Source organism: Sciurus carolinensis, chromosome 8, assembly GCF_902686445.1.
Source record: "Sciurus carolinensis chromosome 8, mSciCar1.2, whole genome shotgun sequence".
In the NCBI taxonomy this organism is placed as follows: Eukaryota; Metazoa; Chordata; class Mammalia; order Rodentia; family Sciuridae; genus Sciurus; species Sciurus carolinensis.
Genome location: NC_062220.1, coordinates 96,593,487 through 96,665,575, shown reverse-complemented (window position 1 = coordinate 96,665,575; position 72,089 = coordinate 96,593,487). Strand labels below are relative to the sequence as shown.

At 38.4% G+C, this 72,089-nt stretch overlaps 1 long non-coding RNA gene and 1 gene segment (V, D, J or C); both read left to right on the top strand.

Annotated features, from left to right (window-relative positions):
- The first annotated feature begins 36,748 nt into the window (after positions 1 to 36,748).
- Positions 36,749 to 50,309, top strand: LOC124991108 (T-cell receptor gamma chain C region DFL12-like). The segment is given in 5 exon segments: positions 36,749 to 36,808; positions 36,909 to 37,286; positions 45,907 to 46,236; positions 47,407 to 47,445; positions 49,568 to 50,309. Coding segments are annotated over 4 exon segments (605 nt in total).
- A 1,102-nt stretch (positions 50,310 to 51,411) lies between these two features.
- Positions 51,412 to 55,434, top strand: LOC124991593 (uncharacterized). The gene is made up of 3 exons (XR_007109904.1): positions 51,412 to 51,930; positions 52,688 to 52,743; positions 52,842 to 55,434. It is a non-coding gene; the product is annotated as an uncharacterized LOC124991593 (long non-coding RNA).
- Positions 55,435 to 72,089: the final 16,655 nt, after the last annotated feature.

Genomic DNA, 72,089 nt, shown 5'->3' with positions numbered 1-72,089 from the left:
TTTCTATTGTTGTTACCATTCCAGGCAGTCAAACATCTTCCAGTTTGGAAGGGAGAATGATGTCAGTCACAAGTTCACCTGGGACATATGTGGCAATCTCTTGTGATTTACATGAAGCAAGGAACTATGTCCACTGGTACCGATTCAAGGAGGGAAAGATCCAATGACACCTTCTCTACCACACTTTATTCAATTCCAAGGTTGTGGTGGACTCAGGAATCATTTCAAGGAAATATGATGCTTATAAAGTCAGAGATGGGAGATGTAAATTCGCAGTACGAAATGTGGAAGAAAGTCACTCTGCTGTGTATTACTGTGCCTACTGGACTAGCACAGTGGTTCAGACCTGCCTTTATCTGTACTCATGATGTTGCTATGTCTGCTCCTGGTACACGGTTAGATCAGCCCCCATTCCATTTCCAGCCCCTGTCCTCACTGTGCTCTGAACAAAGGGAAACCATGAGCCCAAATCTAACTCCCACCCTCTATCTACCCCACTCCCCTCTCAACAGTTATACCCTGCCCCCATTTGCACCCCAAGACCAAACTCCCAAACTGCTCTCGCTTATCTCGTCTTAGCATCATTCTTTCAGGTCTCCTAGGGCCTGGTGGAGGCACATTCAATCTGACATAAGATCACTTAGGGTTGATCAGTTAGAGGTGAACATTCAGGAGAACATTATGGCAGACAAGTGCATTGTGTCATTTATCCAATTGTGATCTACAGATAAAATCTGAGTATGAATCTAATTCATTACTCAGGATTATGAGAAATGATAGAATGAAATATTTGGGCTTCATGAAGACCTTATGTTTATATTATTATTTTTGAACAAATTGATATTTCCCTCACCATAACCAACCATGGTGCTGCTGGTATGAGTGAGAACATAGAAATAAGTGATTTTGTAAATGTGCTAACTTTTGCATCTATTTACAAATGTCAGAGAACATAACTTCAAGAAATTGAGTTGAAAAGATATAGTTGGCTGTTGTAAGTGATTCATGTACCAGGCGGCATCAGTCCACAACACTGACTGGAGGTCTGCTGGATGTGACAGGTTGCAGGACAGCCTGAGCAGAAACAAGGATGCAAAATAGTACCAGGAGAGCATTGATGACATCAGGTTTCTCTCCTTGTCCATGTGGTTTAAAGCCTAGGGACTTCCTTATCATGCCTGTAACTGCCGACCTGGCCCCTACGATTGGTTGATGTGAATCCCCTCTTAGTCTCTTTATTTTGATATTATTTGCAAACTGGTTTGTTTGGGTATTTGGCTCTTAGTCCCTGATTTCTTGGAAAGTTCAATCTTACAATTAAACAGCTTAAGTTTTGAGTTTTGCTGTTGTTGTTGTTGTTGTTGAAACCCAGAGGTGCTTAATCATTGAGCAACATCCCCATCCCTTTAAAAAAAAATGTATGTTTTATTTAGAGACAGCGTCTCACTGAGTTGCTTAGAGCCTCAGTATGATGCTGAGGCTGGCTATGAACTCATGATCCTCCTGCCTCAACATCCTAAACTGCTGGAATTACAGGTGTGCACCACGGCCCCTGGTGACAGTTTAGGTTTAATGGCAGGGATTCTTTGCACTGTGACTCCAGTTTGGGTTAATCTGTTGATTTCCTTGTACACAAGCACAAGCTTCATCTCTATAGACAGCCCCACATAAATTTTGCTTAACATACCGCCTGTTGAAATTCACCCTACAGTCAATGTATTCTCTTCTAAAAGACCAAAGTTAAACTTTCTATCCACTTCTACACTTATGAGCATAGCCACATCATTAACTAGAGTTTCCATCAAATTATCATTTTTCTCAGTAATTAAAACTAACAGTCTCTTTGATGAACAATCATACAAGGATATTGTATTTTTTAAATCAAAAAGCCATACAGGGAAAGGGTGATCACTGCCTATTCAGCCATGTTTAGTGTTGTAAAGTTAATTCAGATAAGAGGAGACTGAACAGTGCTGGAGGGTTTGACTGTGATTATTAAGGGAAATAGGCTTGTAGTAATTTCAAATTTCATGTTCTGAAATTTCATTTGTTAATGACAGAGAAATGCAATAGATTCTGCAAGGGTATGTGTGCATTTTATCCAATAGTCTTGCTGAATTGTCTCATTAATTTTTATTTTATTCATTGATTCTTTAATTGTTCTCAAATTCTTTAATTTTTTAATGTTACCTGCAAATAAAGGCAGTTTTATTTCTATTTGACATTCCTAACATTTATTAATTTGCATTCTTAATGTCCTGGTTGAGGCTTCTGGTTCCATATTTAATAAAAGTGAAGTGACTGGCATCCTTGTCTTAGTCCTCATCTCAAAGGGAAAGATGCAGGTGTTTCAAACTCATGTATGTCACACAGTGACTACTTCCTGCATGGGTTTGTGTCCCTTGTTACTTAGTCATGTTTCAGTTTAAATGTATTAGCCAAGTTCTACCATTGTCCTTCAAAAGATCCTGAAAGTAATATTGCTAGACTCATTCCTAGGCATCTTACAGTACTTATATGTTTGCTCATGATAAGATTTTATCATATACTTCTACTCTTTACTGCTGTGATATAGAAATGCTACTGGTTATTTTCTGTGTTGACATTCTGCTAAACAAATGTGGTGATTTTTGGTATTATGCTTATTTATATGGAAGTTTCCTAGTTTGTATTAGTATCATTAGCTGATTATGACATCACTCCAATGAAGTAATAATAACAATCCCCTTTATAGTACTCACTATGTGTCAGGTTCTGACCTAAGTATGTGATACACTGTTTTATTCTCACAAGCACCCTATGAGATACATACAATTGTCTCTGTTCTCTAGAAGAGAAACTGAATCAGCAAAGACTAAGGAACTTTCCCATAGCTACACAGGTAATAAGGAACAGGCCTGGGAGATGAACCTAACAAGCCTAGCTTTCAGATCTCTGCTCTTATCTTCTATATTATATGCTCCTAGAGTAGAAGCAAGTTACTCTTGAAAAAAAATCTCCATCTTCATTGGACTAAGAGCTGTGAAGAGAATGGCAACTTTATTTTCCCATATTTCCTCTCCTGGCTCCTGTGCTATTCTTACTATTAGCGGGCCAGAGGCCACCTGCCTCACAATTTTCAGACTGGGAAGACTTATACTCTGACCTTCTACCCACCAATAGGCCTTCTATGACTCAAGTCCATGACACATGGCTGGATGAGATGAATAGAACATTAGGCTCCAGCCATAGGGTTGGATGGAAAAATGAGGCAAAAGCATGTACAATTCCACATGAAGTCATGTCACAATAGTCATAAAGGAGCTCGAGTACTCCATATACTTCTCTGCTATTTTTAAAACTATTTTTAAAATTCTATATGTTCTGAATTTTAAAAAAAATTAGGGAAATTCAGTGCAATGATTCTCAAAACTATCTTCACTATATATGTTTCATTTATTATGTTTTGGAATTTTTTTCCTCGTTGACTTCTTTTTTTTGAAAGTTTTTGTCTGTCAAGCAGGTTGCAGAAGCAAATACTTGATTATCCCCATTATTTTAAGTTCTATGTAACTGTCATTTCAAATTCTGAGTAATGAGAGATGACATAATTCATCAAAAGACTAGAGGCTCCATGTTTTCATGAACCACAAACACATGTGTGACTCAGTGTGTGCTTTCTGTCAGGTTCTGTTAGGCTATTTGTTTTTTCTTTCTCTACTTCTTCATTTTCTGTGAATAACAGTAAATGCCTACCATATAGAGAGCATCAGGGGTTCTTCCAGGCAGTGAGTTCTTTCTAATGCTCTCGACTGCACCACAGAACAGACATTATGCTTATTTCAATAAAAACAAAAACACAAACATAAAACCCAGGTCTTAGAAACCCAAAGTTAAACACTGAGTAAGTCCAAATATTAAATATGCCCAATGCTAAAAACAAAATAAGCCCCCATGTTAAATATGCCCAACGATAAATAATAAATAAGTCCTACTGTTAAATATAGCCAATATTACATGTGGAATAATCCCGGAAGTTCATGTGACATAAGACCTACTGCTCTGTCCATGCTAACCATGGCTGTCCCAGTCTTCACGGGAACCTTTGAGAGTCACTGAGTCATGGACTTTATCACAGGCCAGTTATAGGGACTTAAAAACAACCATTCAGTAATCTAATGCACAGCTAGGGTTAAGGCCGCAAGTGACTGAAGTATCTCCTGAACTCTGGTATGGCTGTCTCAGATGGCAAGCCATGAGAGCTGTCACCTGGAAAGTGTTCTTACTATTTGACCCATCAGTTATCTAAGAGAAGAAGAATGTATGAACTAAAACTTACGTGCAAGGATGTTCATTCAGTGAAGAAATTTATAGAGTAGCCCCAAATTAACCCAAATACTCAAGAATTTACTCAAATAAAGGATGTTACTTGATAGATCAATAGGCATTCTTAAAAAATGCCAATAGTTTAAAGAAATGGACATAATAAAGATGTGGAGTTGAAAAATAATGTGCATAGCATGAACCCATTAAAGTTGTTACAGAATATATTAACATGGTTCAAAAATCAAAACACTTCCATTTTTACTTATGTAAGTATGAATGTACATGCATATATACACATATGTATTCCCATTTCTAATTCTTATACAAAGAGAGTATACAATATTCACATTCTCACTCCTCATTTACAAATTGTAGATCTATTTTTATATCAGCAGATAGGCATATTTAGACAGCTATAAAGTATTTCACTGGTGAACATAAAAATACTGTATTTATCAGTTCCCTCTAACAGATTCTTAATTTATTTCCAGACAATTTGCTACTGTTTAAAAAGATGAATAAATAATGAGCTTTATGTCAATTTGTAATTGTACATTGGTAATTTTGACAGGTAATGCCAACTTGCCCTCCATAAATAACCATATGGAGCTCTTCTACTACCATGTGAATCCATGAGAGTAGGCATGCAAATGTCAAGATGTTGATAATCTGACAGGTGAAAAATAGGATCACATTGTGGTTTTAATTTGCTTTTCCCTTATGATGAGTGAATGTAAACATATTTTTATGTGTTTAAAGTCTACTTATATTTCTTTGCAATATTTCTTCATGTCCTTTGACCATTTGTTTTGTATTAAGTAACAATATTAACAAGGACACCACTGTGTCTCTGCCTTTCTGCAGGAAAACATATCAAACAAAATATTCAGTGTATGATAAGAGGGTGAAAAAAATCAGTGTGTATTTTTCTGTTTTCTCTAATGAATTATTTTAAAGTTAAAACATAGACATGTGTATATGTATATACATACATATATAAATTCAAATTAAAATGATATCTCATTTAACATTGGAAAGGTTATGTTTACAATCAGCTTCACTTTCTGTGAAACACTTTCTTTGGAAATCAAGCAGGGGTTTGTATTGGGAAACAAAATAATTTCAATCAAGAAAGATTAATTTAGATCTACTCCTTGATTGTCCTGCATCCATCAACCCTCCTTTGACCATTTGCCTCCCTCTGTTTAGAGATGGGGAACCCTCCCTGCCCTGGGAAAGCAGACACAAAGGCAGGAATCTTTGAGATCACTGAGAACTTTGTGGGGCTGACATCACTCTGGCTGGGCACTAGGCAGCCTCTCCTGTGGTTTAAAATCTGAGCCCCTTCCTCCCCCAGTGCAACTGGGCAGGCCTGAACTTGAGCAGTGCAGGGAGGGAGAGAGCTGGTGGTGGGGGACACAGAGTGGGCACTGGTGTGGCTGATGGTGTTTTATTTTCTCAGGCTCCTTTTGTTTCTGTGCTCTGTCAAATGTGGTTGATTCTTGGAAAAGGCTCAGAGTCAAACCAGCCCCTCTGGTTAGGGCAGTGCAGGGGCGGCTGGGGTGCTAGAAGAAAAGTTGAGGGCAGTTAAACCACCACCAACTTTGTCACTTTTGAAAAGCCACAGCTCCTGGAAGGAAGCATCCGCTTTCACACAGGTGAGACAGGGATGGTACCTGCTCTCCCTGCTCTGACAGGGGAAGCGCCTCAGCTGCCCTGGGCATTAGGAATCTAATGACAGAAGGTTCAGATACTGTACCTTCTGTCCGCTCTCTTGACACTCCCCTGAAGGAAGGAGCAAAGAAGGTGGTCTGCAGCCCCAAAGTAACCCCCAACATTCCACCAAGTGTCTGCTTTCCCAGATTTTTGGATGCTGATTTCTTGGTGTAAAGATAGTGACCCAAGTGTTCATGAAGTCTTTGGCATAAGTACACAAAGATGTGGGCAACAGCAATGAGCTTCAGGAACTCAGAGATACAGAAGCCCTGAGTTCAGCTGTACAAATGAATGTTGTACACTGGATACACTTTCCTCTGCCTAATCCAAAGTTCCTCCATGCTTCCTTTGTGCCTCCCTCCCCATTATGGATCAACATCCACATAATCAGAGAAAACATGTGGCCTTTGGCTTATTTCACTTAGTATGATATTCTCCAACTCCATCCATTTACCTATAAATGTTATGATTTCATTCTTCTTTAAGGCTGGGTAATATTCCATTGTGTATATATACCTCTTTTTCTTTACCCATTCATCTATTGAAGGGCATGTAGGTTGGTTCCACAGTTTAGCTATTGTGAATAGAGCTTCTATAAACATTGATGTGGCTGTATCACTGTAGTGTGCTGATTTTAAATTCTTTGGGTATAAACCAAGGAGTGGGATAGCTGGGTCAAATGATGGTTCCATTCCAAGTTTTCTAAGGAATCTCCATACTGCTTTCCAGATTTGTTGCACCAATTTGCAACCCCACCAGCAGTGTATTAGTGTACCTTTTCCCCCACATCCTCACCAACATTTATTATTGCTTGTGTTGATAATTGCCATTCTGACTGGAGTGAAATAAAATCTTAGAGTACTTTTGATTTGCATTTCTCTAATTAATAGAGATGTTGAACATTTTTTCATATATTTGTTGATTGATTGTATTTCTTCTTCTGTGAAGTGTCTCAGTTCCTTAGGCCATTTATTGATTGGGTTATTTATTGTTTTGGTGTTAAGATTTTTGAGTTCTTTTTCTTAAATTCATTTTTATTGTAAACAAATGGGATATATCTTGTTTCTCTGTTTGTACATGAAGTAGAGGCATACCATTTGTGTAATCATACATTTACCTAGGGTAATAGTTTTTGATTCATTCTGTTATTTTTTTCCTCCCCCCCACCCCTCCCACCCCTCTTATCCCTCTACACAGTCCCTCCTTCCTCCATTCCTGCCCGCTTCCCACCCCCTATATGTGTCATCATTCGCTTATCAGTGAGATCATTCGTCCTTTGGTTTTTTGAGATTGGCTTATCTCACTTAGCATGATATTCTCCAACTGCATCCATTTGCCTGCAAATGCCATAATTTTATTATTCTTTATGGCTGAGTAATATTCCATAGTGTATATATATATATATATATATGCCACGGTTCCTTTATCCATTCATCAATTGAGGGGCATCTAGGTTGGTTCCACAATCTGGCTATTGCGAATTGAGCAGCTGTGAACATTGTTGTGGCTGTATCTCTGTAGTATGCTGATTTTAAGTCCTTTCGGTATAGGCCAAGGAGTGGGATAGCTGGGTCAAATGGTGGTTCCCATTCCAAGTTTTCTAAGGAATCTCCACACTGCATACCAGAGTGGCTGCACTAATTTGCAACCCCACCAGCAATGTATGAGTGTACCTTTTCCCCTACATCCTCTCCAACACCTATTGTTGCTTGTGTTCTTGATAATTGCTATTCTAATTGGGGTGAGATGGAATCTTAGGGTAGTTTTAATTTGAATTTCTCTTATTACTAAAGATGTTGAACATTTTTTCATATGTTTGTTGATTGCTTGTAGATCTTCTGTGAAGTGTCTGTTCATTTCCTTAGCCCATTTGTTGATAGGGTTATTTGTATTCTTGGTGTGGAGTTTTTTGAAATCTTTATATATTCTGGAAATTAGTGCTCTATCTGAAGTATGAGTGGCCAAGATTTTCTCCCACTCTGTAGGCTCTCTCTTTGCATTGCTGATAGTTTCCTTTGCTGAGAGAAAGCTATTTAGTTTGAATCTGTCCCAGTTATTGATTCTTGCTTTTATTTCTTGTGCTATGGGACTCCTGTTAAGGAAGTCTGATCCTAAACCAACAAGTTGAAGATTTGGACCTACTTTTTCTTCTATAAGGTGCAGGGTCTCTGGTCTGATTTCAAGGTCCTTTATCCATTTTGAGTTGATTTTTGTGCAGGGTGAGAGATAGGGGTTTAGTTTCTTTCTGTTGCATATGGATTTCCAGTTTTCCCAGCGCCATTTGTTGAAGAGGCTATCTTTTCTCCATTGCATATTTTTGGCACTTTTTTCTAGTACGAGAAAATTGTATTTATTTGGGTTTGTGTCCATGTCCTCTATTGTGTACCATTGATCTACCTATTTTTGTGCCAATACCATGCGGTTTTTGTTACTATTGCTTTGTAGTAGAGTTGAAGATCTGGTATTGCGATACCCCCTGCTTCGCTCTTTCTGCTAAAGATTGCTTTAGCTATTCTGGGTTTCTTATTCTTCCAGATGAATTTCATAATTGCTTGCTCTATTTCTGTAAGGTATGTCATTGGGATTTTAATTGGAATTGCATTGAATCTGTATAGCACTTTTGGTAGTATGGCCATTTTGACAATATTAATTCTGCCTATCCAAGAACATGGGAGATCTTTCCATCTTCTAAGGTTTTCTTTAATTTCTTTCTTTAGTGTTCTGTAGTTCTCATTGTAGAGATCTTTCACCTCTTTTGTTAGATTGATTCCCACGTATTTTATTTTTTTCGAAGCTATTGTGAATGGGGTAGTTTTCCTAACTTCTCTTTCTGAAGATTCATCAGTGAGTTCTTTATATGTCCTGGAGATTAGTGCTCTATCTGATGTGCAAATGGTGAAAATTTTCTCCCATTCTGTAGGCTCTCTCTTCATGTTATTGTTTCCTTTGAGAAGAAGCTTTTTAGTTTGAATTCATCCCATTTATTGATTCTTGATTTTATTTCTTGTGCTTTAGGAGTTGTAAAGAAAGTCAGGTACTAAGCGAACATGATGAAAATTTGGGCCTACTTTTTTTCTATTTGGTACAGGGTCTCTGGTCTAGCTCCTAGGTCCTTGATCCATTTTAAGTTGAGTTTTGTACAGGGTGAGAGATAGGGGTTTAATTTCATTTTGCTACATATGGATTTCCAGTTTTCCCAGCACCATTTGTTAAAGATGCTATCTTTTCTCCAATGTATGTTTTTGGCACTTTTGTCTAGTGTGAGATAACTGTATTTATGTGGGTTTGTCTCTGTCTTCTATTCGGTATCATTGGTCTACCTGTCTATTTTGGTGCCAATACCATGATGTTTTTGTTACTGTAGTACAGTTTAAGTTCTGGTATTGTGATACCTCCTGCTTCACACTTCTTGCTAAGAATTGCATTGACTATTCTGGGTCTCTTATTTTTCCAACTGAATTTCATGATTTCTTTTCTAGTTTTATGAGGAAAGTTGTTGGGATTTTAGTTGGAATTGCATTAAATCTGCCTAACACTGTTGGTAGCATGGTCATTTTGACAATATTAATTCTGCCAGGAGCATGGGAGATCTTTCCATTTTCCAAGGTCTTCTTCAATTTCTTTATTTACTGTTCTGTGGTTTTCACTTTGAGGTCTTTCACCTCTTTAGTTACACTGAGTCCCAAGTATTTTTTTTTTTTTGAGGCTATTGTGACTGGAGTAGTTTTCCTAATTTCTCTTTTGGAGGATTCAACACTGATATATAGAAATGCATTTGATTTATGAGTGTTGATTTTATATTCTGTTACCTTGCTGAATTCATTTATTAGTTCTAGAAGATTTGGTGGAACTTTTTTGATCTTCACAAATATAGAATCATATCATTGGCAAATAGTGGTAGTTTGAGTTCTTTTCCTATTTGTATCCCTTTAATTTCTTAAGTAAGACATCTATCTAATTGGTCTGACTAGAGTTTCAAGGACTATGTTGAATAGAAGAGGTGAAAGAGGGCATCTCTGCCTTCTTCCAGTTTTAGAGGGAATGCTTTCAATTTTTTCCATTTAGAATGATGTTGGCCTGAGGTTTAGCATACATAGTTTTTACCATGTTAAGGTATGTTTCTACTATCCCTAGTTTTTCTAGTGTTTTGAACATGAAGGGGTGCTGTATTTTGTTAAATTCTTTTTCTGTATTTATTAAGATGATCATATGATTATTGTTAAGTGTATTGATGTGATGAATTACATTTATTGTTTTCCATATGTTGAACCAAACTTATATCCCTGGGATGAACCCCACTTGATCATGGTGCACTATTTTTAAATATGTTTTTGTATATGATTTGCCAGAATTTTATTGATAATTTTTTCATCTATGTTCATCCGGGATATTGGTCTGAATTTTTCTTTCCTTGATATGTCTTTGCTGGTTTTGGTATCAGGGTGATATGAGCCTCATAGAATGAGTTTGGAAGGGTTCCCTCCTTTTCTATTTCATGGAATAATTTGAGAAATATTGGTATTAGTTCTTCTTTGAAGGTATTATAGAACTCAGCTGAGAATGCATCTATTCCTGGGATTTTCTTGGTTGGTAGACTTTTGATGACATCTTCTATTTCATTGAAATTGATCTGTTTAAATTGTGTATGTCCTCCTGATTCAGTTTGGGTAGAGCATGTGTTTCTAGAAATTTGTTGATGTCTTCGAGATTTTCTGTTTTATTGGAGTATAAATTTCCAAAATAGTTCCTAATTATTTTCAGTATTTCAGTAGTGTCTGACATGATATTTCCTTTTTCATCATGAATTTTAGTAATTTGAATTTTCTCTCTCCTTTTTTTTAGTGTCCCTAAGGTTTTATCAATTTTATTTAGTTTTTCAAAGAACCAATTTTTCTCTCTCTTTTTTTTTAATTGTGGATGCAACTTTATTTTATTTATTTATTTATTTATTTATTTATTTATTTATATGCAGTGGTGAGGATCAAGCCCAGTGCCTCACACATGCTAGGCAAGTGCTTTTCCAGTGAGGCATATCCCCACCTGAAAACCCAACTTTTCATTTTGTCAATTTTTTGAATTGTTTCATTCGTTTCAATTTTGATTTTAGCTCTGATTTTAATTATTTCCTATCTTCTACTACTTTGGGTGTTGATTTGTTCTTTTTCTAGAGCTTTGAGATGTAATGTTAGGTCATTTATTTGCTGACTTTTTACTTATTTAATAAATGAGCTCAATGCTCTTAGAGCTCTCAGAGCTCTTAGCACTGTCTTCATAGTGTCCCACAGATTTTAGCATGTTGTATCAGTATTCTCATTTACCTCTAAGAATATTTTTTTATCTCCTCTGTGATGTCTCCTGCTATCCATTGTCATTCAATAGCATATTTACTCTCCAGGTGTTGTAAGCTTCTATTTTTTATTTTATCATTGATTTATGATTTCATTCCATTATGATCTGATAGAATGCAGGGTATTGTCTCTATTTTTTGTATTTGCTAAGAGTGGCTATGTGGCATAAGAAATAGTCTATTTTAGACATGAATGCACACTTCTGAGAAGAAAGTGCATTCGCTTAATGATGGATGAAATATTCTATATATGTCTGTTAAGTCTAAATTGTTGATTGTATTATTGAGTTCTATAGTTTCTTTTCTTAGTTTTTGTTTGGAAGATGTATCCAATGGTGAGAGAGGTGTGTTAAAGTCATCAAGTGTTATTGTGTTATGGTCTATTTGATTCCTGGAATTGAGAAGGATTTGTTTGATGCACATGGGTGCACCATTGTTTGGGGCCTCAATATTTACGATTGTTATGTCTTCCTGATTTATGATTCCCTTAAGCAGTATGAAATGTCCTTCTTTATCCCTTCTGACCAACTTTGGCTTGAAGTCCACTTTATCTGATATGAGGATGGAAATCCCTACTTGTTTAAACAGTTCAAGTGAGTGACATGTTTTTTCCCCATCCTTTCACCTTTATGTCTTTTCGTATGAGATCAGTCTCTTGAAGGCAGTATATTGTTGGGTCTTATTTAAAAATCCAATCTACCAGTCTATGTCTTTTGATTCATGAATTTAGGCTATTAATATTCAGGGTTATTATTGAGATATGACTTGTATTCCTGGTCATTTTGGTTCATTTTTGGTTTTAACTTAACATGGTATCTCCTTTGATTGGCTTTTCCCTTAAGTTAGTTCCTCCCTTTGCTGATTTTCATTGTTGTTTTTCATTTACTCCTCATGGAGTATTTTGCTGAGGATGTTCTGTAGTTCAGGCTTTCTAGTTGTAAAATCTTTTAACTTTGTTTATCATGGAAAGTTTTTATTTCATCATCATTGAAGCTTAATTCTGCTGGCTGTAAGATTCTTGGTTGGCATCATTTTCTTTCAGAGTTTGGTATAAATTGTTCCAGGACCTCCTAGCTTTAAGGGTCTCGGATGAGAAATCTGCTGATATCTGAATTTGTTTCCCCCTGTATATAACCTGATACTTTTCTCTTACAGCCTTAAAAATTCTATCCTTATTCTCTATGCTACGCATTTTCCTTAAAATGGGTCTAGGTGTGTATCTGTTGTAATTTTGTACATTTGGTGTCCTATAAGCCTCTTGTATTTGATTTTCCATTTCATTCTTCAAGTGGGGGAAATTTTTTGATATTATTTCATTGAAAAGTTTGTGCATTCCTTTGGTTTGTATCTATGTACCTTCCTCTATCCCAATAAATCTTTAAGTTTGGTCTTTCCATATTACCCATAATTCTTGGATGTTCTGTTCACAGTTTCTTACCATCCTCTCTGTGTGGTCAACTTTATTTTCAAGATTATATATTTTGTCTTCATTGCGTGAGGTTCTGTCTTCCAAGTGATCTAGTCTGTTGATGATGCTTTCTATTGAATTTTAAACTTGGTTTATTGTTTCCTTCATTTCAAGAATTTCTGTATAGTTATTTTCCAGAATCTCTGTCTCTTTATTGAAGTGATCTTGTGTTGCCTGCACTTGCTCTCTTACATCATCCTTTACTTTGTAGATCATTTTAACATGCTCAACGCCTTCTCTGACATTTCTTCTACTGTGCTGTCAATGGATTCCATTGTTGTAGCATCTTGGCTTATTTGGGGTGCTTTCTTCCCTTGTTTTTTCATGTTGTTCATGTGTCTTTCCCGCTAGCAGTGTGGATATGAGTTATTACAGTTTTTACCCTATGAACTTTTAGTGTCCCTGCAGATTTCCAATACCTCAACTTTAAGGAGAATATCAATATTAATAGCACCCAATGAAAACAATATGCAGCCTTAAATCAAATAGCTCCTATTAAGGCATTTACAGTTTTGTCACAATAAACAGAAATGGTGTGTTTAGTTATTATCTACAATATAAATAGTAGATTTGCAAAAGGGTCTATAGTTTCTAGTGGTGACCAAAGAGAGAACTAGGTGGGGGTATGGGTAGGATATGATGTTTATGAGGTAGGAGGTGAGAATATAGAGGTATTAGATCATAGGAGAAGTGAAAGAGGAATCAAAAGAAGTTGACTGTTAATAGGAGAAAAGAGAGAAGGAGACTCCAGGGAAACAGATAAGTGAGAGGAAAAAATATATAGAGAGAGAGTTTAAAAAAAAAAGATTATACAGTAAAACTGTAACATACTATCCAGACATCCCAGTCTCAGTAGCCTGATGCATGAAAAGTACTTGTTTCAAAAATGTTGGGGATGTGAGATTGGGAAAAGAAAGAAAAAGAAAAAAACTCAAAGGAAAACTGAACAATTGCTTCTGTTGGAGTTCAATATCTTCTCTGCTCCCCTTCTCATCTGATAGGCGGGGTTGTCTGGAGTTTGCTGGTGTCTCCACCCTCAGGATGGTGAAGGTTACTGGGGTGGTAGGGTTAGTCTTGGAGGTAGAACTCCTGGAGGTGGGGCATAACATTTGCCAGCCCCAGCTGGAAGACTGCACCCCAGGAGTCTCCTTTTTGGTCCACTCATGTGATGTAGGCGCCTGGTCTTAGCCCCTTTTATCATCTGTGGACTTACAATTCCTGGTCTCTTAATTTAGTCTTTAAATTGTATCTCTCCTGCCCCCTACCCTGTCAACTTCCCAATCAGGAACCTCTCTCTCTGGAGGTCATGAGGGCTGTATGCTAGGACCTGTGCTCCTGTTATGGAAAGCTCTTCTGTATCGGGCAGATCAGGACCAGGCATTGAGAGCTGCAGGCCGGCCACACAGCTGCAAGTGCTTGGTCACTGCTGTCGTTGTTACCACTTCAGGCAGTCAAACATCTTCTATCTTGGACAGGAGAATGTCAATCACCAGGCCAACTGGGTCTATGGTGGTAACCACTTGTGATTTGCATGAAGAAAGGAACTATATCCACTGGTATCAATCCATGGAGAGGAAGGTCCCAGGATGCCTTCTCTATTACTTCTTCCAATTCAGAGTTGTGGTGGATTCAAGGTTCTCTCCAGGAAAATACCATACTTAGCTAAACTCAGAGATGATCTGTAATTTTGTAGTTCAACATCTGGAAGAAAGTGACTCTGCTGTGTATTACCGTGTCTCCTGGAGAGGCACAGTGGTTCAGACCTGCCCTCATCTATACTCAAAATGTTGCTTAGTCTGCTCCTGGTACACAGGCTAGATCATCTCCCATCTCACTTCCTCCCCTGACCTCACTGTACTCAGAACAAAGGGAAACCATAAGCTCAAAGTCTAACTCTGGCCCTATATCTATCCCTCTCAACAACTGTCCTCTGCCTCCAACAGTAACTTAGTACTTTTCTTAAAACTGAGCCTTCATCTCCAGAATTTGGCCAAGCTGCCTGTCTGACTGCATTATTCTTGCAGCTCTCCTAGGGGTTGGGGGAATCCCATTTAATCTATCGCCTAGGACACACAAGTTCACTTAGAGTTGATCAGTTACAGGTGACCATTAGGTGAGCATTGCTGAAGGTTGTTTGTATTAAATCATTCAATTATGATTTAGAGATAATATCTGGGAATGATGCTTATTCATTATTCAGGGTGATGAGAATTGGTGGAGAGAAAGATTTGGTTTTCATGAAGACCTCATGCTGAGAGTTGTGTTTATTATCTTTTGAATAAACCGATTTTTCATTCACTCTAACCTACCATGCTACTGGCTCAATGAATGAGAACACAAGAAAAAAGAGCTTGCTATAGATTTGCCAACCATTGTATCTACTTACATATGTGAGTAAGATACTATTGTAACTAATTACACCAGAAAAAGAATAAAACTTCCTCTAGTGCGAAATGAATTGCCTTTTGTTTGTGGTTGACGAACATGGTGGCATCCAGTCTATCAAAACATATCCAAGTTCTGCTGGGTGTGACAACTTTTGTGATTGCATGGCAGTCTGAGCAGAACAAGGATGCAGCACAGTGCAAAGAGCAGATTGGTGGCATCAGGTGACAAGCAGAGGGACTTGCGGGGGCGTCTGGAATTCCATCCAGTGCTTGACAAAGATCCTCTGGACGATGTTTGCAGAGGCTCATCCTAAAAGGAATTGCCGAATGTTTTGCTCTGGAGTATGGTGTTTTTTCTGCTGTGTTTTTCTGATAATATATTACTCATTTCAGTCTGAATGGATTGCTTAAGGGGACAAGGGGAATACAACAAAAATTCCAGAAAATATTACCTACAATCTGAAAAACAATGGGTCTTTACCACTAACAAAGTAAAAAATAATTTTGCAACCATGCAATGAGTCCCTGAAAGCCTCTGGGGAAAATAGTTATAGATCTACCTTTGTCTCCAACAGGCTGGTTAAATTCTAACGATGGTTTTGTTTATGTGTGGTGGTGAGGTAAGAGAATAAGGTTTCACAACATCCCTTCCTTCCTACAATAAACGTTGGTACACAATAACCACTGGGACCGCTGCCCTCCTGTAGCCCTTAACTCAGCAATTTAGATATTAACCTAGTAGAGATGGTCACATGAGATTACTTGTCTATTGCTTTAACCGTGAGAATAATAAGAATAGTCTTAGATCACATAGAGTTTAGATATTAAGGAAATAAACATTGTATTAGCTCATTGACGTAGTTAGATATTCTTAAAACAATTGTGATTAGGTAAGGATAATCTGTAAGGTTGCTGTTTTCTGCCTATGCTTTGGAAACTTCTTTAATATTAACCACACGACTGCCATTATAGCCTGAAGAAAAATGTATATAAACCCAGCCTTCCCCAGAATAAAGTGGGAGTGATTGCACCAGAACTAGAGTCTGTGTCTTTCATTCTCCATCTATCGCTGACGCTGTCTCCCCACGCCCAGTTACCTGAGTGGAACCCATGGACTCCTGCTAGGGCTGGACCCCTGCAGGGACTTCCTTACTATACCAGGAAAACTTGACTGGCCACTGGTGATCCGTTGCTATGAATCTCCTGTTTGTTTCTTTGAACAGTGCTTATAAACTGACCTATTTAGGTCTCTGACCACCATCTCTCTCCTGATTTCTTGGAAGGTCAGATCTTTTAAGTAAACTGCTTAGGTTTACTTCCATGACTTGAAAGCCTGACTGACTCCATTTTGGCTTAATCTGTTGGGCTTTTGGTGTAAAAGCTCTGTCTCAGTCAGTAACCTCCCATAAATCTTATTTGACACACTTTCTATTGAAATACAGCCCACAGTCTGAACTGTTCTCTTTTAAATGAATAAAGCTAAAGCTCCTTTCTACCCCGACTTTCTTGTATTGACACACCAACCCATTAACTGGTGTGGGGGTCCTCTCTGCCATGTCCCGTGTGGAGGAGGAAAGGGTTAACTGCCAGAGGAGGATGTTGGTGGTTTTTCTATCTATTACCTTTTTATGAGAGGTGGCATGACAGGTCTGGTCATACCTGCTCTCACCTCTTTACAAACAACTGGCCCAACTCTCTTTTATTTATAGACACACAGGTAAAGGGGGCAAGGACTGGGAGGAGCTTCTTCTGTGATGGACAGGATAGGGTGGAGTTAGGGAAGCCATTCTCTTAGGGGGAAAATTTGAGAAGGAGACAGGGAACCACTCCCACACAGAGTCTTATCCTTTCTGGCATTTCCTAGAAACCAGGTCTCTGTGTCCCATGGCTCAACCTAGTCAGATTCTGCTAAATAAGAATGGTTTCTCACAAACTGGGGTGTCTATCAGATCATTATTTTGTTGTCAATAATTAAAACTAAGGAACTTGAGTGAACAATCACATAATGAGTGGTATATATTTAATTTGAAAAGTCATTCAGGGAAAATGTAGGTGCTACCACATGAGGCCATGTTTGAGGTTGGAAAATAAATCCAGTAAAATTAGTCTGAAAAGGGAGAGATTTGGTGGGGGTGGAGTGGGGGAGAACCTGACCATGAGTAGGAGGGGAAAATAGGCTTACAGAAAAATTAAATTTCATTTGTTAATGGTATAGAGAAATGCACTGATTCTGTGAAGATGTGTGTGTGTTATATCCAACAATCTTACCCAGTTCTCTCATTGATTCTAATTGTATTTAGGTATTTTTAAATTTTCTGTACATAATTTAATACCATAAACAAAGGCTGGAATTTTTTCTTCCTTTATATCCTTCCAACTTTTTCCTCTTGTATCCTTAATGCTTTGGTTAACACTTCAGGTATGATATTTAGTGAATGTGAAGGTGACTGGCATCCTTGTCTGAGTCCCTAGCTTGCAGGGAACCCTGGAAGGGGACACTCCATGATTGCATCCAGAGAGTGTTAACCACAGGATCTCATCCCTCCGTGTGTGTGTTCCTTGTTATCTATCCAGATTTTACTCTATGTTTCTTAGCAAAGTTTTTTTTTTTTTAAACTTTTACCTAAAAATGTCAAACGTTTTTGCTAAGACTTAATTCCTAGAGATTTTACACATTTTGTCAATAATGTCTATGATAAAATTTATTACTTTTCTTACTGTTTACTGCCATTATGTGGAAATACTACATACTTCTTTATGTTGATGTTCTATTAAAGAAATGTATCAAATTTCCTAATCAGAATATTTTTATGGAGGTTTTAGAAATTATAATAGTAAAAAAAAAAGTAACACCAACAAATTATGGCATTTAAAAATTTTTTTCTATATGCTGATTTTTTCTCATGTTATTTCAAAATACAAAATCTTCAGTCTCTCTAGACTATGTAAAAGTCAGTTGAGATCATAAACATCTCTTTAATATTCCTAAGTTTAGTAGAAATATATCTAATTTTCATCATGGTTGCTGGAGGTTTTTGGGAAAAATACCCTTTCTTAAATTTGTATTTTCAGTCCCATTTTGGGCTCATTAGTATCTTTTAAAAATCATGAATCATGGTTGCAGGACTTCATTTGGATTTTTTTGCTCTAATTGAAATTTTTTTTTACAATGTATCAATTATCCAGTGCCAGGCTATCACTGCATTTCTAAGATTGTCCATACCTGGTCATATTGTTTTGAGCAAGGTTGGGGAAAATGTAAAGATTTTCCATATATGGTTAAGTGAGATGGGCCACAATTTTCCTATTTATTTATTTATTTATTTTTGTCTTTGCCTATTATAGAAAGAAAAATGATCCTAGAAATTTTTCTGTTTTCTGTTATCTAGTACCATTTGTTGAAGATTGTGGTCATTTGTACCTTGAAATTTTCATAGAACTGTACTATAAAAAAGGAGTCATGCCCTGGTGATGTTTTTGTGTGTTTGTTAGGAAATGTTTCAGATGTGATTGCATTTACTTAGTTGTTATGGGATTTTCTCTTCTTGAGTAAATTTTATCATTTGCATTTTCCTATAATATTTCAAATTTCCAATGTTCTTAAATGAAGGTGTTGGGAATATGTCACCCTAAAAGTCACCACTCCGATGTATGGACTGTGCTGGGTTAAAGGCATGCAACAAAACAGAGCAGCAAGAAGATCTCTGACCTGTGTGCTGCCACTCAGGAGCCTGAGACAAAGCATCCAGATGAAGGACCCCCTCTAGAGAACACCATTTTTCCATCAAGGATGGAAAGTTAAAACTCAGAGAATCTCTAAGAACTTTGTTAAACTGACTTTGATCCTCCTCCTCACTTCTTCATCTAATTACTCTAGACCCCACCTTTCTTCTCTTCACAAGTCAGACTCTGATCTTCATCCAATTCAGCCTAGACATAGTTGGTTCTCGCTGCTTTTTTCAGGTTTTCTTAAGATGCCCCCCACACTGCCCCCACCCCTACACCCATTCTTTGGTTATACAGTATTTCTGTTTTTAACTTTTGGGGTTCATTATTGGATAACTAATTCGGTAAATTTCCATGCTTTTCTCCTGTTAATCTGTCTTATGTCAATTTATTTTTCAGGTCCAGCCAAGACACTATGAGAGGGAGGTAGAAATTTGTCTTCACTAAAATTAGCATGAAGTTATTCGTCTACTATGTTATTTTTTCTAAAGAACCAGCATTTGATTGTTTATTTAATTTCTGTTTGATTAATTTCTGGTCTCAGTGTTCCTTCCTTCTTGTTTTTGTTACTCTGTATTTCCATTTTTAACTTTTTGGGTTGGATGTTGGATAACTAATTTTCTGACTTTTTTCTCTCTAATTCAGTTATTCGCATCTATAAATATCCTTCTAAGAAATCCTTCAACTCCATAATACAAGTTTTGAAATGAGTAGGTTTATTTTTTTGTAACCACCATTAAAATTATTATTTTACCACATAAAAAGTCATGAAAGTGCATTTTTTTGTTCCAGCTTTGTTTTTTTGGTTCAGTTTTGAATATCTACTCTGATAAACCAGTTTTAATTTTTTCTTCTATTTTAGAGGGTTTTCTCTTTTTATTTTCTTTGTTTTCTCTTTTTCCTTTCCTTTCTTTTCTTTCCCTTTTTTTCTGAAGCTATTGTTAATTTAATAACTTACTCATAAGTTTAAAAGAATCCTTATTTACTCGAAATCGGTTTTGATTTCTATTTAATTTTCTAATTTGTTGATTATGTTTATCTAATCTTCTGTAACTTCCTTATTTGAATAGCATATTTGTGAATTTCTCCTTGAAATTTAAAAATTATTGTTTCATATAATTTTATTCTAAACTGTTAAACTCAATGGAAATTCTTGATTTCCATTCAATCCTACTTGGTATATTTCAAATATCACAATTTGCATGTTTGTGCCTTACTTTGTATCTTAATGGATTTAGCATATAGTTTACATTTTGTAAATTCCTACTTATCCTTCTTGATAAAAAATTCCTCTGTGATATATTTACAAACCTGGATTATATCTTTCTTGAGTGAACCTACCTTCTTGGTAATAGTTATGAGACAAACTTTTTATTTCTAAGAAATAGCCTCCAACTCTCTCTCATTGTCCCTTGATTTGGGATGCCTTTCTGCAGGACTGTTTCCGCTTGGGGCATCCAACAGAACAAAAGCATGGCGGGTGTGTTTCTCCTTGTGGCACGGTCATGTTTACTGACAGCAGCATGACACAGTATGTCAGTAAACACCATCAGGCTTTAAGGTTTTGCCGTGTTTCAACCACTGCCCTAAATATTCTGCCTGGTGTCTGCCATATATATTATTTGCAAGTATTTGATAAGTTTAGCCCTGATTTCATTCTGATTGGAGAGCTGAGAAAACAAACAGATAGAGGTATTTAAAGGATACAGCTTTTTCAGACAGGCACAACTAATTGGAAATTTGTCAGCGAGAATGTGCTAAACCTTGAACCATTTCCATACTTGCTTCCAGAGGATCTCCTGGAGATTATAGTAAATTTATGGAGATCAATAATGATAATAGTTACAAAGTGTTGGCACACTGAAAGCATTCATTAAGTGTTCATTACTTGGTAACACTCTTTAAAAATTGTGTTTCAACTGATGATTTTTTCCTGAAATCAGAATGAAGAGAAATATTTCAATGTCCAGTATTCCACGGATTGGACTGCTTCACTTTTTCTTCTATTCCAAACAACTGGGAATAAAGGAAATATAAAACATAGTCTCACTCCCCTGCTAATGGTTCCCAGATGAGTCTAATGAGAGAAAAATGAGTAAACAGGCCAAGACTTGGGCAGGAAGGGCTATGAGAGAGGGAGACACTAGGTGGCGCCACTAGAAAGCAATTGGAGGCACATCCACCCCTGACTTCCTGGCTGAGAAGCTTCCTAGAGGAGACAGTGCTGAGCTCTGTCTCAAGATGAGCAGGAAGGGTGGGATATACAGTAGTCCAGACAGGAAAACTGCCAGTCAAGCCATAGATTTGGATCATGTGATTCTGGGGAGAGAGTGGCTGAAGACAGAAGGGAAGGGAGGAGGTGTCACCTCATAGAGGCCTCAGGTCTTAACAGCTCTGAACTTGAATCTCAGAAGCAGAGTTGAGCAGGGTGAAGAAACCTAAGCAGGGAAGTGACTAGGTGAGCTCAGTCCCCAGGTGGTGGGCAAGTTGGGAGGGAGGGACCAAGTTGGTCACAAGGCAAAGAGTGGTTGAAGGCAGGGTGAGCCAGGGAATGTTTAGGTAGCAGAATCCACAGCAATTGAAGTATGAAAAATCAGAGAGAATTGAGGCTGACACTCAGGTCCCTGGAGTGAGCAGTGGTGATCCCTGGGTTAGGGAGCTGTTTTGCCTTAGGGGGTGAGTTCATTGTCTCTGTTCACTTTCACTTTGAGGTCCTGTGTAGAGAAACTTGTAGCTGTCTGAGCTGGAGATGTGCACATGGAGCCCAGGAAACAGGAGTGGACTGGAGATGGATGAGTAATGTCCCATCATCTCTTCTCTCCTCCTCTACAGGATAATTAAAGTCACCAATGGGGGAGCCACCACTCAGGCAGAATAGGTAAAGTGAGAACAGAAATCTATACAACGAATTTTAAGGGGGTGATTGAAAAAAAGTATTTTATAAAAACATTCCTGCATAGCTTACATGTCTTAAAAGAAAAACAGAGAAAGAAAATTCAGTAATCCATAGAGGGAACACTGCTTCCTATTGGGGAGACCGGTGTTTAGTAGAGATGTGTAGTTAAGGTAACTGGGAGGGGACATGAACCTCACACTTAAACAGAAGCCAGCCCCCAGGAATGGCCAGGTGACCCCATGCTGTAGTGTGGGAGTAGCTGAACAGGGGTCAGCTAACTGATGAACCAAAGTCTCCAGCTGGGTGAAGACAAGCTCTCTGTGGACCAAATGATGCACAGCACAGCCTGACCATCCACCACTCCAGCTCACCGGTAATTTATGGAGGACTTACTCTATGAAAGGTAACAGATAAAACAAGAAAAGAACAAGACCACAGATGTAAGTCATACTTTCTCAATTGGACAGTTCTCTGTGGTCAGGAGCCACTTCACTGCACCTGCATCTCAAACAACTAGGGACCATGCCTGGCCCATCATGGACCTTCCTGAGTACTGATGGTGCGCATGGGTCATCTCATAGTTCTGAGATGCTTCCTGTACTCCATGGTCTAATGTAAGTTGGAGGACAGGGTATAGCAGTCCACACAGAGTGGACGTGGTCACAGGTGGTGGGGACCCCATTCACAGCTAGGCAGGAGAGTTGTGTGGGGAGGTCAGGTTTCACCCACACTCATGGGGAGTTTGACTTGTCATTTCAGCCAATCTGAACCTCTTCTCAGCAGTGACTCAGGATTCTCTGGAGGGGACCTCAGTCCATCAATCAGAAATGTCTCTGGCAGTCTTTCAGACCTATAGGTTGTTGTCTTCATCCACTAACTTTTAGGTTGATATTCTTTCATTTTGAAATTCTTTCAAAGTTGCAGGGTTTTTTTCCCATCTACTGGCACTTTTTTTTTTTTTTTTTTTTTTTTTTGGTGCACATCACCTAAAGCAATATCAATGTTCTTTTACTAAATCTCTGCCTAAAATAGCATGTCTGGAATGTAAGATGTCTTGGGTAACCATTGTTGCAATGTCCCTACACTGGTATCAGGATAGACCTAGCCACACCACGCAGCTCCTGATGTACATGACAATACCAAGAACGTAAAATCAGGCATTGCATTTGGCATACTTGAAGTAGACAAGAAACCTGAGACTTCTATGTCTACCCTCACCATTCATAATGCAGAGAAACATGACTCATCTACCTACTATTGTGCTTGCTAGGAGGTGCAAAGTACCAGACAGAGATATCTCAGTCAATAAGCGATCTTTATTTTTCATTTATTATTATGATTTGGGAAACCATAGTTAGGATGATTGTGATTTTATACAGGCTTCTAGGTGGTAGCTCATGTGGTAAATTTATGCAGAGTTGCTACCACCTATATTTTCTCAAAGAGGAGATTTTGTGTAACATTGTACAAGTGCTCAACCTCATCCCTTCACACATTTTCTTTCTCCACATATTTTCTAGGTCATGCATGTTTATTTATCTGGGCCAAACTCCCCACTTGTGATTTTTTTTTTTCTGTTAAAATATACAAACATTTTTTGCAACTTCATTGTACTAGTAAATTTACATTACATTAAGTATCTCTGATCCACCTATCTGGAGCAATTTAAAACAGTGTATTAGATTTAATAAGATTCATTTTTCTAAAGGCTAAAATGTGGCAGACACTGCATGATCTAAACACAGTCAGGGCTGACTGTGAAGACAGACATTTCTCATGCATGCCTTTGGGTGGTGATATTTAATTTCACACAAAACTTTTAATCACTTCTAAAGAAGTCCAAGTCCAAGTCTATTTTGGAATGGGCTTGTGCAATAGTTCATTTCTGACCTCATATTCTACTTCTTTGACGATTCATTTGTGCTCAATGTCACTGAGCCAGACATTGAGCACAGCAGAAATTACAAGTCTGTTTTGCTCTGTCAAGGCTAGAGGTTGCTCCTGTTGAACCACTGTTTGCTTCTGGGTTGCCATTTGCCATTGAAATGACAACACTCAACTCAAAGCTATCTCATAATTACAAAACTCCATGAATTCTGGTTACAAATAGCTCAGCTCGTAATTTACCATTTGTGGTAATTGCTTTAATTTTTTTTCATGACACCCTTTCTTGAAATATGATCTTACATTCATAAAACATGCAAAAGTAGATTTGTGCTGGTGAAAGAATCAAGGTATGAATGATTCTTTGTCTTATCTTTTCAAATAGCTCTTATTCTGATTCTTCAACACCTCAGTACTGATTTGGTTATCCATATGGTGGATAAAGTGGTGAAATCCTTGGCCTCTCACAGAGACACCCGGGGCTGACGTGGACTCTCCCACCTCTGGGCTGTGTGGTAAGGCATAGTGTTTGGAGCTGCTATAGCCCCATCTGCTCACCTGTAAAACCAACTTCTGTAGTTACCTCATGGATTGTTGTGAGTCCTCCTTGGAAGAAACATATAAAGGGCTTGACCCAGTGCCTAGCATACTGTGAGAGCCCAGTAAGGGTTAGTTGAATTTTAAAAACTCAAGAAAAGAAACAATATAACAATAATCTCACACACTTCTAGCTATCTTCTGTCATCTGTCTTTACAGTAAAACACACACAAGCACATATACACACAGAGAGACTTGTATATCCAGAACTTACCACCACTTCTGTCCTAGTAGGGTTGACCAGTACAGTTTATAGAGAGAATATGTATATATGCAGGAACTCTCAAAGGAAGTCACTCTGAATTAATTTAATGCTTTCAGTCATGATTCCACAGGGCATTTGACTTACACCCAGTGAGGGAAGACAGTTTGCATGGAACAAACAACCATTATAGGGGAAACAGCCCAGGTTTTGAATTATTCACTCTTCCTGCCCTTTTCCTGTGGGCCACATGAGTGTCACCTAAGATTAGTGGCCACACCAAAAGTATAACAGCCAGACAAACGCACTTCTGTCTTAAGAAAACATTTGCCAATTAAATTGCTATTTAAATTTCAGTTTCCATGAATCACTGAAAGCATCTTACTAGAATGCATAGGATTGAATATAGTAGGGACTACATTAATGCTTATTGAATTGAAATAGGTGATATGATTATTTTTAATTGCTTGTATTACCTCATATTTGTGAACCCTGTGGTGATGGATGCTTTAAATATCCTGATGATTTTGGTTTTACTTATTTTCTTTCACACCTGAGGTGGGTGAGACAAACTACTCTGAATAATAGAACCATCATTATATTATCTAACTAAGGCCAAATTAAACCTAAGAAAACCTTCAAAATCAATATGTTCTTACACCATTTCATCTATTATTTAATGCCCCACACAACCTACTCATGTGGGAAAAGTGATATTTATTACCAAGAGTCATCTTGTGGAAATCATCATTCTAGAAATTGCTAGACTCCCTTGGAAACTCATGCTCACTGCTTATCCTTAGTGCTCTTTTTTATTTTTAAAAATTTTATTTTTTCAGTTCTGTAAATGAAGATACAGGAATGAATACTGACTGGGACTGATCATCTCCAGAAATTGACTCTATTTTCCAAGTCATTTTTGCAGTTTCCAAATTATGTAATATTTATTTTTTAATATTATTTTAAAATTTACTTTTTAAAATAATTCATATGCATCATGATGAAGCTCTTTGCCTATTATTGAGCACTTAGAGCTAACATCTGAAAGTTGTTATTTAGAAACTCTGTAGCAGGCTCAGCTGGGTCATGTTTTCTTTCTTTCTCCTTAACAATGTATACTTCTTGTAAATAAATCATGCTTTTTCTCCTGATTCCTGCTGATATAGTCTGCCAAGTTAGAGACAATACTGATGCTTTGAGTGCTCAGGATAGCTTAGTGAGCTAGTGCATCTTCCTTGGGACCTGGGATTTCAAGACTGTGGGTTCACTGTCCTGGTGGGGGGAAATAATTGATTCTCCAGTGGGTCACTGGTCTGAAAGAGAATGGTCATTTCCAGCTCTACCTTTTGGATCCTGGACATGAAGCTTCTGGCCATGGAGTGGATGGCCCTGTATGTCAGTCACTGAGGAGGATACAGTCAATTCAAGGCCACCTGCCAGGAAGGGAGCCTTGGCATTGATCTTAGCCTCCTGCTGATGCCTCCTGTTTGGGCTCCTCCCAAACATCACCTGGACAACAAGGAACCACTAATGCAGCCCATGAGTCAGACCCTTAAGGAGTGGGGAGGGTAGAGAGAGGCGAGAGTGGATCTGGAGGAGCAGAGAAGACACAAAGCAGATGCCAAAGAAGTAGGCTACGCTTATCTCCCAGTGAGCACAGCACCCTGAGAGCAGGAAGACAAATTTATCCAGTTGTGTTCGTTTCACTTTCCACAAAGTCACTGAGATCAAATCTCTAATATGACAGGATGTGTGGCTGTCCCTTCAGTGACACAGAAGGACTTGGGCAAGTCTTGAGGCAATATCATTAAATTCTGTTAATTTCTCTTGATTATTTAATAGGGAGAAACATATAGAGTATTTGTAATGATTTTTTTTTCCAGTGTTAAGGAATAGATTTAGAATTTGTGGAATAACTAATAAATCACTAACATAAGTAGAATAAAATCAATAACATAAAAAGATCTATATGTTGATAAATGATGATCATGCTTTGTGAACCAATATTATGACAAATTCAATTCTGTGTTCTTGATGTTCTTTTTTTTTTTTTTTTTTTTCTGATTTTCAGTGCTGGGGAGCTAACCCAGGGCCTCATGCTGTGGTAGGCAAGCAAGGGATTTACCACTGAACTACATCCCCAGTCTGGATGTTCTTTAAAATAACAAACAAGTGCAGAGTAGCGTAACAATCTCAAGTCTTATTTAGCTATTGAGAATAGAGAAAAGTCTGCCATATTTATACCATCTAAAATTCATCCCTAGTGCAACTGCTCTGGTTGATTGTCTCTTCTGTAGTCATCATCTACTTTTTAACACTTTTGAATCACCTTTTCACTGTTTCAATTGTGTGCTGATCATTAGTATTCTACTGTAGTTCTATTGAGTTTTTTTCTTTTTTTAACTTCTAGTTATAGAGTATTTACCAAAAATCCATACTTATATTCTAAAAATGAAAACAATCCAAATTTTCAGTCTATGTGCCTTAGTTCAGTAGATTACTTTGACTATCTTTATTCTCTCTGCTTAGCTGCTCCCCGCCCCTCGTCACACACACCAAAAAAACAAAAAAAAAAAAACCAAAAAAAAAAAACCCCAAAAAACAAAAAACAAACCATCAGCAACAAGGAAAACTGAGAAAAGTTAATTTGTTTGTATAGAGTTTAATATACTAAGTAATCTTTCAAGGACCCAAATTCTGTAGGAAAATAATATAATAATGTTCTCAATAATATAGTAATACTAGCTATTAATTATTGGTATTTTACATGCTAAAAACTGTTGTAAGCATTTCATATAGTTTATGTCCTTTTATTCTAACTTAAAAACATGGAAGATAGCTTTAGTATTATTATTATCTCAATTTTATAGATGTTCTATAGGTAGAGAATTAAGAATTTGATAAATTGATAGCTTCTTTTCCTTTTTCCTTCTTTCTTTCTTTTTTCTTTTTCTTTTTTGATATGGAGAATTGAATCCAGGGGTAATTTACCACTAAGGTACATTCCCAGTCCTTTTGATTTCTTTTATTTCTAGACAGGATCTCACTAAGTTGCTGAAGTTCTTGCTAAGCTGCCCAGGCTGGCCTCGACCTTGTGATCCTCTTGCTTCAGCCTCCATATTGCTGGAATCACAGTAGTGTGACGCCACCACACCTGGCTGATAAAAGGCATCTGAACCCAGTTCTGTGTGATTTCAAACTCCATTGTCCTGATCTCAGAGAGATCAGCAAAACAAAACAGTGCAAAATTTTTCTGAGGAGACATTTCAGGGGAAACAGAATTTTGCTGTCTACTTGATGTTCATTTCTCTACCTGCAGCCTTGGGCTCAATAATTCTTCAGAGTCACAGGAAGTCATTCAAATTTATGCTTGAATTGAGTTGTTTACTTAGAAACAGTATCCAGAAAAATGTTGTTATGCAATCCATTTTTTCTACCTCTGGGTTATGAGGAGGTTTTTTGTTTTGTTTTGTTTTACAATGAAAAAAGAACATAACAAAAACTATGCTATTGAGCAAACAGAAAAGCATCAATATGGAACACAAAAATACGCCCCCTGACCATCAGCTCTGATGCTCAACCTGCTATGGAGCACAGACAATGTTATCCAAGGTGGATAGAAAAGAAAGTTTAGGACTTACCCAAATGGCAGCCTTGCTCTGCTTCCTGTGTATCTGCCCAGGGAGATCTTGACATGGGCTGAGGATCAAGCAGGTGTCAGATCCTGAACTTTATGTGTTTTTCTGAGTTACATACTATCATCTCTGCTATTTGATGAGGAACTTGGAATTCAGGGAGACTGCAACCTGCAAGGTCAAGCAGGCTTTGTTAGTAGTAGCAGAGAAGGAATTTAAAGCCAAGTTTGTCATTAAAACTTACCTTTTTCCCACCACACCACACTGACCCAGAAATAACTGGAATAAAGGACAAAGAGAAGAGGTGGGGGTCAGACTTCTCTGTAAATTCATGAAGATGCAGAGTGCATTTCTACCAATATACCCCAAATAGGGAATTTGGTTCTTTAATGAAAAGTGTTGAAACAGAATTCCAACTTTTTGACTAAAACCTAACTTGAATAATCACACAGCCTGGGTTATTTAATTAAATAATGGTAGGAACAGTGCTATGCTATTCACTATGTACCTGAAAGGAAATAAAGAATTTAACAATGATTCTTTGATTATGTACTCTTTGTTATGTATGTAATTGCCCCAAGAAGAGAGAAATGAGTGGATCATTGGGAAGGCTTCATGGAGCCACAAGATTCAAGTAAATGTTTTGCCAAATAATGTGCATATTCCCAATCCAAAATTCAACCTGTGCTGAACCTGCTTCAACAAGGAGGCAGAGGACCAAGGACAGTGGTACACTGTGCAGAATCCAGCGAGTGCCATTGGTATGCCATGTGCTGTGTCCAGCCCCTTCCTTAAACTTATGCTGGGAGGTGGGTGTGTTTATGTCATTTTCATAGCTGAGGGCATCAAGTGTCAGAGAGCACCAAGTCAAGCTAATAATTGGCAGAATTGGAAATGAAAAGCAGGAATGAACTGTAGACTTGGTGTGAAGTAATGGAATAGAGCTCCAGTTCATTCCCTCTGGGACTCTCCCTCTGGATTAGGTAGAGTGAGCCAGTGTATATAAAAGTGTTTTGGAAATTGTGAACATGCATCAAAGCAAGGAATTTCACTTTTATTTTAATATTTTTTCATTCATCCCAGTAAGATCTCTAATAAGAATTATCTCTTAATGACAGCCATATTATGGGGTTCTCTCTAGAAAGAATTCTAATTGATTCTCTAAAAGGATATAGCAATCACTCAAACAAATCCTGGTGTAGCAAAAGGAATTTAGGATTGCATATATGAAAACAACAGGTAACAACTGACCAAGCAAGGCAGCAGTACTATATGTAACTGAGTTATTGTGTGTCCACTTCTATTTCTCAAGAAAAAAGATGGTAGCTGGGTGTTGGTCATAGCACATGGCTGTAGTCTCAGAGAATTAAGGAAGCGGAGACAGGAAGATCTCACATTTGAACCTGGGTAACTTAGTGAGACCCTGTCTCAAAATAAAATTAAAATAAAGGGGCATGACTGGGGATGTAACTCAGTGGTAGAGTGCCCTTGGATTCAATTCCTAGTTCTTTCGCCCCCAATAAAAAAAATGGTGGCAAAGAAGATTAAACGGTATTGCTGTTGAGCGATTAGGAAATTTATATGCTGGATATTTAGCTGGTGTTTTGTTTTGTTCCCATTTTTACTAAGACACAAAGGTAGTCAGTCTTACTGGCTTCCTAAAAAAGTGGTTGAATTTGTAGTTCTGAACTGCAAGCATTTCCCCAGCCAGGGGATATTGCAAGGTTGTCACAGAGGGGTGGGAGCAGCACTGACATCTAGTGATAGAGGCTATGGATGCTGACAAATATCCCACCGGACAGCATCCCTCCTTCACCATCATGACCAAGTATTGTATAGTTCCAAATCAACAATGTAGAGGCTGAGAAAACCTGGACTAGATGCACAGTTCATAGACTTGCTAAGAGGTCAACAAAATTGTTAAGTGCAAACTTTGACTCATAAGCTATGTCCAATTTGCATACAAGGGGAACCTATAGAATCCCCAGGGCAATAATTTTGCAGACTTTCTCTAGAGAGCAACATTGGGAGTGCCATGACAACATCCTCCTCTTCTAAGGAAGAGGTAGGGAGTCAGCCCTCCCACATCCATACCATGTGGTCTCCCCACATACTGGGGCCAACATGGGCCCAGAGCAGAGCCCTGTTGTAGGGGATGGAAGGATTTGACCTGTATTGTGAAGGTCTGGTGGGCATAAAGACCAGTGGTGGCCTCACCTGGAGAAGTCCACAGGTGGCATGTAGTCATAAGAGATTTGGTAATTTAGGTCAATTTCTCTAGGGAATCAATTAAATAATCCTGATGAAATAACAATAGCAAAAAAGAATCTCAAGTTTCTAAGAACCAATATGATAACTAAGTATATAACTTCTTTTTTTTTTTTTTTCCTTTTGGTACCAGGAATTGAACTCAGGGGCACTCAACCACTAAGACACATTCCAAAATCTATTTTGTATTTCATTTAGAGACAGGGTCTCACTGAATTGCTTAGCACCTCTCCATTGCTGAGGCTGGCTTTGAACTTGTGATGCCTCAGGCTTCTGAGTCACTGGGATTACAGGTATGCACCACCATGCCTGGCAGTATGTAACTTTTTACTTTGGCAAATGAATTGATTATTTTGCTTTCATATGCTATGGATAATACCCCATGTGTTGCTGACCAATTAGCAACATCAGGAATGAGGGATCTGGGCATGGGGCCCTGAGACACCAATATTGTCTGCTGACACCGTAGGAGTTCTGACATCTAATCCTGGCCTGGCACCTCCTGATCCACTTCCCCAACTCTGCGACATTTTTCCTGGGCACAGAACATGAAAGATGGGATATTATGGTTATGAATATTCATCTGCTCTTCACTCTGGGAATGTGAATTTATTCCTCTATTTCTCAAATTAGTTGAGGGATTTTTTTTTAAATGCTGCTTTTGTTTCTGGAACATTATGGTTTTATTGAAAATGCTATTCTTTTGTTTCTAGTAAATATTGGATAAATACAATGGAGCAAGTGCAAACATTTATTTCAGTATTAGAAAGGAAGTACATGTTTTCACTGCAGGGTATCCAGGTATAACTTCTTTTTTATTTGTTCTAATTAGTTAGACATGACAGTAGAATGCATTTTGACACATCATACGTAAATGGAGTATAACTTGCATTCTTCTGGTTGTACATGACGTAGAATCACACTGGTCATGTAGTATATATGCACATAGGGTAATGATGCCTTATTCATTCTACTATCTTTCCTACCCCTTCTCTCCCTTCACTCTCTTCTGTGTTATTCAAAGTCAGGTACAACTTTTCATACAGACTTAGGTACTGACAAACCCCAAGTCAGACTTTTGAGGATCTGATGTGTATTTAGGGAGGAACAAAAAATAAAATACAGGGTCAGTTACAGGCAAATAATTCTACCTATGAAGTATATAATTCTGTCTGCCTCCCTTTGATACTTAATATGAAATTCATATAAAGAGAAAACAAATTATCTACTATAGTGGCCCTAAGAACATACCACGTCATTAAAGAAAAGATAATGAGGACACCCAGCTCTCAACATGTCTGTGACTAGATCCTCCTCAACATGGAGCTTCCTCCTCCAGCCTTGAGCTCTGCCAGGTCTCAGCCCCAGCCTGCAGCACTTCCTGTCTTCCTCAGGTTGAGGTCTCCCTATCAGAGGAAACAGGAAAGGGAGTCTGATGACTATCAACTGTACCCCCAGAAGCTGGCAACTGTGCCCCCAATGTCTGGTTTGGCATCATTTCCTGTTGAATCAGGTTCATATGTAGACGCTGAGTATGCTGGAACTGCCTGACCATCTTGGAGAGCAGGCAAACTCCACTACTCCATTTCCCTGAGATTTCCAGTGATGATGAAATATTAGAAAAGGTGCTGGAAAGGAACAGGAAAAATTCATATCCATTCAACCTCATGTTGTGCTAGATGTTCTATGTGTTCAGAACCTCAGGGGACCATCACAAAATCTCTAAAATAAACCTATTGATAGAAGAAAGAACTGATGTCTACAGAGGGTCAATGACCTGTTCAAATACAGTTCATAATATAGTACTCTTGGGCCAGGCTGAATACCCTTAAATTTGTTAAATTTATAAGAATATACTGTGGCATTTGAAGGAAGTTTGGGCTGGTCCAGACCTACTGCCCAAGCTCAGCAGAGTCTAGCTAAAACAGAATGAACAGTTGCTTAAGAAGTCATGGCCAAGGGTCACCTCAGGCACATAACTGGAAGAGTTTTCTTTCTGGAATTTCTGCCTTAGGGACCTTCTCTTTACTGAAGGAAAAATGACTATGAAAATCATGTATCTTCTCTGTTCTTGTGAACTTCCTTTAGGAGAAGTCATGAACAGGACAGATGAAGAGGGATTAAAACCTGATAGCCTGAACTTAAACTAGTGTTCTAGATGTGAAATGAGGGTCATGTGTTAGAAATACAAAGTTCTCATAATTTTACTGTCTCCTATAAGTCATGTCTCCTGTAGCCCTTTTGCTATTAAGGTTAAACCTTGACTTTTAAGAGCCCTGGAAGGAGAGGGTAGATATGACCAGACCAAACCCCCTTTTTCAGTTAGTTGAGTGATAGCAGGTTTCAAACTCAGGTGATGTTAAAAGAAAATAATTTTTTTTAAAAGTTCCGAATCTCCATTTGTAAGTCAAAAAACAAGGCTAGAAAACTAAGAATATAAATTTTTACTAAAGGTACTAGGTAGGGTAAACTTGGGGTATGAAATCAGCATTCACCCAGAGAGAAGGGTGGCTGGGAAGTGCTGTGACATGATGGGGAGAGTTAGAGAGGCAATGAATTGAGTGAAGGCCATTCCTGTTTCCTATCACCTGAGTGCCCTAGCCCAGAAGAGATAAAAACTCCAACAGAACCCAAGATAGAACCCAGGAGAATCTGAGAGCATCAGTTGATGTTGAGCTTCTCCAATACCACCAGAGTAGAACTTCACCAACAGTGGAAGGTGTAAACAAGTATGAGCCCAACCCAGCACTACTTTTAGCCCAGGAGTATGCGGAGGAGACCTAAATGCCTCTCAGGGTCTCCAGCAGGGTACAGAGGTGCTGAGAGTGTCAGGGAACACAGTGCAAGAGATTAGGGTGACAAACTGCAGGTGGGAGCTTTGCTTCCCGAGGGCATGGTGTGGAGTCAACAGTGGTGAGTTCAGGTCAATGAGTGCACCAGCCCATTCAGAGGTGTGCAAATCCCAGATGCCAGAGAGCAAACTGCTGGAAGATGTTGAGGACTCAGCAAGTAGCAGGAAGATGACTATAAGGACTCATATTCTTCTCCCGTGGGAAATATTCCAAATGCCACTTGTGCCGATGTCTTCCTGATCAAGGTTTCTGTCAAGACTGTGGAAACAGTATGAATGAATCAGAGACCATCATTCCTTTATCCTAAGATCTCCAGGAGATATGGATGACACTGATTGAATCAATGAAGAGAAGGCACTCCTGGTGATTGAAAGTGTGACTCTCAGGTCCAGGTCTTGCAGCAAATGTGTTAAGAATAAAGGAAGTGCTGCTGGAATACAAGTATCACAGAGCAGGGAGCTCTGTGGTTCCTGAGACATTGACAGTTTCTGCATGTTGTCTGGATTTTGGCAGATCCTTGATGAATATTTACTGTAATAAATGAGTCTTTGGAGGCTGGGGTTCTGGTTCAGTGGTAGAGCACTTGCCTTGCACATGTGAAGCACTGGGTTCGATCCTTAGCACCACATAAAAAATAAAAATAAAGGTATTGTGTCCATCTACAACTAAAAATAATTTTTAAAAAATAAATGAGTCCTTGGAAGGCACATTGAGGAGGCACAAGTAGACTATTTACTATAATAACTATTAGAATATGCGATCAAGAGCCTTGAAAAGAAAAGTGTGAGATATACAATAGAAAGGAGGTACAGAAGAACAAGTTCTGGAGTTAAATATTCTGGTGCAAAGTACTATTCTGACACTTATTCCTGTCTGATCTGAAACAAAATGCTTGTTCTGTCAAAGCCTCTATTTACCCATTTGAAAAATGGGAAAATAATAGTAGTGCCAATTCAATATATAATAGACAAAAGTGTTTGCAGCAAGGGTCTGCACCAAGGAATGTTCAAAATGAATGCAAACCATTAATGATTAGAGAATTATACACCATAAAAATTGAAATACCTTTTCTTACAGGGTTTATAATAACAAGTAAAAATAGTCTCCTTTGTTCAAATCTTCATTTCATACAATTCATAAAGAACAAAAGATATATCTGAAATAGCTATTTGTCCCTCTTAGTAATGCACTCTTGCATTTATGGAGCTTCTTGCCTTATGATTCTTGGTGTGAAGAATGAATTTCTCCCCTAGGATAGAAAAGAAAAACATCAAGTATATTCTAATCATCATCATTTTAGGTGTCAGGGAGATGGTGTGAGCTCCTCCAGTTAGACACACTCCCCACAGCATCCACAAACTTTCCTTCTGCAAACACAGAGCACAGGCACACAGTCACTGGATTGCAGGATCTGGAAGACCTGTCTGACAACTCTGACCATACCGGGGACCTAATGGGTTCCAGGGTGGCCATGGCCAGCCCTGTGTTAGCAGTACCCACAACCTCACACCAATGCCTGCAGACCAACCCAGGAAACAGCCTCCATTGGTGTCCCTCTCTACCATCTTTTTCATAGTCAGAGCAAATACTTATGTGACAGTAGCATGCGTCCTTTTAATGGTAGCCCATGGGCCTTCTGGCTTAGTGACTTCTTCCTTTCATACTCAGCTTCCAGTGTTGTTGTGGCACATTTGAAATAAATCACTTGATCAGTCTCGAAGCAGGACATGAAATTTTATGCACTGGTGAGCCAAGGAGAAGTGACCAAGTTGTCTCTGCACACCTTGACCTCTTGTAGAAGGTAGGGTATCTCTTTTATAGCCCCAAACCACAAGCTACCAGTAAGTCAAAACCAAAGCAATGTAGGAAGTGGGTCAGAATAACCCAGGTTAGGGTGCAGAACACTGCCCAAGAAAAATGGGAATTCAAAAGAGAATGTCTTAGATTGTATAAGAATAGCAAACATTTTTTAGCCATTATGCATTGCCAAACAGAGTACGATTAACAGGAGGTGGGTTACATAGGCAGGGTTTTCACATGGGAGAAACGTTTCTTACATGAAATAGAGTCTCAGGGTAAAATGGAGTTTGTCTGGTCAAGGCAAATATAGTTTGGCTCATAACAGTGTTGAGCACCTCAGAAATGACATTTAGTGGAAAAGAGGGACATGGGGCAGCTACCTGGGAGGGAAAATGCAGCCATCTGAGCCAACTGGTTCTTTTCCTTTCTTCTCTGGAGGCCCTGTGGAGGCTGAGTTCATATATACCACACATGGGACTTGACAGACCTGCAAAAAAGGTCAGGGATAACCAGCATCCAGAGCAAAAAGAGTTTTCATACACCCAAATTTCAGAAGAAACCACATGGAAATCTCAAATGAGAGTGACAAGGCTCAGTTGAAGAAAAGAACATAGCAAATGGAGGCTCACTGATGGGCAAAAAGAAATACTAAAAATGTTTGATGATTTTCCTTGACTTACACAGGTCATTGCTTCAAATAATCACCAGAGCATTTTAAGAAAGAAAATGAAGTGGTTGACTGGAAGGGGAAGCTAAATTTTAAAATGTAGTAGCAGTAATAATAAAACTAAAATAGACTATATATTAGAAACTGTACTAGATATGTTATTCAATATGCATAAAATTTTGATAGAGATGTGATTATTGCAACTCTTTTTAGATGAAGCAATCCAGACACAATGAGGTGAAGAAATTTGCACCAGTCAGGAAGTTCTGAAGTGATAAAGTTAATAAATGTAGACACTGAAAATACTTCAGTGATATTGTCATACTGACAGAATAATACAAAATCCTATATGTATATAAATATTTACAGCCACAGAATTATATTCATATCCATATACCTACAAAGAAAATCTGGAAGTTAACACACCATACCAATGATAGTTGTTGGTCTTGGTTATGTAATCATTGATGGTTTTGTTTTCATTTTTAGCCTGTTTCTCTATGTTTCATCATGAGTATCTTCGCCAGCATGTTCTACTTAACAACTGCATGAATTTGTGAAGCCACTTCTATTCTCTGTACCTCAGTATTCTCAATTATAAAGTGCAACTACAAGTATTCACGCTGTGTGAACACAGTTGAGGTTAAAAATGAGGAGAACATTTTGAAAAAAGAAGGTATGCATAGTAAGTAGAAAATGTTCATTGCATATTTGTGATTATGAAAGTATTTATTAAACAATGTAACATGCAAAATAGGAGGCTGAGAAAAAGAATTCATAAAATAGCTCCTGGGCATGTTCACAAAAGCTAGGGCACCTTCTTGGTCTCACATTCATGCAAAGAACCCTATCATGAGTACAGTGCTGAGTCTCAGCCAGCACTGAAGGGACCAAGGATCATCTAACCCACCTCTTCCTTCCCTCTCCTCACTTCAGACCACGCCCTCCTGACAATGACCTGAGTCACCCAGACCACCAAGTCCCCATTTCTTAAGGACATAGCCTGGCAGTCACATGTCACTGCTGCAAGCTGTCAGCTTCCTCTCCTTCTGGACTGGTAAGTCAGTCTGACCATTTCATTCTTTCTTGATGAGTGACTGCAGTAATTCTTCCATGTTTTCTTCTCATATTTTTATTTTCTCCTTTTGAACTCACAGTTGGAATTGGATTGTCAAAATTGGAGCAGTCTGATGTATCTGTTTCTGCAGAAATAAAGAAAAGTGTTAACATAAATTGCAAGATATCCAGCACACAATTTTGAAACTGAAGTCATTCACTGGTACTGGAAGAAACGAATAAGACTTTTGAGCATCTGATTCAAGTTACCTCAACAAAATCCGCAGCTCGAGGTCCCTTGAATGGGATGAACAATAAAATTGAGGCAAAAAAGTATTCTCAAACTCTGTCTTCAGTTCTTACCATATATTCCATACAAAAAGAAGATGCAGCCATGTACTACTGTGCAGGGTGGTAATATAGCCAAGACTGGATGAAGATATTTGGAGAAGGTACAAAGCTCATAGTTTCTCCCTCCGGTAAGTAACGTTTCTCCCCATTTTTACTCTAGCAATGAAAAATAGATGCTTTTCAGAAAAAATCAAAACAACAACAACAACAAAAAAAACAATAATAATCAACCTTTCCTGACTCTACCAATTTCTTGGCCTCAGGACAGGAAAAGCAATTTTGCAGTTTTGGGTATTGGATATTGAAACAAAATTAGTTTGTACATGATTTCTTCCCCTCCCTGTAAGGAAGCAGATTGAAATTGTACATTTGGAATGCACAAACGCAGAAATGATAGCCTAAGGCTAGAAATTAAAATGTTTTGAGGACCATGTCTGTAGACTATTAGTGTAAATATTGTTGCTTCAAGAGAGTTTTTTTTGGTAGAAGGTCTTCAAAGTGAATCTTTAAAATGGATTTTGATTTCTTCTTCTATATATTATGAAATATAACACAGTACAGCTATCTCTAAATAATCTGCAAAATCTATATTCTTAATTTGATCTCACACCTGAGAACAGTAAAAAAATAATAATTCTTATAGTACATTACTATGGAATATAAATGATTCCATTTTCTTATTTCTCTAATTCTTTAGAAGGTAGGCTAAGAACAGTCACAGTTTATGGAGCAGTGAGTCTGGTTATACTGCCTGGAGAAGATCCTGTTTACTGGAATCTGCAAGTTCCATAAGCCATTTCTGTCCAAGGTGTGGGGATTTTACATACAAACTGAGTATCCCTAATCTAAAACTCTGAAATCCAAAAACCTCTGAAGATGACATTTCTGGTCCCAAGCATTTTGAATGATGAATACACAAACTGTATTGTGCCTGGTGGAAGAATTTGATGAAATGTCCCAATACCATAACTTTAAAGAGTTTCAGGACTTCCCTCCTTGCTCAACAGTCCAGTACAAGATTATTCGTATTTCATAGATGAAGACACTGAGGCATGTGGTCATTTGCTTTCATAGTTGCAGGACTAGTAACTGCAACTGTAGTCAAAGCTCTACTTGGACCATTATGGATTTTACCATTTTTAAGTTACATTTTTAATGTTCCAAATATTTATTCTGTAGCCTGACTTTTTACTTGAACCGTTTCATTGACTAATTAGTAGTTGTTCATAATTTGTATTTATTCATGCTTCTGTCTCTAATCATTGTACTGAAACACCTTTTTTCTGCCAAAAACATCATAGACATTCTATTGAATATGCATTTATTAAACCTTCAAGATATGATTCTCAGGGTATTTGTACAGAATGACAAGCTGTTCTGACATCATTTCATTAAATTTTATTTCTGTCACATTTGCTAGAATACTGAAACTGGTAAGAGCTTGGCAGCTGTACTGACTTTCCTTCCTCAGTTGCATAACTCAGAGCTGCCTGGTCACTCATGATGGGACAGCTACAGAAATGCTGGTTAGGCTTTTCTGATGAGCAGCACAGGGTTAATATTTAATGCTCCAGAAACCACAAGGGAATATTCAAGTCTTTTTCTACTAAGAAAATCTTAAGAATCATCAGTAAGTATTCACATTCTGGAAGAAATCAAGTCTATTATCAATGGGAATTATATTCCAAAAAGAATTTACATTATAATAATCCAGATACCCATTCTTCCATTCATATGAATCACAAAATCCCTATAAATCACATCAAATATACATTTTAAATGTTCCAATGCAATTACTATTGTTTCTCTTTGAAAGTTAAAGAAATATTAATTAACTTAATTGTACTATAGACCCAGAACTGATTTATTCATGAAATCCTTTAAGGAAGGAGATTTCTGGCAAATCCTAACAAATGATAAAATCGGACTTCACAACATATGTGATATTCGAGAACAGGCATAACCCAACCTGCCCAGGCAGAGTGGGTTGAGTTCTTAAAATCCTGATCCCAGTCTAATAGAATATGATTTTATTAGAGCTTTGTCTTTGGTGTAAGTTGGGCCAATTTTTATCTATTTATATAAATACTGTCAAAATATTGGTTGCAGGACAGATTCTGGCACAAAATTCCTGGAATTGCTCCAGGTGTGATCACTCATCACAGTGGGATCTCCAGAGAAGTCAGGTGACTTGTTCTAATTCCTCAGAGGCAGTATCTTCCCTGATCTGGCATGAGAGATATGAACAAGGAATTTAAAGTGTTATGGATCCCTGAGGGATGGAGAAATTATGCAGAAAGGTAGAATAAAAGTATAGTAGAATACATACTATTTTGTAACTGGAAAAAAAAAGCACATACCAAATTTTCAAATATGATGCTTTTCATTATAAAATTAGAAAAGGACATCAATGTTTCAGACCTTCAGAAGAAATGTGAAAAATTTAATGTATGTGGGTTTCCATGTTCCTTTTTTTTTTTCTTTTTGATATGGGAGATTGAACTCAGAGGCACTTTTAACATTAAGCTGCATCCTCAACGCTTTTTAAATTTTTTATTTAGAGACAGGTTCTCACTAAGCTGCTTAGAGACTTGCTAAGTTGCTAAGACATGCCTTGGACTTGTGATCCTCCTGCCTCAGCCTCCCAAGTCGCTGGGATAATAGGCAAGTACCACAATGCCTGGCTCAACATTTATTCTGAGAAACAGGAAACAATTCCCTTATACAGCACCACTGTTTCAGTGTCGTGGGGCTCATGACATCTAATGTTATGTATAGATAGGTTCCCTCAGCAGATAGATCAGGCAGGTAGCACACAGTGACCTAAAATGGTTTTGAGGACCAGGCCTCCTGCCATGTCTCTGATCATTCTTTTTCCTTGAAAGACCCAGTCAGCAATTCCAAGTCACACTTTGGCATGTGCTTGAAGGAAGACTGTTTGAGGTTAAACATTCTGGGGAAAACTTAGAATTCACAATGTGTTGTGCTGCTGGTTGAGAAGAGAGCCAGTATTTTGGACAGCACAAGGGAAGAGTTTCTACTCACTTACTGCACATCTGGTTTGAGCCAGGGCTCACTTAGATTGTCTTAATGGGGCAGATAAAACAGATGAGTGGGCTGGGGGGATAGCTCAGTCGGTAGAGTGCTTGTGTTGCAAGCACAAGTCCCTGGGTTCAATCCCCAGCACCGCCAAAACAAAAACAAAAACAACAACAACAACAAAAAACCACAGATGAGTGAAAGATACACATTTCCTATGATGATTGCCTTGGAAGTTCCAGGCATATTGGAGCAAAGTAGACTGCAAATTGAGGACAGAGGAATGACCCTTCCCCTTAATATCCTTGAATCTAATTGCAACCTCAAATGCTGAATTTTTATTGGTAAGGGCAAGGTTTGGTCCTTGGAAATTACAATATCATCTTGTGGAACACAGTCATAGTTGTCTTATGGCTACTATTAACAATGAAGTTGATAATGATTAAAACTTTCTGTGTTTCTATGGTATTTTTAATCCAATCATTTTTTTATATCTTGTTCCATTTTAGTCTCACTTTGGTACTAGTAGTAATGTTGAATTACTTTACACTCTCATCATTGTTTATGGATAAGTAACCAAAAACCCTGAAGGTGGTCAACTCACTCAGTCACAGAACTAGGTATGAGCAATATGAACAAGGACCAGAATCCTGGTCCCTGGCTTCTTAGAAATTCCAGGTCATCATGTTGCCACTAGAATTTGAAGAACACAAGACACTAAACTAATTCAACATTTTTGATGTGAGACAAATCACTGTGGGATTATGGTAGGAAAATCTCATTGTCACAGGTAAGTATTGGAGGACACAATACTTCCATGGTAATAGAGGATAGGCAAGGAATGATTAAACTGGAATAAAAGTAAGAATGTTTAGAAAAAGAAAGGAATGAGATGGAGTTTCTGTAGTAACTTTACAAGATATTTTTAATAGAAAGTTTTATATTAAAGGAGTACAGGGAAAACATTGTGCAAAGACTGTGATAAGATTTGGCTTTGTATACATGCAGACTTCTATGAAACACTCATATATAATGTAGACAATAACAACCTTGAAGAGTTTGACCTTGAGGCCTTGTGTATTATTACAGATTAGCCTGAGATGGACTCAGTAGAGTGGAGACGTTGTTGTCTATAATCATGGTCAGGAATCAGGCAGAGAAGTCTATTCTTTGCTCCTAGACTGACCTGGAGCTTCATTGGCTCCAGCTTCACCACTCACTGCTTAGTGAATGTGGAGGATCATTCTCTGGCTTCAGTTTCCTAATCCATAAAATGGGATAACAGTATGAACCCAGCAAGATTATATGGGAATTGAAGGAGATAATATGAATAGAGTTGTTGGCATATTGTTCAAACCATAATAAGTTTTCTGATCCAAATAGAAAGAGAGAAACTTCTCTACTATGGTAAGTTGTTTTTAGCCAAAAACATTTACTACAGAGCAGAAATTCTGCCAAGGACTCAGGGGTACTTCTAACTGCTTATATAGAAGGTTATCTTAACATTTACTCACAATAAAATTGAATCTAGAGATTCTTGTTTATCTTTAGCAGACTTTTTTATCACTTGGCAAGAAAAACTATACTAAAATGTTTCTTAAAATTTTTGTTGTTGTTTTATGTGTTTTGAATTTTAATACTTTATCTTAACTAATAATAACTAACATCAATATTTATCCTCTAATTTATTGTCAACATAAAAAGATTTTTGCTCATATTTGTCAGGAAAAAATTCATACAGAACTTTATCCTGACAAATAAGGTTCATACAGAAATAAGTTCATACAGAAAATGGTCTACATAAATCAGTTAAATAGTCTGAAACTTATCAAAAATCTGAAATATATATTAAAAGTGAAATATCTATAGCTCTGGATTTGAAGCGTGAAAAACAAAGTAGAAAATACTTAAATTCTTACAGGAAAATTCAAATATCTTACTTTCAACAGAAAATGCAGATGATATTTGATAAATTTATATGGAATTCATCCTGCAAATCTTAAAATACAAATAAGCTAGGCAACTGAACTCATGATGTATTATGATTTTGCAAATTAATATACATAAATGAATTGAACAGGTTCTGTCATTTTTAAAAATGAATTAAATACAAGGTAACTCTTCTATTCATTATTCAAATTAAATAGAGTGGCTGCATTTTATGCTTTATGAAAAAATTTGACCATGAAAAACACTCTTAATAAGTACATTTAAAAGTGAAGTTTTAAAGAACTTTGTCTTTCAAAGCAGAAAAAATTTACTTTCCATTACAATCAAATACGCTATTTAATGCCCAATTAACTGTTACATTGAGGATGTCAGAGATGTTTGAGATCCATTTTATCTTCAAAAGAATGAAACAAGTTTAGCTAAAGAAGGAGACAATGCATGGTGGGTTGCTGTGAAGAAAATTTTCAAGTTTAACATTTGAGTTTCAATTTTTGTATTATAATGAATCGGATGTATTCCCATGAAGAAACATATTCTTAAAATAAAAATTAGATTTGTTGATATATGGACTAGTGACTCAAACTATACAACTATAATACAGATTTGAAAAACTAATCTTATCTTTTATAATATGCTTTTTGAATTAAAAATAAAGCATGTGATGGAGAAGTATACAGTATCTTACTATGAGCACTTGTTGTCTATAATTATGGTCAGGAATCAGGAAGAGAAGTCTGTTCTTTGCTCCTAGGCAGACCTGGAGCTTCATTGGCTCCAGCTTCACCACTCACTGCTTAGTGAATGTGGAGGATCATTCTCTGGTTTCAATTTCCTAATCCATAAAATGGGATAACAGTATGAACCCAGCAAGATTACATGAGATCCAGCAAGATGTACAAAATTAAAATAAGCACAGTATAATTCAATTATATTTATAGCATGCTCAAAAATGTAGACATTATATGCTAACTGACTTTTGTGTAAAAATTGAGAACTTCAGTCTTTTCTTCTTAAACGAGGAAACCAATTATTTTTTTAAGAAATTTCCTGGGGTTGGGGATTTAGTTCAGCAGCAGAGCCCTTGTCTATCTTGCTCAAGGCCCTGGATTTGGTCCTGGGTCCTGGAAAAAAAAAAAAAAAAGGAAAAATAAAATTTGCCTGTTGGGCGTGGCCATGCAGGCTTTTAATTCTAGCAATTCCAGAGGCTAAGACGAGAGGATCATAAATTCCAGGTCAGCCTGGGAAACCTAGGGAGACCCTGTCTAAAAATAAAGATAAAAAGTACTGGGGAGCTGGGCACAGTGGTGCATGCCTGCAATCCCAATGGCTCAGGAGGCTGAGGCAGGAGGATCATGAGTTCGAAGCCAGCCTCAGCAACCTAGTGAGACCCTAAGCAACTTAAAAATCCTGTCTTAAAATAAAATATATTAAAAAGGGGCTAGAGTGTGGCTCAGTGGTTAAGCACCTCTGGATTCAGGCCCCAGTACCCTGCTCCCTGCCAAAAAAAAAAGGAAAAGAAAACTGGAGATATGTCTTAGTGGTAGAGTGCTCCTGGTTTCAATCTCCGGTACTGAAAATATAAAAGAAATTGAAGGAAGGGAAAGGAAAGAAAGAAAAGAAATGGCTTTGAATTATTATGCTCACTTCAACTAGTCCAAAGAGCAAAGTATTTGAATTTCAATTAGAAATCCAACATTTATCATTTCAGTCAATAGGTTATAAATAATTGTATAACAAATTAACATTCTAGACATTAATGATATACCATTGTAAACACATGATGCTTCATTTAATATTTTCTCATTATGTTTGCAAGAAACTCTGGAATCACAAATTTTACATTATAAAAATTACACACTCCCCTTATTCAGTAGGTTAAGATAAAGAGAATAATGGAGCTTCAAACAGTTAAGTAGCTTGTAGAGTAGATGCTAATTTTGGGAAAGACTCTGAGAGGTACATACGGACATGAAGATATGTATAGACCCTCCCAATTTATATTAAAGAACATAAGAAAAAACTTTCTTGGCATCTTCTTAGTCACACTTGAACTTGAAATGAAGACCCAAAATAAAATGAACATCCTGGAATGTTTTTTAAAGCAAAACAAAATTAGGTAAGCACATTAGTTGATAAGACTAGCACAAGGTCATTACTCAAAATAAATAGTAAATTGTTAAATAAAAGTTATGTCAATGTTGTGCTTTTGCTTCTGAATTCAAGATAGTATGAATAATTTGGAGGTGTAACTTTAAATACTGCCTAACCCAAAAACTTGGAGTAGTTCAGATGTGAAAGTGAAATGTTATAGTTAAGACACTAACAAGAAGAACTCCAGGGACCTCAAAACTGGGCATAGGATCTAGCTTTGAAACTAAGAGATCAGTTTGATAGACTGAAAGTATATGCCTATTAAAACTAATAATTGCATATTGTTTACCAAAAAGGGAAAAAAAGATAAAAAGAAAACCTATCTCCTGACATTTATTCATATGAGAAATAAGATAGATGGGCTGCATGCTAGAATCAGCTGAATGAAAACTGGTATGCACAGAACCGCACAGCATGAGAACATGAGCTACTTGGCCAGATAGCATAAGTGACAAAGGAAGGGCAAGGAAAGCACTTTAGAAGGGACCACAGAGCTTCATCTACAGAGAGATCACTACAGCAGCCTGGTCTCCTTTTTCTCCCTGTCATCTGCCTTGAAAACATGCTCTACCATGAGAAATAAAAAAATCAGTGGGTTCGTGAGTGTTGGAAGCTTTGGTTAGGAATAATTAAAAGTCATCCCTTTATTTTTTTTAATCCATTCATCTGTTGAAGGGCACCTAAGTTGGTTCCATAGTTTATCTATTGTGAATTGAGCTGCTATAAACATTGATGTGGCTGTGTCACATCAATGCTGATTTTAAGTCCTTTGGGTATAAACCGAGGAGTGGGATAGCTGGGTCAAATGGTGGTTCCATTCCAAGATTTCTGAGGAATCTTCATCATACTGCTTTCCATAATGGTTGCACCAATTTTCAGTTTCACCAGTAATGTATGAGTGTACCTTTTCCCCCACATCCTCGCCAACGATTATTGTTGCTTGTATTCTTGATAATTGCCATTCTGACTGGAGTGAGATGAAATCTTAGAGTAGTTTTGATCTGCATTTCTCTAATTGCTAGAGATGTTGAACATTTTTTCATATATTTATTGATTGTTCTGTGAAGTGGGGCACTAGGGGGAAATTTTATATTAGGTAGAGGGGAGTGAAGGGAGGGGAAGGAGTATGGGGGTAGGAAGGATAGTAGAGTGAAACAGACATTATTATCTCATGTACATATACGACGGCATGACCGATGTGATCCTACAGAAAAATGAGACATTATACTCCATTTATGTAGGATTTATCAAAATGCATAAATGAATTCTACTGTCATGTATAACTAATTAGAACAAATAAAACATTTTTTTTTAAAGTCATCTCCTTCTTAGCATGGGGAGAAAGGACAAAGGCCAGATTTGCTTCAAGGTTCTACCACTTCATAGCTGTGATTTGGGGAAGTTACTTAACCTCTTTAACCTCTCTCCACATCTTTCAATAAGGACAAGAGTAAGTACTTTGCAATGTATGCGGAGATGAAAGGCCACGGTGGGCACTAATTCAGTGGCAACTTGTCTTCTTGTTTCTCTGCACTAGGTTTTTTCAACCTGTGTAACAGTTCTGTTTCTCTAGTAATTCTTTTTGTTGATATTCCTTTTTCTCCGCAGATAAAATCTCTGATGCAGACCTTTCCCCCAAGCCCACGATTTTTCTTCCTTCAGTTTCTGAAATAAATCTCCACAAGACTGGGACACATCTTTGTCTTCTTGAAAACTTCTCCCCTGATGTTATTAAGGTATTTTGGAAAGAAAAGGGTGGTGATAGGATTCTGGAATCCCAGCAGGGAGATACCATGAAGACTAACGACACATACATGAAGATGAGCTGGCTAACTGTGACTGAAGAGTCAATGGATAAAGAGCACAGGTGTATCGTCAAACATGAGAATAACAAAGGAGGAGGCAATCAAGAGGTTCTCTTTCCTGCAATAAAGAAAGGTATGCATGTTTAAATGTAAATATAAACTTCAGAAATTTTAATATTCTTTTTCTCAAAAACTTCTCTTGTTCTTAATTTTGAGATTGTGCCTCACTGCTTTGCCCAGGCTCATCTTGAACTTGTCACCTTCCTCACTCAACCTCCTCTGTAGGTGCGACTACAGGTGTCCAGCTTTGGAAAACTTGTTTGATAAAAAAATGTTTCCTACCTTTTCTATGATGTATTAATGTAAAACAGTATAAATTCTTCTTAAACATCATTACATTTAATGGTAGCATATGCCCTGCTCTTTCACCCAATTAGAATGACTTAGTCTAGAAAAAAGAATTTTTCCTAAACTTTCCAGCCTTTGTTTTGTCATGCAAAATGTTAAGATCTCATGATTTTTTTTTTTTTTTTTTTTTTTTTTTACAAATTGTTAAATGGTTTGTAGGAAAAAACAGGGCCACCATATAACCTGGTGATGGATCTCTTGCCAAGCATGTGAGAGGTCCTGGGTTCCATCATGTTTGTGCTGCAAACAAAACAAAACAAAAAAAGAAAACAAATAAAACAAAACTACAAACAACACACAGCAAACACCTAGCAACTTAGTACATGAGAATGCTAAAAGGAGTTTGCAGGTTTGAAGACTTTAGGAAGTAAGAATAGTCCTGGGTGTTAAACCGGTGTCCAAATGCCCCAAAGTGGCCACGGAAAGCAATCGTTCATGGGTTATCCCAGTGGCTACATCCCTTTTAAATCAGTAGAAGAAATAGAGCAGAACATGTGAAGACCCAGATTTTCCAATCAACCTTAGTTTTGCAACGACAAGTGAGGTCCGAATAGTTGTCCTGGGGATATGCATGATTTGGAATAATAGGGCTGCTTTCCATTTCAGGTTATCTTGGGTATTATATTGCATTTGTGGTAAAAAAGAAAAAAAAACTTATCTTGAATGAACTTCTACTTCTTCAAGAGTGGAAAAATTATATATGAATGATACTTATTGAATTATAGCCTGTAATCATGGAGCTCAGACTTTTAATGCCTTCCTGTCTCTCTGTGGAACTGATTATATATATTTATTACTTGCACATAAAGCTATATGTATATACACAAACACTTTTGCTTCCACTGTCAAATATTGGGTATGAGTAAGTGACCAGTTCTTGTTTCATTTCTGCCAGATGTCACCAGGACTGAAGCTTGCTCTAAAGATGAAAACAGTAAGTTTTAGTGTATTTTTCATCATGTCATACTTTAGCATTTTTCTCTCTTGCATATGTTAACTTTTGTACTTTCCTGGCTTAATGCAGAAAAACAAGAAGGACTAGATATTACAGAATAGATTGAGTCATGTATTAAATTAATGCATCATTTCTAGGCATGATATTAACACAGTCCACTACAGATTTGGGGAAGAAATGACTTCAATTACAGGTTACAGTGACATGCTATGTATCATTTCAACAAAAATACTTCTATTGCTTCTAATGATTTGGGAAAAGGTGATTTCAAGTTATTTCTGGTTTAAAAAAATGTTCTAGATAGGTATTAATAAAGTAAAGTGGCACTTGCTGAATGCTTTTTGTGCAGAGGTTCCTGGACTGTGTTCTGCATGCATTTTTTTTTGTTTAATCTTCATAATACTCCCATCGTGTGGTATGATAGTTCCCCCCATTTTACAGATGAAGGTGATGAGCTACAATTAATTATATCACTTGCACATGTCACACAGCCAGACCTTGGGTTTCAACTCATGCCTTCAAATGAAGAGTTACTCAGTTCTCTATTCTTCCTCTAAGATAGTCTCAAAGTAAGAAATTCCAGAGTCTTCGTCTTAAGGCAAGATGGACACATGGTGGGGGTTGGAAGTGCAGGGACCTCAGCAACCACAGACTGAACTGTTCCCCCATTCTCGTAATCATCAGTTGTATCTACTGGGGTGAGGGACTTTCACTTTGTAATACTTTGCTCATCTACCAACAGAGAATAATTTGCCAGACTCACCTACATTGAATATGAATGTCTGGCAAAGGGTATCTTTAGCAAGCTGAGAATAAGTTCTAGTTTCTGGCCCTTTTCTCCCTTCATACGCACATATATGGTTGGAGGCATTAGTTCCAGCCCTGCTCACCTTTCCTCTGTTACCAGTGTCCCGGATCTGAATCTCAGCTGCCACACCAGCAAGGAGAGCCTGGAACCCACATCTGACCTAGAGCAGGGAGTTATGGACACATTTCTTGACATTTCTTTCTACACTCAGGGTCAATGATTCTTGAGTTCTGATCTATGAAGATGGAACATGTATGTGGAATTTTCCACAGGAAGAGACCTGTCCTTGTGGCTCATTGATTAACTACTGTGGCCCACTGTCATTATCTTTAGTTCTTATATGAATCACATATTACTTGTAAAACTTCAAAGGATATTATGTATAATTACCCCAAAATGCTACAGCATCAACAAGACATTCAGATAAGAAAGGTGACTGTGACCCAGCAACCTATTGTCTCCCGAAATTTTGCATAACTACTTTCTTCTATTTTTCATAGTGCCCTCTTCTCTAAAATCTCCCACTTGCTCTGCTGTGAACACCACCAAACTCCACCAATTAATCCCTCTAATGGTCCCATTGCATGCAGGCATAGTCTGCAATGTCTCACATGCTTCTAAATCAGCAACTCAAATTTATACTTAGGATTAATCTTTTGATGTCTAGGTCATTTATTGCCCTTGGAAATGTGGAATCGCAGAGTAGATAAGAATGTCTTCTTTAAAGTCAGATTGCTGGGGCCAAAATCAGGGACTGCCACTTAATAAATGCTTGACATCAATAAAATTACTTTTATCCATACCCTCAGATCTTTAGTGTGCAGATGGGAATGGAGATAATTTTTCTTCTTCTCAGAGCTAGTTTTAAAGATTAAATAAAACTAAATCTTTAAATGCAAAGCTCTTAGAATACTGTTTGGCATTTGGTTAGTAGTTAGTGAATATTATCTACTATTTTTAGTTTGAGACATATTGGAGTTGAAGAAAATCTAAAACCTAATCATTACACGTTTGACCCCTATGGACCTCAACATTAAAAATGAACCTTACTTTTTGTCATTGAGAAGGTTCTGAGTATGGCAAAAGCTGTTAATGGACTTGACTTGCAAGCTGAATCTTGCTGTTGTTGGTTCAGGTGGGGGTGATAAATGTTGACTTTTGAGGTTTGGTGTAGGTGGTGTCACTTCAGTGCAGGTCACTAAAAATAAACATCTGTGGCACCCTCCCCCATGAGGGGGTTCTTTCCTGTCAAAGAAGAGGGGAAACGAATTGCACATTTTTTTTTTTTTTTAGGTACACTGAGACTGCAGCTCACAAATACCTCTGCCTACTACACCTACCTCCTCCTGCTCCTCAAGAGTGGGATCTACTTGGCCATCGTCACCTATTGTCTGCTAAGAAGAACAGCTGTCTGTAGCCATGGGAAGAGCTCCTAACAGAGAGTGGAACAACAGGGTCATGTTGTGTTCTTCGTTTATTGTCTAGTAGAGTGTCTGCTGAGGAGCTGTGTGGGCTTGCTTGCTAAACGTGGGCTTCTTAATTTCTTATGTGTATTACTTTGTCCTTACTGCAGGAGGGTTTCAAACTCACTCAGGTACTCAGGAACTTCACTGTAACAACAAAAACTAACCTATGGTGGCCCCTAATTCCTTTGTCTCCACAGTCCCCAACAGCCCCTCCAGCCAGCCCAAATCATGGCAGCTTTGGTGAGGACAGAGTGCTGCTTCTAGTCATGCCCTTAGTGCCTTTTAAGCAGAGACCATCTTAAAGTGTTCCATTCTAAACACCCCAAAGCAGCTTCTTTGCTACTTTATTTTAGACTTTTCATAATAGACACAATATATTTTTTAAAACTTGAATGTCTACATTTGTTCATGCATATTTCAATATGATGAAATTGAATTGAAAGTCCACTGCGAGAAACAAATAATAAACATTCTAATTGGGGTGAGATGAAATCATAAGGTATTTTCGATTTACATTTTTCTTATTACTAGAGATGTTGAACATTTTTTCATATATCTGTTGATTGCTTTTAGATCCTCTTCTGTGAAGTGTCTACTCATTTCCTTAATCCATTTATTGATTGAGTTATTTGTATTCTTGGTGTAAAGTTTTTTGAGTTCTTTATAGATTCTGGAGATTAGTGCTCTATCTGAAGTGTGTGGGGCAAAGATTTTCTCCCACACTGTAGGCTCTCTCTTTACATTGTTGATTGAAGGACCTCAAATCAGCATTCTACAGTAACACAGCCACATCAATGTTTATAGCAGCTCAATTCACAGTAGCTAGATTGTTGAACCAGCCTAGATGCCCTCCAATAGATGAATGAATGAAGAGACTGTGGTATACATATACAAAGGAATATTATTCAGCCATAAAGAAGAATAAAATTATGGCATTTGCAGGTAGATGGATGGAGTTGGAGAATATCATGCTAAGTAAAATGAACCAGTCGCAAAAAAAACAAAGGGCCAATGATTTCTCTGATAAGTGGTTGATGAAAAATAATGTGGGGTGAGGTATGGGAAGAATCGAGGAAGGATGGATTGTGTAGATGGAAATGAAGATGAGGAGAGCGGGCAGGGGGAGGAAAAATAATAGAATGAGGCAAACATCATTACCCTATGTACATGTATGTACATGTACATGTATGATTATGCAAATGGCATGTCTCTACTTCATGTACAACCAGAGACACTATAGTTGTACCCCATATGTGTACAATGAATCAAAATAAAAAAATAAAAATAAAAAATTTGTTTCCTTTAGATCTACTCCTTGATGCTCCTGCACTAACCACACCTCCTTCAGCCACATGCTGTCCCTCTGTTTAGAGATGGGGAACCCTCCCTGCCCTGGGAAAGCAGACACAAAGGCAGGAATCTTTGAGATCACTGAGAACTTTGTGGGGCTGACAGCACTGGCTGGGCACTAGGCAGCCTCTCCTGTGGTTTAAAATCTGAGCCCCTTCCCTCCCCCAGTGCAGCTGGGCAGCCCTGAACTTGAGCAGTGCAGGGAGGGAGAGAGCTGGTGGGGGGGACACAGAGTGGGTGGGGGTGGGCACTGGTGTGGCTGATGGTGTTTTATTTTCTCAGGCTTCTTTGTTTCTGTGCTCTGTCAAATGTGGTTGATTCTTGGAAAAGGCTCGGAGTCAAACCAGCCCCTCTGGTTAGGGTAGTGCAAGGACAGCTGGGGTGTTAGAAGAAGAGTTGAGGGCAGTTAAACCACCACCAACTTTGTCAGTTTTGGAAAGCCTCAACTAGTGGAAGGAAGCATCCACCTTTACACAGTTAGGCAAGGATGGGACCTTCTCTCCTGCTGTGGTATGCTGGGCTTTCTGGGTTGGATATGCAAAGTGTGTTATATCCTCTGTGGGAGGGGTTGGAATCTCATGCTCAGGATTGTTCAGACAACACACCTTCTGTCCACTCTCCTGATACTGTTCTGTTTTTTTCTTTGTTTTTTTGTTTGTTTGTTCATTTTTGCTTTTGTGGTATTGGGGTTCCAATGCAGGACTCGAGCATACTCTCTCTGCACCCTATGGCTGAGCTACATCCCCACCCCTCCTGACACTGTTCTGAAGGAAAGAGCGAAGGACAACTGAAGCTCCAAGATAATACTTAACAGTCTACCAAGTGTCTGACTTTTCTCAGGTATTTGATTTGAGGATTCTGGTATCTTTTGGTAACATTTTCTAAGTATAGACCAAGCAGAAAAACCCATATCCCTGAAGTCATTAGCATAGGTACCCGTACATGTGGGCAACAGCAATGCGCTGCAGGAGCATAGAGACACTGAAGCCCTGAGTTCAAAGGCATCATTGAATATCATACACAGAATCAAATAGTCCCTTTTCAGAGAAAACATGACATCAGATTCAACCATCACATAAATAGTGTGTGGAGTCAATCAGAAGAGGGAAGTCAACTTACAGATATAAATGAAGGTGGTCAAGGCCGTAATAAGGAGCTTATCTCAGGACAAGATCATGGCAGCAGTAGCAATCTGAAAACTCTAAACTTCAGAGAGATCTGTTTCAACAAGAAGACGCATTCTCCTGCAGGGCTCTGCCTCCCACCATGTGTGTGCTCAACCTGCTTCAGCTCTGAGCTCTCCAGGCTCCTGGTTTCTCCTCCTCTGCAGAGGTCCTGCCCTCAGCAGCCACAGGGGGCGCTAGAGAACTGGGCTGAAGCAGAGAGGCAGGTTCTCCTCCCAGCACCACTCCTTGTTGGTAAACAGCTGGGTTGTCTTCTCAGGCAGCTAGCTCCTCAGTTACTTCCCCCTGCCTCTGACTCAGTCAGGAGGATCAGCTATAAGGCACTGTTGGAGGGATCATTTCCATTCTGAGCAGGATTTGAGTTTTGAGAGGATTTTTTTCTCCTGTTATCATCTGGTCCTTTTCCTTCTAAGCCCTAGGGAAGAAGGCATGTGGATTCTAGCCCTACTTCTAGAGGTCCTGCCTCCTGGTAAGCATGTGGCATAGTATTTTTCCCCCATTGGCAAGCCATAGTAAAGAATTCACATTCTCCTTTCTCATTAATTTTTATTGTTGTTACCATTCCAGGCAGTCAAACATTTTCCAGTTTGGAAGGGAGAATGATGTCAATCACAAGTTCACCTGGGACATATGTGGCAATCTCTTGTGATTTACATGAAGCAAGGAACTATGTCCACTGGTACCAATTCAAGGAGGGGAAGGTTCCACGATGACTTCTCTACTTTAATACTTTGAATTCCAAGGTTGTGGTGGACTCAGGAATCAGTTCAAGGAATATGATGCTTATAAAGTCAGAGATGGGAGATGTAAATTCGTAGTACGAAATGTGGAAGAAAGTGACTCTGCTGTGTATTACTGTGCCTACTGGACGAGCACAGTGGTTCAGACCTGCCTTTATCTGTACTCAAGATGTTGCTATGTCTGCTCCTGGTACACGGTTAGATCAGCTCCCATTCCATTTCCAGCCCCTGACCTCACTGTGCTCTGAACAAAGGGAAACCATGAACCCAAACCTAACTCCCACCCTCTATCTACCCCACCCCCCTCTCAACAGTTATACCCTGCCCCCATTTGCACCCCAAGACCAAACTCCTGAACTGCTGTCTCCTGTCCTGGCTAAGCATTGTGGCTGACAGCATTATTCTTTCAGGTCTCGTAGGGCCTGGTGGAGGCACATTCAATCTGCTGGCTAGGAACACAAGGTCTCTTAGGGTTGATCAGTTAAAGGTGACATTTAGGTGAGAATTGTGGAAGGCAAGTTGCAGTTCCACTGTGTCATTTTTCCAGCCAAGACCTACAGATAAAGTCTGGGAATGACTGATTCATTACTCAGAATTATGAAAAAGATAGAATGAAATATTTGCGCTTCATGAAGACCTCATGTTGGTAGTCATAATTCTTATTATTTGGAACAAACTGATATTTCCCTCACCATAAGCAACCATGGTACTGCTGGTATAAGTGAGAACAGAGGAAAAAGTGATTGTTGTACATATGCTAACTTTTGTATCTACCCACATGTCAGAGAACATTACTTCAAGAAATTGAGTTGCAAAGATCTAGTTGGCCATTTTTGTTTGTTTGTTTGTTTAAAAAGAAGGTTTATTGCTTTGCTGGCAAAGGAGAGACACAGGGAACTCCTGTGTGATTCTGCCCATCAGCAGGGACAGGGAGCTTTTAAAGAGATGACTCAAAGACTACATTCCATGTGTTCTCTGTCTGGAGTTGTAATTCTCTTGTTAACTTGGGAGATAGTTCTGAGATCTTCTGGTATCATTCCCAAGGTCTGGATTATTTTGTTCCTATTGTGTGTGTGTACTCAAGGACACATAAATCTGCCTAGGATGGGGAAGAAAGGTAATCCTGTTTCTCCTGAATTTAGGGATGGGGAAAGATTAGGGAGAAGCAGGGAGAAAAGAAGAAAAAGAAACATGTCCATTTTAAAAATAAGTAGCAGTGGCAGAGCAGCAAGGGCCATATTCAAAGCATAAAGTGGACCACTGTTATGGTTCCCCACTGTCAATTTCCACCTTCCATTTCTATGGAAAAATGGATCAGGACATCTCCAAACTGCTTCCTGCTGAAAGTGGGTGAAGTTGGGGGAAGTAACACAAAGTCCTTGTTCTTTCTCAGGTGGGGTGTGGATAGTTAAGAGCATCCAGCATCAGAGCAGTCTAGAGGTCCACAGTGGCAGATGGCACGTATCTGGACAAGTCATATAAAGTCATACACAGGGATCATGCAAATAGCCAAAGTTGTCATGACTTTCCTGAATCAGTTTCCTTTTTCTCAAAGTGTACCATGATGGAACGAGCAACCTGTACTGTTCAGGGAGAGAATGTGGGAGTGCTCCAAAGCCAAAGGAGCTTAGGCAACTGCTGGGATGGTCCCTTAGTCCCTCCCTTTATTCACAGGAACAACTCTTCTGGTTTGACCTGAGGCAAGCTCACCTGTCTCCTAACTCTCCTGCAGTTGACTCTCAACAAGTTCACCAGCACCATGAATCCTCAGCATGGAAGTGGGTTCCTTGGAGAGCCAGGACTGCCCAAGAAAGTCAGGGTCTGCTATCGGTCTGCTCTTGGGTCCCATCTGGGATGCCAACTTTGCTGCCAAAAAGTTTGGTCCTTGTCCCTGATGCCAATCTGATAATGAGTATACGGTTTTGTGATAAAGGAAAAAGAAGGTTTATTGTGTAGGTTAGCAAAGGAGAAACAGGGAACTCCTGTCCCAAAGGCTGTGATTCTTTCTGGTTGGCTATTGTTAGTGATTCATGAACCAGGTGGCATCACTGGAACACAAATGGGAGCTCTGATGGGTGTGACAAGTGTTGGTGATTGCAAGACAGTGCAGGGAGCACATTGGTGACATCAGGTTTCTCTCCTTGTCTGCGTGGTGTAAGGCCTAGTGACTTCCTTACCATGCCTGCAACTGTTGACTGAGCCCCTGTGATTGGTTGATGTGAATCCCCTATTAATCTCTTTCTTTTCATATTGTTTGCAAATTGGCTTGTTTGAGTTTTTAGTGGTTATTTCCTGATTTCTCAGAAGGTTCAATGTTAAAATTAAACAACTTAGGTTTTAGGGTTTTCCTTTTGTTTTGTTTTTGTCTTTTTGATACCAGAGACTGAATCCAGGGGTGCTTAAACACTGAGCCACATCCAAGCCCCGTTTTTTTATATGCATGTTTTATATATAAAATAAATAATATTTTATATAAATATATTAACACATTTTAATACATTATACATATTGATACATATTAACACATATATAATATATTAATACATATTAATACATATAAAATATAAAATATTTTATATATTAGAGACAGGGTCTTCCTGAGTTGCTTTAGGGTCTCACTAAGTTGCTAAGGCTGGCTGGAAACTCATGATCCTCCTGCCTCAACATCCTGAACTGCTGGGATTACAGGTGTGCATCTCGGTGCCTGGCAACAGTGTAGGTTTAACGAGAGGGATTCTTTGCACAGTGACTCCATTTTGGGTTAATCTGTTAATTTCCTTGTACACAAGCACAAGCTCCATCTCTGTAGACAACCTCCCACAAATTTTGTTTAACATACCTCCTGTTGAAATTCACCCTACAGTCAATCTATTCTCTTCTAAAAGAACAAAGCTAAACTTTCTATCCACTTCTACCCTCTTTTATTGACAAAGACATGCCATTAACTAGATTTTCTATCAAATTATCATTTTTCTCAATAGTTAAAATTAACAATCTCTTTGATTAACAATCATATCAAGATATTGTATTTTTAAAAACAAAAAGTCATACAGGGAAAGGATGATTGCTACCTATTCAGCCATGTTTAGTGTTGTAAAGTTAATCCGGATAAGAGGAGATTGAACAGTGCTGGAGGGCTTGACTGTGATTATCAAGGGAAATAGGTTTGTAGAAATTTTAAATTTCATGTTCTGAAATTTCATTTGTTAATGGCATAGAGACATGCAATAGATTCTGCAAGTGTATGTGTGCATTTTACCCAAGAGTCTTGCTGAATCATCTCGTTAATTTTTATTTTATTCGTTGCTTCTTTAATTTTTCTCAAATTCTTTAATTTTTTAATGTTACCTGCAAATAAAGGCAGTTTTATTTCTATTTGACATTCCTAACATTTATTAATTTTGCATCCTTAATGCCCTGGTTGAGACTTCTGGTCCAATATTTAATAAAAGTGAAGTGACTGGCATCCTTGTCTTAGCCCTCATCTCAAAGGAAAAGATGCATGTGTTTCAGACTCAAGTATGTCACACAGTGACCACTTCTTGTATGGGTTTGTGTCCCTCGTTACTTATTCATGTTTCAGTTTAAATGTATTAGCCAAATTCTACCATTTACCCTCAAAAGATCCTGAATATGGCATTGCTAGACTTATTCCTAGCTATTTTACACTACTTACTGGTTTGTGTATGATAAAATTTTGCTATATACTTCTCACTCTTTATTGCTGTGATATAGAACTGCTGCTGATTATTTTCTGTGTCAATAGTCTATTAAAAACTGTGGTGAATTTTGGTACTAGGCTTATTTATATGAAAGTTTTCTACTTTGTAATATTATCATTAGCAAATCATGACATTTTTGCCTTTTTCATTTAAACATGCAAAAATAGAAAATGTTTTTTGTATGTTACCTAGCATATACAAAAATGAACAATTTTAAAATTCAAGATTACTAATACAAATAGTGGTTGTTTTAGTCAGTTTTTTTCCTTGCTGTGACCAAAAGACATGACAAGAATAATTTTAGAGGAGGAAAAATATATTTGGGGGCTCAGTTATCTCAGTCCACAGACAGCCAACTTTATTGCTCTGGGTTCAAAGAAGGACAGAACATCATGGCAGAAAAGTGTGATAGAGGAAAGTGGTTCAGAACAAGACACCAGAAAGCAGAGTGAAAGAGAGAGGGAAAGGGAGGAAAGGAGGGAGGGACAGGGGCAGAGAGAGAGAGGTGGGAAGAGAGAGGGAGTACCTAGGCACTCCCTTCACCACAGACAAAATATAAATCCCAGAGACATACCCCCAATGACCCCTCTCCTCCCGCCACACCCTACCTGTCTACAGTCACCACCCAGTTAATCCCTATCAGGGGATTAACACTCAGATTAGGTTGACTAGGTTAAGTTTTTCATAACCCAATCATTTTACCTCTAAACATTATTGCATTGTCTCACACATGAGATTTGGGGGGACACCTCATATCTTACCATAACCGAGTGGGTATTCCCATCCTGCCTCAACTGTTCCTGGTCCTGTGCCATTGAAGGAGTCACCTGCATTTCTTTTCTTCCCTTCACAGTGAGTAGCAGAGAGGCCCCTGGAACAAGACCTCTCTCCTGTCTTCAAGTTTCTAAGCTTTGATGACTTCTTAGCCAAGTGGGAATTTATAGTGCACTACCTATGACTTTCTTTTTAAAAAGGTGTTGCTCATCTCACATCTGTTATAAAAGCTATTGACTAAAAATCAGAAGACTAATAGTGCTGTTAAAAATGTGAAGAAAAGAAAATCATTAGATATTTTTCATAGTAATGTAAATTGATGTAGTTATTATGGAAAATGTTAGGGAAGTTCTTCATAAAATGAAAAGCAGAACTTCTAGTAGGTGTGAGATTGGGGAAACAGGCAGTCAGGTGAGGGTCGTTAAGGAGGATGGATGTCAGGACCACCATTTGAGGTATGCTCCACTATTTGATATGCTCCAGCACAACTAACAACATCTGTTTCCCAAAAGGGACAAAAGATCTCCATTTTTATGAAAAAAGTTAACTTCACCATTCAGCCTGAGTGCACACGTAGGACAATTAAAATCTCAAGGACAGGTTACAGGGAGTCAGTCAACTTCCTGTTGTGTGCCTTTAAAAGAGGGGATGTGGAAAGACCCTGGTGGCACTCTTGCCCCTCCCACAGCCAGCCTCTGTTGGGAACTTTCTACACTCAACATTTATCTCCTCTTTAATGAATTTCTGCTTCCTTGTTTATCTTGGCATTTGAGGTGTTCATTCTTAAACATCTGGGAACCTGGACCCAATTTCTTCTGGAAACCGTGGCAATCCCATTTGTGAGTACATAAACAAAGGAAATAAAATTACTCTCTCAAAAAGATGTCTGCTCTCCCATGTTCTTTGGTGAATTCTTCCCAACAGAGAGGATATGGAAAACACTTAAATGTCTGTGATGGATGAATGGAGAAAGGCAATGTGATTGATGGGCACATGCACTCACACACAAACAGGCACACACACACACACACACACACACAGAGGAATCTCCAAAAAGTTATTCAATATTTAAAAAGAACAAAGTTCTTCCATCTGCAAACAACACAACACAGCCTGAAAGACATTAGGCTACATGAAATAAACCAAACAGAAGAACATAAAAACAGTATATGGTTCTCTTATGCATGAATTTGCAAAGCTAAACTCATAGAACCAAGATTTAGAGGTAAGTTTCCACACGTAGCCTTTGGATCTTCACATAGGGTTCCTTGTGTCCTCTTATGCTCTTACCACCCTCTGCGTGGCCACCCAAAGCAGCCTGAGGTCTGGGTCCACCAGAGTGGTTTCCTTTGGGACAAGAGCAGGAGGACTCAGTTTGGGAGATAGTGTGTTTCCCTCATTCAACCCCATGTTTCTCTTTTACTGGAAACCATGAGTGTCTTGCTGAGAATCCCCCAAACCTTGCCAAAGGCTGAGAAGGCCCAGCCTGGCTCCTCCTGGACTACAGCCTGCCCAAGGGTGGTGTCCTAGTGCTTTCAGTATGTGTCTAATTTAGATGATTGTGCCCTACACCATCTGGAGGAGAGCACAGACATGACATACCAGGAAGAGCAGTAGAGAAAAGGAAAGAAAATGTGTATGAAAAGAGTGTGTGGCTGCAGGTTTGGTCCAGATTTTATCAAGTAATTAATAAAAGTGAGAATAATAATTAAGAGATATAGTTGTGAATCCTGACAACAAAATATAAAATTTATTTTCATGACACAATTGGTGGCAATAGATTTTTATCCCCCAAAGAAATATTTTCTTGTAGGTAGAAATCTGAAAAACAGAAAAAAATAGAAAGAAAAAGATTGCCATTTTTCTTACCACCCCATTGCTTACCATCTACATTGCATATCTCTTTAAATAGGTTATTTCACTCTGCTAATGTTGGCACACCTGTCAATTTAACATTTGGGCTTGATGTCTATAGAAGGTATAAAATGGTAGTATCAAAATATTCTTTGATCAAAAAATTCCATTAGCTTTATATATGACCATCAAATCACTAAACCAGCACAACCCAAAGCCTGCCTCTGGAGACATGGGAAACAGAACCTTGGTTGCTATGCGCAAGACTGACTCTCAGGTGCTACCCCAGAAGAAGAGCTCAAGAACTGGGTCTGGTTGCAAGAACCCCAGGACTCACAACATCCTTTCAGAGTCAAACCCCCTCCTGCCATGCCCACCGCCTTCTCCTGTGGCCATCTGCCTGACTCCTTACAAGGTCCTGGGAGCTATTACCATAACTGAACATGAACCTGCAGTTTGCTTGGCATCAAGGCTAAGTCTGTCTCTCCAAGCATCACTGCACATGTACCTTGACCTGAGGTTCCCAACACCTGTCTTCTCCATTTCTGATGTCCCAGTGGACTGGTTCTGCCTTTAGTTCCTACCTATGCCCTGGTCCAGTGTAAACTCTGCTATTTGGAACACACATACACTTATACACACACACACAAACACACACCATCTGATTAACTAAAACCATGTCATAACCTGTAATTTCCACTACATTTGGTCCCAAGAGATCACCTACTGCAACCTATCTGACTTTTTAAAATTTGTTCTAATTAGTTATACATGACAGTAGAATGCATTTATGCATTTTGATAAATCATACATAAATGGAGTACGGTTTCTCATTTTTCTGATTGTATGTACTGTAGAATCATATCAGTCATGCAGTCATATATGTATATGAGGTAATAATGTCTGTTTCATTCTACTATCCTTCCTACCCTATACCCCTTCCCGTCCCTTCACTCTCCTTGACCTAGTTTGAAGTAATGCTATTCTTCCCTAGTACCCCCACCCACACCGCTTATTTGTGAATTCATCTGCATATCACAGAAAACATTTGGTCTTTGCTGTTTTGGGTTTAGCTTATTTCTCTTAGCATGATATTCTCCAACTCCATCCATTTACCAGCAAATACAATAATTTCATTCTTCTTTAAAGCTGATTAATAGTCCATATACATATACCAAGTTTTCTTTATCCATTCATCTGTTGAAGGCACTTAGGTTGGTTCCATAATTTAGCTATTGTGAGTTGAGCTGTTAAAAACACTGATGTGGCTGCGTCACACGGAGATTCCTCAGAAAACTTGGAATGGAAGCACCATTTGACCCAGTTATCACACTTCTCATTTTAACAATCATATCCCACATTTCTTGAGAGTTTTCTATGTATCTATGACTATATTATGCATTTTTTTACAGTATTCCACCCAAAGCAACTCCCTTGCATCCCTATTCACAGAGGGGAAAAGGAGGCAAAATAACTTGCCCAAGATCAAACAGCTCAGATGCAAAGTATGCATTTTGGACAGGGACTACTTTTCAGTGCTTGTCCTTGTCCCAAAGCAAGCAGCACATGCATGATTCTGTTACTGTAGAGAGTCTTAATTTGTCTCCCAAACTCCATTCCCGCTAGGTGTTCAGTCTCTGACAAGTTACTTCAAATAGTAGCCTGCTTTCAATGTTTCTAAACTGAGGATGTTGATATTTATCCCACTAGGCTACTTTTCTAATAGAGAAAAGAACATAAGCCAATAATGGCAAAGCCCAAGCCCTGCATAAACAGGGATGTGAGAGTGCACCAGCAGTTCTCACTATTGCTGCTATTAATCTAGGAATGTTCATAAAACATTTCTCAGAAATCTAACCATCCATCCTTCCTCCCTTCAACTTGTGGATAGATTTGTGTATCTATCTTCTCTCTCTCCGAAACGTCTGCTTCCCTCTCTTATTTCTCTTACCAATTAAATGCTTGTACCCAATAATAGACTCAGGTCTTCACCTGGCCTCAACCACCAACTAAATTGCAGCTCATGGCAGCAGTTTGAGACCAAGGGTCACCCTGGGATCCTGTCCTCCTGGTGAGAATACAGAGCCATGTTAGATTACCTCACTGTCTTGTGGGCCTTATTGTTCCCAGGTAAGGCTCCCACCTTCTTGCAGGGTGGTATCTGCAGAGGTTTCCAGGAATCGGGCCACCCTTGCCTCTCTGCTCTCCCTCACATCCGGTCAGTCGCTCCTCATGCTGCAGCAGCCAGCCCAGGTCCTAGCATGCAAGGGAAGCTTGGTCTTTCTTTAGTGCTTAGTCCACACCAGGGTCAGCTACATCCACTGGTACCAGCAGCAGGAGGGCCAGGTCCTCCAGAGACTCCTCCAGCTGGACATGTTCAGCAGGGAGGTGCAGTGAAAGTCAGTCCTGAAAGTGGATTAAAATGGCAACCTGAACACCAAGGATGTCATAACTTGCCCTGTTGTGAAGCTAGAGAATGGTTTTGAGGGCATCTACCACTGTGCAACCTAGAACCAGCAGAGTCCCACAAAATTCCCCAGTCTCTGCGTAAAAATGTGTCTTACTACCTGATCTGGCCAAACCTGAGACATATTCACAGACTTTTGGCCCCTTTGGTTTCCCTGTGGCATGGAAGTTCAAAAGCCCCTTCCCCTGCCCCTTAGCAGCATAGGATCTCCCCAATACCCCAGATGTTCTACTTCCACTATACTTAAGAGGATAAGGCTAAAGACAGAGGAGTTTATATCGTGCTGCAGACTCAGTGAACCATATTATTGGAAGGGAGCTGTTTGAAGGTTCTCAGTTCATAGTTTTGCCCTATTTGAACAATAAACTGTACTGATCAATCCAGGTACCTCTGACTCCATGTGGTTAGTAAGCCCTTAAACAGTGCTACTGCAATGGTTCAAGCTGTGATGGGCTGTAGATGTAAAATACAAACCATATTTTAAGACTTAGAGTAACAAATAACCTTTATGCCTCACCTGAAGAAGGCATAAGTAAAATATTTTGTAAAACATTTCAAGAATGAAAGACTGGATTTCCTGCCAAATTGTTAAAAATCTGAGACAGAGAGGCTACTCTTGTTCCCAGCTTCCAAGTTCTTAGAAAAGTCCCACATCAGTGAACCCCTAAGTCAAGGATAAGACTTTGAATGCAAAATAACTCAATAAACTTTCTATTGATTGAATGTTGATATGATTATATTTTGGACATTTGGATTATAGAGCAATAACATTAAAACTAGTTTTAACTGGTTTCTTTTACTTTTTTAATACACTAAGTGGAAAATTTAAAATTTGTCACTAATCTGGTTACCCATAATTATATCTACAGAAAAGTGATATTGGAGATGCATTATTTAAGAATTTGACTGCCTTCCCTAAAGAATGCACAAATAAAATATTTTGCAAAAGATTTCAAAGATGAAAGACTCTGGATTGATTGTCAAATTATTGAATAGCTGAGACAGAGAGACTACTCTTGTTTCCAGCTTTCAAGTTCTTGCCCCATGGATGCTTCTTATGGCAGTAGAGTCAGCAAATGGAAGCTTAGGTAACAATATTACCTACTTTCCACACCCTCATCCATTGGAGGGATGGTGCAGGAATTGACCATATGAGCTAGTCCTCATGGCAGGGTGACAAACTAAACCTGGGGGGAGATGTTGGTCCCCTGGCCCTCCACTGCCCCCTGAGCATCACCCAGCACAGGATGTGGATGCACCCAGGCTTCTCTGAACTCTAGTTCTCCATCCTGTTTCCTTAAATATTTGCTAAATCATGAAAATAAAATTTTCATAATAAAGTCAAGTCATAAATATCAGTAGGTCTACATTGTTGGTATAAAATAGCTAAACTTACATAATTGAAAAACAAATAAAAAGAAAGAAACAAAGAAAAAGAAAGAAAGAAATCAAGCTAGCTTGTGTTATCACTCCTCTTATACTAAACAGGAAGCCCTTCTCTTGCTTTACATGTGGAAGAAAAATACTAAAATAAAAATTTCTTTGAAGTCTAAACTGAATGCAAATGGTTTTTCAATTGAAGAGTCAATGTATATATGACTTCTTCTTCATAAAAATCAATAATATAAAAAGATTATTGAGTGGGTAGTGAAAAAAAGTGATCCCTCATGTTCTTAATTCATTCAGTCTCTTTCTCAACTTCTCTTTTTAACTAGGGATATATAGTAGAAACACGCCTGGCTTCGGAGAGTCCCATCAGCACCCTATAGTGAAGCCAAGCTGTGAACCTTCACCATCTACCCTTAGGGGCTCTGTGACCTTATTCCAGGTCCTTGTTCCTATAGGCATTAATTTCTCATGTACAAAAAGGAGGTAACACTAGTTCTAAAACCTGATGTCTCCCTGAATAATATCGTTTGATTTTAAATATTTTTGACTCCTGGCTTTATGGTAATCATTGATGGACTTGTAAGCATTTATTTCTAAGTAGTGGTACGAAGTTCTTTTACTCTCATTGTCACTTGATTCTGGGAGCCTTGATGCTGGAATGAGGGATTCAGTGTGACAGGAGCAGGGCTTGTGTGCTTCTGATGCTCACCTGGACCTGTTCATTCAAGGCAGTATGATCCAGTCTGACAGACGCCACCACCAGTTTCTCAGGGCTCGATGCCTGTCAGGCACTGTTGCAAACCCTCTATCTGGGTTAACTTATTTATGACTCACAAACACAAGAAAGTTGCTTATTCTCACTAGATAGATGAGAAAAAGCAGAGGGAGGTATTCAAATGACACAGATTTTGTAGTCAGACAGAATCAATCTCAAATCTGTCAATGAGAAGTTGTGATACCTTGAGCCATTTCCTACCTGGCTTTCAGCTGGGGCCCATGGACTTCAATATAATAATGAATGCAGAGTGTTTGAGACATGCTTATTACTTGATAGCTCTTTTTTAAAGGTTATACTTTAAATCATGATCTTTCAGGGTCATCACAATGAAGAGAAATACTTCAATGTCCACTATTCCACTCATTTCTTAATTTTTTCTATTCCACAAATGGGAATAAAAGAAAAAACAAACAAACAAACAAACAAACAAAAAAACCTGATCTCACTCCCCTGCTAATGGTTCCCAGAGGAGTCCAATGAGAGAGAACAATGAGTAAACAGGCCAAGGCTTGAGCAGGAAGGGCTACAAGAGAGGTAGACACTAGGTGGCGCCACTAGAAAGCAATTGGAGGCACATCCACCCCTGACTTCCTGGCTGAGAAGCTTCCTGGAGGAGAGAGTGCTGAGCTGAGCACAAAGATGAGCAGAAATGGTGGGATATATTGTAGTCCAGACAGGAAAACTGCCAGTCAAGTCATAGATGTGAATCATGTGATTCTAGGGAGAGAGTTACTAAGGACAGAAGGAAAGGGAGGAGGTGTCACCTCATAGAGGTCTCAGATCCTAGCAGCTCTGGACTTGATCCTCAGAAGCAGAATAGAGCAGGGTGAAGAAAACTGGGGAGGAACAGTTGGGAAAAACCATTCTAACACAGATTACAGGTCTTGGGTTAGATTAAAAAAAAAAAAAAAGACAAAATCAAGCTCATTAATTCTGAAAGAGGAAGAATTGCTTCCTATAGTAAAGGCCAAGGTTTAGTAGAGGTGTATAGCTCAAGTATCTGGAAAAAGACATAAAGATGAAATTTAAATAGGCACAAGCACCAGGAATGGAGGATTCAGACAAGTAAAGTGGCCAGGAGATCCCAAGCTATAGGATGTTGGGGTGGCTGAACAGGGTCAACTGACTGATGAACCAAAGTCTCCAAGTAGGTTAAATAAGATGTCTATGGGTTAAATGATGTGCAGCATATCTTGACCACCACCACCCTGATCTGACATCTTACTGAGATTATTAAGTAATTAACTTCGTGAAAGGTAATAGATGGAAAAAAAAAAAAAAAGACCTAGACCAATTTATGACTCATGCCATCTCTCTCTTAGATGGCTCCTTGTTTTCAGGTGCCACATTACTGTGTCTCAGTCCCAAAGAACTAAACCCCATGCCTTGCACATGGTGGGAGCTGACTGCTGAATGGGTCATCTGGAGTTCTGAGGTGGTCATCTCCTCTCCAGGGCCAGATTTAAGGTGGTGGGCCTTGTACACAGAGTTGAAGGGCTAACGGGTGCTCAGGACTCTCCTTCACAATTAGGCAGGAGAGCTGCTTGGGAAGGCCCATTTCACCTGGACCAGTGGGGAGTCTGACTTCTTGACTCAGCAAAGACACAGAGCCACAGGATCTCCTAAGAGGTGACTCTGGCTGCTGCAGAGGAGAGCACAACCCTCAGCCATGCTGTCTCCGCAGCCAGCAGTAGCTTTTGTTGTCTTTGGGGCCTGTGTGTTGGTTATCTCCTCAAATCATTTTAATTGATATTCTTTAATTCTACATTTTTAAAAATTTCATGCTTTTGTTCTATTTCTGTGACATCTCCCTTGCTTTTTCCAGTGTTTGTGTCTTTACTGAACCAAGGAGTCAAACTCCCCAAGCAAAAACTTCCAGTAATCAAATACCAACAGAAATAGCACACCTGTAAGGTTTTGCCTGGGGTAACTCTTTCTGCCATGTCCATATACATGTCAGGAAAGACCTGGGCAGGCCTACTGTACATGTCATGGGACAACACTGTTATCCTGCTGTTAGATATTACACTGGGCAAATCTGAGGAGGACATGATACATCTACCTTCACCATTCCTAATGCAGGGAAACAAGACTCAGCTCCCTCCTATTGTGCTTTCTGGGAGGTGCACAGTAGCAAAACATCAGAGCCATCTCAGTTGACAAATGTTCATTGGTTCTTCATTCACTATTGTGAATTGGATAACCACAGTTTCTACTTGCATGTTTCTATACAATCTCCTATGTAATCATTCTTTAATTGTTTTTTAGTTATTGATGGATCTCTTTGTTTTCTTTATTTATATGCAGTGCTGAGGATCAAACCCAGTGCCTCACACATACAAGGCAAGCGCTCTACCACTGAGCCACAACCCCAGCCCTAGATAATCAGTCTTGTAGTGATTTTACGTGTTTTCAGCAGCTCTATTCTTTTTGCATAAGAATATACAAATGTTCAGCCTCACATTTTCAGAAAATTGTTTTCTCTCACAGATTTTCTACATCATGCATATTTATTCATCTGGGCCAACCTCCCCACTCACTACAGTTTTAGTTTAATTTTACTTTTGGTCAATATGCACACATGTTTTGTGACTTCTTTGGTACTAGTCAATTTGCATTACACTATCTTCCTCTGATCTACCTCTTTCCATTAAGTAAAAATATATATTAAATTAACTGATTTTAATTGTCCTAGAAGCTAAATTTAACACACATGGCCTGATCTAACCACTGCCAGGGAGGAATAAAAAGACAAACATATCTCATGTATGCTTTGGAGTGGTAATATTTGATGTTAAACAAAATTTATCACCACTTCTTCTAATTGAGCCAAAGACAAAGTCTCTGGGACTTCTGCTGCTCAAAATACCATTGCTTGAATTAAACAACAACAACAACAAACCTACATATGTAAAAGTGCTTTGGAAATTTTAAACACTTCTAGTTAAGGCATTATGGCTTTACTTTAATATCTTTCATTCATTCCAGGAAAATCTCTATTAAGAATTATCTCCTATACTTATTATTTAATATACCCAATATTTATTGAACTTTCACTTTAGGGAAGGTATTCTGCTTCATTCACTAAAAGGATTTAACAATTGCTAAACATAGGCCATGAAACAGCAAAAAGAATTTAGCATGAAGTTTATGGAAGTCACTGGTGACAAGAGTTCACACCAAGTTGCTGTCTCTGTGCTGAGTGGTGGAGTTACTGTTGTCTCCACTTCTATTTCTCAAGAAAAGAGATGGCAAAAATTAAATGCTATTATTGGTGAGCAAGTAGAATTTTCACTTATTGGGAAATAAGCTGGAGTATCCTTTGGACCCCAGCCTGGGTGAAGCCCAGGTTCAGGACAACTATAATAAAACATATCTGCTTCCTAAAGAAAAGCATTAAAGCAGTGCTTCTCACTTGGGGGCAATCCCTGCTCTTGGCATTGGCAATGTCCTAAGATAATTTTGGTTGTCAGAACATGGGGAACAATACTGGCACCTCGTGGGCAGAGACAATGGATGCTGCTAAACATCCTACAGTTTACATGACAACATCACTCTGCCCACCCCCACAAACAAGAAATATACAGTCCAAAATGTCAGCCATGCAGAGAATGAGAAATCCAGGACTAGATACATTTCCAAAGTCTTGTTAACAAGTGGACAGTATTGTTAAATCTGACCACGGGATCTTGAGTTGTATCCAGCTTGGATGTAAGAGGATCCCAGTGAATCCCTGGGGACCTTGATAGTGCAGACTTTCTCTATAAGGCACTGATGGGAGTTGCCTGGCAACATCCTCTCCCAGGGAGGAGGCAGGGAGTCAGCTCTCCCACATCCTCACAAAAAGGAACTCACCAGGTCCTGGAGTCATCGTGACTCCAGAGCAGAGCCTTGTGTGAGGGTCACAGAAGGCTTTGACCTGTGTCATGAGGGTTTGATTCACACAGAGACCAGTAATTGCCTCATCTGAAGATCACAGGTGGCATGCAGTCAACTTGGTTACTTGGAAATCAATTCAACTTCCCCCTGAAATCAATTTAAAAATGTTGATGACATAATTATAACAACAAAGGATCTTCCCTCAAAATCTGAAAAGCCAATAAGATAATTAAGTATTTAACTTTTATTTCTGGTAAGTGGAATGTTTATTTTGGCATTATATAGTTATGGGTATTGCTCCACATGTTGAGGATAAATTACTGACTTCCAGGAATGACTGACCTGGGAGCACGGGTTTGAGATGCCTGTTCCCTGCTGACACTCTGGAGGCCTCCTCCTCACCCTGGCCTGACTCCTTATCTCCTCAGCCTTATTTTCAGGCATGCAGAAATGAAATGTCATAGCCACATATATTCGTCTGCTCTTCACTCTGGTAGGTGATTTCTTAACCTATTTCTCAAATTGATTGAGGGATTTTTTAAAAAGAATGTTTAATTTCTTGATAATTTTGATGTTTTTGAAATACTATCATTTGCTTTTAGTTGAAATTAGATACATATAATTGAAACAAGGATAAATATTTATTTTAATAGTAGAAAGGAAGCATATTCTTTCCCTGTTGGGTATATAAATAAGAATTTTCATACATACTCAGGTACTGACAAGCCACAAATAAGGCTTTTGAGAATATGTTTCCTTCTTTAAAAAAAACCCTTGTCCAAAGTCATTTATAAGCAAATAGGTCCTTCATGTAAAATTCAAAGAAAATGACCTATGATATGATGACCTAGTTTAATAGTCCCTGGGAAGTACCATGTCATTAGAGTCAAGCAAATGAATTTTTACATTCCCCTATCATGTCTGTGACCCAATCTTTTCCAAGGAGGAGTTGCCTTGTCCAGTTATGAGCCCTGCTAGACCTCAGCCCTTCCTGTCTTCCACAAGTTGATGTCTCTGAAGGAAACTGGGAGTCTGACTAGCTGTCAACTGTAGCTCCAGACACACAGAGATGTCAATAACTGTACCCCAGGATTTCTTATTTTATTTCTTTTCCTACTGTCTTTGGATCTATAGAGACGTTACAACTATATTGAAATAACCTGATTATCTCAGATAGAAGACAATGTCCAGTATTACACTTCCCAGATTTCTAGTAGTGGTGAACTACCCAGGGCTGGGAGGGAAGAGGATGGAATTCATCATCTCCATTCACCTCCCACTGGTTGCCGCATAATGTGTTAGAGATTCTATGTTTTGAATACCAGGGAATCATCCCCAAAACCCTACAAACAAGTTTGTTCATGGAAGGAAGAACTGATACCTAGGGGTGCTTGGTGATTTATTCAAACAGAGTTCATGACATTTTAATTGCTTTTTTGGACCACCGTGAAACTCTGAGAGTTTATTAACTTCATAAGAATATACTGTGAAGTTTGAAGGCAAAGTGGGCTGCCTCAGATCTACTGTCCAGCAAAGCCTCATCAGGACAGAATGAGCAATGACCAAGAGGCCACATTGGACACATATCTGGATGATGTCTCATTCTGGAAAATTTTCCATTCTGGAAGCTTTGCACCAGGACACTTTTCATTACTGGAAAGGAAAGGACTAAGGAAACCACACTTGACCTCTGTTCCTGTGAACTTGTTATAACAGAAGTGTCACAGGCAGGATACATGGGGAGGGTTCAAATCCACATAGCCCAGACTTAGGTAAATGATCAGAGTGTTTCGTGGTGACCATGTTTGGAAGTACATGTTCTCCTATGCTCATTTTCCTATATTAGCTGTCTCCTGTAGCCCTTCATCTATTATGACTCAAGCAGGAGTTTAAAAACCGTAGAAGACGGTAGACATGCCCACAATAAACTTACGTGAGGTAATGGCAAGAGAGTGGGCTTGAAAATCAGGTTATATTTAGAGCAAATAGGGTTTTCTGTGGTCTGAATCCCCATTCAAAGATCAAAAGGCAAACCTGGCCAAATAAGAACACAGAGGTGCTGGAAACAGAAGGTTGAAGATTGATGTCAGCCAAGTCAGCATCCACCCAGACAGAAGGTAGCACTTCCCACTGGGAGATGTTGTGAGATCATGTGGAGGGTTTAGGGGACAGAAAATTAAGTGGTTTCCTTGGTCCCTAGCCTCCGGGGGCCTTATCCAAGGAGGATAGACACTGTAATAGAACCCAAGATAGGGGGATAAAGAATTTGAGAGCCTCAGCTGATGATCCAACCAAGTTACTATTTACAAATATGCACAGAAAATACTTTAAAATAGATGATGATGCCTTTTTACTGTCATTGTTTACTCAGATTTCTTCAGTGAGCATCTGTACTTATCAAGGTTCCCCAACTGCCAGAAGGGATTTGGAGCAGGTCATGTTGGCCCCCTGTTCTCATTGCCACAGGGGAATCATAATACCTCTCCAGGACTGGTGGGAAGTGTAAGTAACACAGAACACAAAAGCATTTAGAACAGTGTTAGCCAGTCCTCAGTGGGTATTAGGTATAGTAGTAACTATGAAGATTCACCACTATGGTTGTATTTGAACTTATAAAGATTCAACTCTTTGACTGTGTACATGTAAAAGGTCCAAAGTTTACTCATGTAGTACTCAAAAGAGCCTCAGAGAGCAGGGATAAGGAATCTACAGCAAGACTCCCATTTTAGAGCTTAGAGGAGAGCTCCCATCATCCTTTTGGTACTCAGGCTGGTGAAAAACAGGGAAAGAGATGCAATTCATGCTGCCTTCAAGGGATGGAAAATCACATACCTTTGAAAACAAAGTATTATTGATTCATCCGTAAAGTTAGAAAGAATTCACAGTACAATATGAAGAGAAGTTTATGACCATATATTAACTTTTTATACATAAATGTCCATATGCACTGAAGAATGTTTTATAAAGAGGAAAAGAATTCTCCAAAATTTAAAGAATGATTTTCCTTAATGGTTTAAAACTGGTTTAAAAAATGTATTCTATAGTATGCTAATTTTAAGTCCTTTGGGTATAAACCAAGGAGTGGAAGAATATCATACTAAGTGAAATAAGCCAAACCCCCAAAAAACCAAAGGTTGAATGTTTCCCTGATAAGTGGATGATGATATAAAATGGGGGAGCAGAGTGAGAGGGTGAGATAAAAATAGAAGAACTTTAGATTACGTAAAGGGAAATGAGAGGGAGGGGGATATGAAAAATAGTAGAATGAGAGACACCATTACCATATGTACAAGTATGATTACACGAATGGTATGAATCTACATTGTGTACAACCATAGAAACAAAATGATGTACCCCACATGTGTACAGTAAATCAAAATGCAGTCTGTAAAAAATAAATAAATAATGTATTCTATGTACATGTCTTAATTTTATATATGAGCCTTTATAGATGTAAAATACATTTAACAGTTTCTTTTGTTTCATATTAATAGTAATATTAGGACTTGGTAACATCATTGCAGTCTCACCATCTGTTGGGAACTAATATTTGAGCATTTCTCCATACGTTTGCATGATATAATAAGGTAAGCTCCTTAGCATCTCTAAAACGTACATGTAGTATAATACAGTTGTGGAAACTGAGACCCAAGAAGCTTATGTAACTTTACAGAACAGTATAGGGTTAAGTGGTACTGGAGGGTGTTTCTCTGGGGGAAGAAATGATTGTAGAGTGAAACAGACCTTATTACATCATGTACATGTATGACTGCATGACCAATGTGATCCTGCAATATATATGATCAGAAAAATGAGATTATGCTCCATTTATGTATGATCTATGAAAATGTATAAATGCATTCTACTGTCACATGCAACTAATTTAATCAAATAAAATTGAAAAATTAAAAATAAAAAATTCACATAGATTACTTAAAAACTTGCACTATTGCTCACAATAAAGAGTCAATTCAAAGATGAGACTACATATTCAAATATGCAAATCCCACTATATATGCGCATATATACATATGTATGTACAATATCAAGCACCATTTTTATTTTTCTCCAGGTTTTTTTTTCTAAACAAACTTTTCATTGAACCTCTTACTTTCAAGTAACTTGGGAATATCTCTATATATAAACTATTATACACACATATATATATATAACAAATTATTTCAATTGGAGATATCAATTGTCAGAATAATA